The sequence below is a fragment of the Kogia breviceps genome, chromosome 2 (assembly GCF_026419965.1).
Source record: "Kogia breviceps isolate mKogBre1 chromosome 2, mKogBre1 haplotype 1, whole genome shotgun sequence".
In the NCBI taxonomy this organism is placed as follows: domain Eukaryota; kingdom Metazoa; phylum Chordata; class Mammalia; order Artiodactyla; family Physeteridae; genus Kogia; species Kogia breviceps.
The window spans coordinates 69289338-69361426 of record NC_081311.1 but is presented as its reverse complement, the minus strand read 5'-3'; positions in this window follow the sequence as shown (position 1 = coordinate 69361426).

Sequence of the window (72089 nt, the reverse complement as noted above, 5' to 3'; positions counted from 1 at the left end):
TTTAAAATTTAAAGAGGGATCACAGAAGCAGTGAAATAAAAGGGTCTAGTTATGTTCAAGGTATTCCCATAAGACTGTCAGAAGACTTCTCAGCGGAATTTGCAGACTAGGAAGGAATGATAGGGTATATTCAGTGGGCTAAAAAGAAAAAGTCTACAACAGGAATATTCTACCAGCAAGATTATGATTCAGAATGGAAGGAGAGGGCTTCCCTGATGGCACAGTGGTTGAAAATCTGCCTGCCAATGCAAGGGACATGGGTTCAATCCCTGATCCAGGAAGATCTCACATGCCACAGAGCAACTAAGCCTGTGAGCCACAACTACTGAGCCTGTGCTCTAGAGCCCATGAACCACAACTACTGAGCCCACGAGCCACAACTACTGAAGCCTGAGCACCTAGTCCATGTTCCACAACAAGAAGAGCCACCGCAATGAGAAGCCTGTGTACCACAACGAAGAGTAGCCTCCACTTGCCACAACTAGAGAAAAGACCACGCACTGCAATGAACACCTAATGCAGCCAAAAATAAATAAATGGATAAACTTATGGAAAAAAAAGGAATTGAAGGAGAGATCAAGTTTCCCAGACTAACAAATCTAAAAGAGTTCATCACTAATAAACCAGCCTTATACACAATATTGAAGGAATTTACTTAAGGTTAAAAGAAGTCTCACTAATTATTGATAGTAACAAGATAACAAACAAAAGTAAAAAATCTCACTGCAAAGTATACATAGAGTAAGGGTAGTAGATCAAACATTTATTAAGCTTCTGTAAAGAATATAAGACAATAGTAGTATGATTTTTTTTTAAAAAAGAGAGGGCCCAAATAAATTAGAAATGAAAGCAATGATGTTACAACAGACACCACAGAAATACAAAGTATCCTAAGATACACACAGGGTAACTCAGGGCTCAGACTGGACAGAGCCCTCTCTCCAGTCCCCTGTACATGAGTTACAGGAGCCTCAGGAACTGAGGAGGGGGTACCTGAGGGGAGGCACAAGACAGAAGATGTTAGGCATTAAAATGGCTGTATTTATGTTAAACGTGCCTGAACTACATTCACATGAGATGGTTTTGTCCTGTATGTACATCGGCACCTTTAGTCTGCACTGCAGATCATTGGCTTCACCACCTCCACTGACACCATTAGCTTCACCTGCTGTGGACCGTCTCCTATAGGATTTCCATAACCACAAAGCATCGAAGCCTCACAGGACCCAGAGTCTGTGAGACTCCACTCAGAGTCTCAATTGCACTCAGAACTGTAGTGTCACAACAGAGACTCCACTCTTGGAGGGCACACAACAGTACTGTGCACATCAGGACCCAAGGGAAGGAGCAGTGATGCCATAGGAGACTGAGCAGACCTACCTGCTAGTTTTAGAGGGTCTCCTGCTGAGGCAGGGGGTGGCTCTGGCTCACCATGGGGACAAGGACAATGGGAGCAGGGAGCAGAAGTTCTGGGAAGTCCTCCTTGGCGTGAGCCCTTCTAGAGTCCACCATTAACCCCACCAAAGAACAAGGTAGGCTCCAGTGCTGGGTCACCTCAGGCCAAACAACCAACAGAGAGGGAACTCAGCCCCATGCATCAGCAGACAAGTGGATTAAAGTTTTATTGAGCTCTGCCCACCAAAGCAACACCCAGCTCTACCCACCACCAGTCCCTCACATCAGGAATGTTGCACAAGCCTTGAAGACAGACTCATCCACCAGAGGGCAGAAAGCAGAAGCAAGAAGAACTACAATTGTGCAGCCTGTGGAAGGAAAACCACATTCACAGAAAGACAGACAAAATGAAAAGGCAGAGGACTTTGTACCAGATGAAGGAACAAGATAAAACCCCAGAGAAACAACTAAATGAGGTGGAGAATGTCAACCTTCCAGAAAAAGAATTCAGAATAATGATAGTGAAGATGATCCAAGACCTGGAAAAAGAATGGAGGCAAAGATCGAGAAGATGCAAGAAATGCTTAATAAAGACACAGAAGAATTAAAGAACCAACAGACATGAACAATACAATAACTGAAATGAAAAATACACTAGAAGGAATCAATAGCAGAATAACTGAGGCAGAAGAACAGGTAAGGGACCTGGAAGACAGAAAGGTAGAATTCACTGCTGTGGAACAGAATAAAGAAAAAAGAATGAAAAGAAATGAAGACAGCCTAAGAGACATCTGGGATAACATTAAATGCAACAACATTGGCATTATAGGGGTCCCAGAAGGAGAAGAGAGAGAGAAAGAACCCGAGAAAATATTTGAAGAGATTATAGTCGAAAACTTCCCTAGCATGGGAAAGGAAATAGCCACCCAAGTCCAGGAAGCACAGAGAGTCCCAGGCAGGATAAAACCAAGGAGAAAAATGCTGAGACACATAGTAATCAAATTGACAAAAATTAAAGACAAAGAAAAATTATTGAAGGCAACAAGGGAAAAATGACAACATACAAGGGAACTCCCATAAGGTTAACAGCTGGTTTCTCAGCAGAAAATCTACAAACCAGAAGGGAGTGGCATGATACATTTAAGGTGATGAAAGGGAAGAACCTACAACCAAGAGAACTCTAACCAGCAAGGATCTCATTCAGATTCGATGGAGAAATTAAAAGCTTTGCAGACAAGCAAAAGCTAAGAGAGATCAGCACCACCAAACCAGCTCTACAACAAATGCTAAAGGAACTTCTCTAAGTGGGAAACACAAGAGAAGAAAAGGAACTACAAAAACAAACCCATAACAATTAAGAAAATAGTAATAGGAACATATCTATCAATATTTACCTTAAATGTGAATGGATTAAATGCTCCAACCAAAAGACACAGGCTTGCTGAATGTATACAAAAACAAGATCCATATATATGCTGTCTATAAGAGACCCATTTCAGACCTAGGGAAACATACAGACTGAAAGTGAGGGGATAGAAAAGGATATTCCATGCAAATGAAAATAAAAAGAAAGCTGGAGTAGCAATACTCATATCAGATAAAATAGACTTTAAAATAAAGAATGTTACAAGAGACAAGGAAGGACATTACATAATGATCAAAGGATCAATCCAAGAAGATATAACAATTATAAATATATATGTACCCACCATAGGAGCACCTCAATATATAAGGCAACTGCTAACAGCTGTAAAAGAGGAAATTGACAGTAACACAATAATAGCAGGGGACTTTAACAATTTACGTACACCAATGGAGATCATCCAGACAGAAAATTAATAAGGAAACACAAGCATTAAATGACACAATAGACCAAATAGATTTTATTGATATTTATAGGACATTCCATCCAAAAACAGCAGATTATACGTTCTTCTCAACTGCACACAGAACATTCTCCAGAATAGATCACATCTTGGATCAAAAATAAAGCCTCAGTAAGTATAAGAAAACTGAAATCATATCAAGCATCTGTTCCAACCACAAGGCTATGAGATTGGAAATTAATTACAGGGGAAAAAAGTAAAAAACACAAACACATGGAAGCTAAACAATACATTACTATATAACCAAGAGATCACTGAAGAAACACAAGAGGAAATAAAAAACTACCTAGGGACAAATGACAACAAAAACATGATGATCCAAAACCTATGGGATGCAGAAAAAGCAGTTCTAAGAGGGAAGATTACAGCAATACAAACCTACCTCAAGAAACAAGAAAAATCTCAAATAAACAATCTAACCTTACACCTAAAGGAACTAGAGAAAGAAGAACAAAACCCAAAGTTAGTAGAAGGAAAGAAATCATAAAGATCAGAGCAGAAATAAATGAAATAGAAACAAAGAAAACAATAGCAAAGATCAATAAAACTAAAAGCTGGTGCTTTGAGAAGATAAACAGAAATGATAAACCTTTAGCCAGAATCAAGAAAAAGAGGGAGAGGACTCAAATCAATAAAATTAGAAATGAAAAAGGCGAAGTTGCAACAGACACCACAGAAATACAAAGCATCCTAAGAGACTACTACAAGCAACTCTATGCCAATAAAATGGACAACCTGGAAGAAATGGACAAATTCTTAGAAAGGTATAACCTTCCAAGACTGAACCAGGAAGAAATAGAAAATATGAACAGACCAATCACAAGTAATGAAATTGAAACTGTGATTAAAAATCTTCCAACAAACATAAGTCCAGAACCAGATGGCATCAGAGGTGAATTCTATCAAACATTTAGACAAGAGCTAACACCCAAGCTTCTCAAATTCTTCAGAAACTTGCAGGGGAAGGAACACTCCCAAATTCTTTCTATGAGGGCACCATCACCCTGATACCAAAACCAGACAAAAATACTACAAAAAAGAAAATTATAGGCCAATATCACTGATGAATATAGATGTAAAAATCCTCAACAAAATACTAGCAAACAGAATTGAACAACACATTCAAAGGATCATACAGCATGTTCAGGTGGGGTTTACCCCAAGGATGCAAGGATTCTTCAATATACACAAATCAATCAATGTGACGCACCATATTAACAAATTGTATAATAAAAATATGATCACCTCAATAAATGCAGGAAAAGCTTTTGACAAAATCCAACACCCATTTATGATAAAAAGTCTCCAGAAAGTGGGCAGAGAGGGAATCTACCTCAACATATTAAAGGCCATATTTGACCTTTAACTCACAGCAAACATCATTCTCAATGGTGAAAAACTAAAAGCATTTCCTCTAAGATCAGGAACAAGACAAGGATGTCCACTCTCACCACTATTGTTCAGCATAGTTTTGGAAGTCCTAGACACAGCAATCAGAGAAGAAAAAGAAATAAAAGGAATACAAATTGGAAAAGAAGAAGTAAAATGGTCACTGCTTGCAAATGACACGATACTATACATAGTGACTCCTAAAGATGCCACCAGAAAACTACTAGAGCTAATCAATGAATTTGGTAAAGTTGCAGGATACAAAATTAATGCACAGAAATCACTTGCATTCCTATACACTAACAATGAAAGATCAGAAAGAGAAATTAATGAAACAATCCCATTCACCACTGCAACAAAAAGAATAAAATACGTAGGAATGAACTTACCTATGGAGGTAAAAGACCTGTACTCAGAAAACTATAAGATACTGCTGAAAGAAATCAAAGATGATATAAACAGATGGAGGTATAAACCATGTTCTTGGTTTAGAAGAATCAATATTGTGAAAATGACTATACTACCCAAAGCAATCTACAGATTCAATGAAATCCCTATCAAATCACCAGTGGCATTTTCTACAGAACTAGAAAAAAAATCTTAAAATTTGTATGGAGATGCAAAAGACCCCGAATACCCAAAGCAGTCTTGAGGGAAATTAAAAGAGCTGGAGGAATCAGACTTCCTGACTTCAGACTCTACTACAAAGCTACAGTAATCAAGACTATATGGTACTGGCACAAAAACAGAAATATAGATCAATGGAACAGGACAGAAAGCCCAGAGATAAACCTATATACCTATGGCTAACTCATCTATGACAAAGGAGGCAAGGATATACAATGGAGAAAAGACAGTCTCTTCAGTAAGTGGTACTGGGAAAACTGGCCAGCTACACGTAAAAGAATGAAATTAGAAGACTCCCTAACACAATACACAAAAATAAACTCAAAATGGATTAGAGACCTAAATGCAAGACAAGACACTATGAAACTCTTAGAGGAAAACATAGGCAGAACACTCTATGACATAAATCACAGCAAGATCCTTTTTGACCCACCTCCTAGAGAAATGGAAATAAAAACAAAAATAAACAAATGGGACCTAATGAAACTTAAAAGCTTTTGCACAGCAAAGGAAAACATAAACAAGACGAAAAGACAACCCTCAGAATGGGAGAAAATATTTTCAAATGAAGCAAAAGACAAAGGATTAATCTCCAAAATGTATAAGCAGCTCATGTAGCTCAATATCACAAAAACAAAGAACCCAATCCAAAAATGGGCAGAAGACCTAAATAGACATTTCTCCAAAGAAGATATACAGATTGCCAACAAAGACATGAAAGAATGCTGAACATCACTAATCATTAGAGAAATGCAAATCAAAACTACAGTGAGGTATAACCTCACAGCAGTCAGAATGGCAATCATCAAAGAATCTACAAACAATAAACGCTGGAGAGGCATTTATTGGAGAAAGGGGAACACTCTTGCACTGTTGGTGGGAATGTAAATTGTTATAGCCACTATGGAGAACACTATGGAGGTTCCTTAAAAAACTAAAAATAGAAGTACCATATGACCCAGCAATCCAAGTACTGGGCATTTACCCTGAGAAAACCACAATTCAAAAAGAGTCATGTACAACAATGTTCATTGCAGCTCTATTTACAATAGCCAGGACATGGAAGCAAGCTAAGTGTCCACTGACAGATGAATGGATAAAGAAGATCTGGCACATATATACAATGGAATATTACTCAGCCATAAAAAGAAATGAAACTGAGTTATTTGTAGTGAGGTGGATGGATCTAGAGTCTGTCCTACACAGTGAAGTAAGTCAGAAAGAGGAAAACAAATACCATATGCTAACACAGATATATGGACTCTAAAGGAGAAAAAAGTTTATGAAGAACCTATGGGCAGAACAGGATTAAGGACACAGACGTAGAGAAAAGACCTGAGGACATGGGCAGGGGGAAGGGTAAGCTGGGACAAAGTGAGAGAGTGACATGGACATATATACATTACCAAATGTAACATCGACAGCTACTGGGAAGCAGCCACATAGCACAGGGAGATCAGCTCGGTGCTTTGTGACCACCTAAAGCGGGGGGATACAGAGGGTGGGAGGGAGATGCAAGAGGGAGGGGATATGGTGATATATGTATATGTATAGCTGATTCACTTTGTTATACAGCAGAAACTAACACACAATAGTAAAGCAATGATACTCCAATAAAGATGTAAATGCAAGAAAAAGAAAGCCCAGAGATAAACCTACACAGCTATGGTCCACTAGTCTATGACAAAGGAGGCAAGGATATACAATGGAGAAAAGACAATCTCTTTAATAAGTGGTGCTGGGAAAAATGGACAGCTACATGTAAAAGAATGAAATTAGAACACTCCCTAATAGCATACACAAAAATAAATTCAAAATGGATTAGAGACCTTAATGTAAGACCAGACAGTATAAAACTCTTAGAGGAAAACATAGGAAGAATACTCTGACATAAATCACAGCAATATCTTTTTTGTTCCACCTCCTAGAGTAATGCAATAAAAAAGAAAAATAAACAAATGGGACTTAATGAAATGTAAAAGCTTTTGCAAAGCAAAGGAAACTACAAACAAGATGAAAAGACAACCCTCTGAATGGGATAAAATATTTGCAAATGAATGAACGGACAAAGGATTAATCTCCAATATATATAACAGCTCATGCAGCTCAATATTAAAAAAACAAACAACCCAATACAAAAATGGGCAGAAGGTCTAAATAGACATTTCTTCCAAGAAGACACAGAGATGGCCAAGAAGCACATGAAAAGCTGTTCAACATCACTAATTATTAGAGAAATGCAAATCAAAACTACAATGAGGTATCACCGCACACCTGTTAGAATGGGCATCATCAGAAAATCTACAAACAACAAATGCTGGAGGGGTGTGGAGAAAAGGAACCCTCTTCCACTATTGGTGGGAATGTAAATTGATAGTCACTATGGAGAACAGTATGGAGGTTCCTTAAAAAACTAAAAATAGAATTACCATATGATCCAGCAATCCCACTACTAGTCACATACCCAGAGAAAACAATAAATCAAAAAGACACATTCACCAAAATGTTCACTGCAGCTCTATTTACAATAGCCAGGTAATGGAAGCAACCTAAAGGCCCACAGACAGACCAATGTTTAAAGATGTAGTACATATATACAATGGAATATTACTCAGCCATAAAAAGGAATGAAATTGGATCATCTGTGGAGACGTCAATGGACCTAGAGACTGTCATACAGCGTGAAGTAAGTCAGAAAGAGAAAAACAAATATTGTATACTAATGCATATATGTGGAACCTAGAAAAATGGTACAGATGAAATGGTTTGCAGGGCAGAAATAGAGACACAGATGTAGAGAACAAGTGTATAGACACCAAGGGGGGAAAGCCTTGGGGGTGGTGGTGGTGGGAGGAATTGGGAGATTGGGATTGACATGAATACACTTATATGTATAAAATAAATAACCATTAAGAACCTGCTGTATAAAAAAATAAAGTAAAATTCAAAAAATTAAATAAAATTAAAAAAAATAAAACAGAAAAAAAGTTCTTTCCTTTCCATAGATGTATTTATATGAATGAATTATTTCCATGCTTATATCTATAAACACAAAAAAGAGGAATAAAACCTATCTTGAACTAAAAAAGAAAAAAAGAAAAAAGAACAGAACCCACCAGTTATACAGAGGAATACCCTATCAGGGCATTTGCTCCAGTGGTAAACAATTCTGAAGTTGGTCAGAGGTGGGGAATCGTCTCCCATGCAGCCAGCAGCCCCCCCCGCAAGGAGCGTCCTCATTGCAAAGCTGGAGGACCGTGCCGAGGCGTCCCTGAGTAAACGTGAGCTGACCCCCAGGCCAGCTGCTGCTGAACTGTTCCCGCTCTTCCCAAGTAAAACACCTGAATGTGTGCAAGGACTTGAAAACCTAGAGGAAGGGACATGGAGCCACACCAGCCACAGCACGCAGGCCGACTTGGAGCCTGCAGGCCAGCCAGGATGGTCCTGGCCCCAGGCGCTCTTCTGGAAGCTTTCCATCTCCCTGCCTGACGTACCCATCCTCTCCCGGCCCCCACTGCTTTTTTCCTTTCTCACCTCTGCCCAGGGAGAAATTCCAGCAGCACGTATGGGTGACACATCCTCTTCTTTTGCAGGTGGCAGCCCGGCAACTCCTGCAGAAAGTCCAGCAGAGCCCCAGTCACACCGGGCCACGCACAGAGCCGTGGGCCCTACTCCCTCCCACCAGCCCAGCCCCAAGACTGCTGACGGGGCAGAGAATATGGCGTCAGGCACAGCTGCAGGGGCTCTTGCTGCCTGGAGCAGTGTTTATATTGACCTCAGCCCAGGCACACCTGGGGAGGGCTGGCCGGCCGGGTCAGGCTGCTCAGCTCAGCCAATCCTCGCCCCTCACAGTTGCAGAAAATGGGCCTTGCTGCACCGGTCAGTTCCAAGGAACAGGTGTGACATCCTGAGGGTCAGGATAGACAAGGGGCTGCAGCCCTGGCTTGTTTTCTAATCATTTTATCTGGCTCATGAGTGGGAGACAACTTCAAGAAGACCCTCTCCTAATGAGAGGAACCCAGGTGTCAGGGAGAGGAGGGGTGGTGGGTGGAGACAGAGGCCTGGTGCCCCGGCTGCAGTGGAAGTCTCTGGAAGACCAGGCGAAGGGAGGCCGCACAGAGTATCGCCCAGGGTCACAGACCTGTTGGAGCTGCTGTTTGTTAGTTCAAGTCCTGCTCTGAGGTGCTCTGTGTCAGCTCCGAGTGACAGGTGAGATGGGGGTGCTCTGCAATGAGGGCTATGTGCACGGTTCTTGTGTGCCCAGCCCTGCTGTGGTACCTGCACAGGGGTGTTCCCTATCCAAGGAGGGGCCTGACCACAAGAGCCCCGTGGGCTGCTGGGTAGCTGCACAGGTGAGCTCCATATTCTGGGAGGGGCCTGACCACGAGAGCCCCATGGGCTGCTGGGTACCTGCCCAGGTGAGCTCCATATCCTGGGAGGGGCCTGACCACGAGAGCCCCGTGGGCTGCTGGGTACCTGCCCAAGTGAGCTGTATATCCTGCAAGGGGCCTGACCACGGGAGCCCCATGGGCTGCTGGGGAATTGGTAAAGATGTCAGGACAGTCAGTGAAGCCACTGAGGATATACATCCAGTAGTTCCTAATTCCTACACCCTGCTGGTCATTCTACCATCCACCAGGACATGGTATTCTGTATTAGACTTACATGATGCTTTCTTCTGTATTCCATTAGTCCCAGACGTCACAGAAATTTTGGCTTGTGACTGGCAGGACTCAACATACAACGAAGACAATACCGCTGGGGCCGTCCTGCCCAAGGGTTCAAAAATTCCCACACCACCTTTGGGGAAACTTAACTAAAACCTCAAAGATCTACCTCTGGAGAAGGGAACCCTCCTTCAATATGCAGACAACATTCTGATCACCAGCCCTACTAAGGAGGCCTCTGAACTACCTAGCCAATAAAGGATAGAAGGTGTCCAAGAAAAAGGCTCAAATATCACAGACTAAGGTGACCTGCCTGGGCTTCATTCTCACAGAAGGTCGGAGAAGCCCATCCCAGGAAAGGGAAGAAGCCATTTGCAGCCTTACCCCTTCTAAAACTAGAAGACAGCTTAAGGGTTCATGGGGAGGTCGGGGTTTGCTGCATCTGGATCCCTAGCTACAGTCTAATAGCTGGGCCTCTATATGAAACATTGAAAGGAAAAGATGATGATACGTTCAAATAGAATGCAGAAGCGGTCTTTCAAGAATGGAAAGAGCAGTTAATTCAGACCCTTGCTCTGGACCGCCCTAATTTAGCTAAACCCTTTGACCTTTACATTCTGGGTAGAAGGTGAATCGCCCTTGGAGTATTAGTGCAAAAACGGGGACCACTTGAAAGGGAACAATGCAAGAATGCCCTCCAAGTAGGAGAAAGTACGGTCACCAAGGGCTTGGCCCGCCGCCCCATCCGGCCAGGATACTGGGGGTATCTAAAAACCTGGAAATCAGCAGCCCACAAGGCCAGCTCCCTCCTAAGGGAAAAGGACTGCACGTGGTGATCCTAACCACCCACCATGTCCTGAAGTTGCAGGGGTCGCTGCATGGGCACACTGACCTCGAGTGAGGAAAGTCTCCAACTCCAACCTCCAGAGGGACAACCGGGGGCAACGGGTCCCCATGATGACTCGTGTGACCATCACTTGACGTGGATCTTCTCTCAGAAAACAAGAGCGTGCCCCAAAAGAGCAGACTACTGCTTGCAGGACTTACTGCACCCAGAGCGTAGCTAATAAGCTTGGCGGGGGAACCGTAAATAACGCTGTCACCATAGAAAAGCCTACAGACACCACAGTGACGGTGGCCGATGAGACCGGCTGGACTCCTGACTACTTGAAAAGGCTGTTGACTCAGTGGCCATCATGGGTCTGGACCACCACCGGCCCTGGACTGTCTGGGAGTTGAGCAGGCAGGGTTCTCACACCTGGTGCCGTTTGTACGTTAATTCAGGGGCCTAACTGAAGAAAGCGCAGACTACTGGTCAGAGCGTCTAGGCTGGCAGAAACCATCAGCGTAAGGTGGCCGAACAAATGTGGGCGGGGTAAAACTGGCCCCCCCCAGCGTCTCTGCGCATCTCTTTCCTACACCCTTAAAGGTCATTAGAATCTATAACACTTCAAATTCTGGGGCTCAGGCGGATGAGCAGTGAGGGAGGAGCCCTGGGGACAATCAACCTCACCTGGAGGCTGCTGGGGAGAAGTTTTGCCCTCCCCCTGGGTATGAGGACTCACTACTCAGCACGAAGCAGTTACAGAAGCGGGGTCTGCACCCTCACCGCCCCAACAATGAAGAATGGGACAAAAGGCAGAGGAGGGGTTTGTCACCAGCAGAGCCCATTAAAAATTCCTGGGAGATAAAAATAGAATCTGGGCAATAAAATAAAGTCTAACCTTTATTCCTTTGTGCTTTGTCTAATTTCACTTGCTCCTAGGTTTCCACATGCAGAGGTCCCACAGCCGGCACTTCAGGACCTATTTCCTGGTACAAAATGGCTGGGCCGACACCTCAGCTCGCGGGGCCCCGTGCAGACTCCGCGACATGGAGCCTGAGCTCCAGCCAACCTGGCCCTCGAGAGCTCCGCCCCTTCCGTCCCGCTGACGCTGCCGGGATCCCTACACAGCAGCCCTGTCCACAGCCCATGGGGGAGCGCACGCTCTCACCTCTCCGTTCTCTGATGAGAATATAAAGTTTCCTTTGCTTCTGAACCAAACTCAGTCTTGTTCTCTTGGCTCCAATGACACAGGGCAGGGGACCCTTGTTGGGGCCCACTCTGCAGGATCAGTGACAGAAATTGAGAACATTGTAACTTCAATGAACAGATGTGTGAGCCAAACTGTAATTAACCTAGAGCAGTGTATAAGGCTCGGGTAAAATAAGATGTTTCCAACACTTCCATTTGATATTTCCATCACTTTAGTATAAGCAAGTTCAGTGAAGGGGTTTGTCTTATTTGTCAGGTCAACATTAGAGAAATGAAGTGATTTCTTTCCAAGGATGTACATCTAATAATCTTGGCTGAAGCTTCAATATTGTTTTGAATGCTTTTCCATTGAAAATGATACCTCTCTTTCGGGTCTCCCATTTCTGAGAAGCATAAAACCTTATAATTTATTATTACCAAAGGGGAAAGGTGCAGGGAGGGATAAATTAACAGTTTGGGATTAACACGTACACACTGCTATGTATAAAATAGATCATCAGCACAGAACTACTGTATAGCACAGGGAACTACACTCAATATCTTGTAATAACCTGTAAGCGAAATAATCTGAAAATGAATAGATATTTTTATTGACATCATCTATCAATGACAGATAAAATGTAACCTAAGGGAGGCTGATGGTTAGCGCTTCTGACCCTGAAGACTTCAATCATCTTAAGTTCGGACTCTGCCTACTGCCCAAGGCCCTTAATGAACATACGTGTAGCCGTAGCGTAAAATTCCTCAGTTTGGGGGTCGGGGAAACACTGATTTGGAAACATCCCTGGTGTTCTCTTACCATGCACGGGACCCTTCCTACAACTAAAACATGACTGTGACCCCCAGAAGGTGGTACACCGTTTGGTCGGGAAGAGTTTGGAAAAGGCATCTCATCTCCTCATCTCCTGGTAGTCGGGTTCACCCCTCCAGTGTCTTTCCTAACAATCTCCCCACCTGGGGATGTCAGCACCTTCAACATCCTGTTGCGCACAGTTTGGAATCTGTCCAGAGGATGAAGCGGAAGGATGAGAAGCAATGAGAGAAAAGTCCTAGGTGTTCAGACAGGCACATGTCACTCTAATTTCCAATCAGGATGACGAACTGACCAAAGGCTAAGATTGCCCATGGAAAAAGAATAAAGCTTGAGGAAATCCCACTGTTTTGTGGCCAGTTCCCAAAAACACAAGTTGAAAAATAGAACTCACGATCACTGAAATTCATGAAACTGCAGAGTTGAAAATATCTATCATTGAAAAATGTCTTGAGGTAAGTCACCGAAAAGGAATTGTAAGCAAGGGAGAATGGCAGGAAAGGGATTTGAAGAGGTAGAAAGGACTCGCCATGAAAGTACAAAAAAGGCACTGAACATCGCCAATGGTGCAGTTAGCCAAAAAGGGCGTATGCTTTTTTCCTGAATATATTCAAGAAAAGGGCATACACCATTTTTAGCCAACCAAACAGGTGGGCATTGCAAATCAATACTACAAAAGGCTCATCAGTCAGAAGAGCCATCCTCATAAAGCGTAAACACCAGAAATGCAGGACAGGGCGAGGAGAGAAGGGAGCCCTGTGAGGCTGATAGTGGAAATGTAAATTGCCAACGGGCACACTGAAGGAGTGTACTGTGTTTACTCAAACATCTAAACAAATGTGCTACAGAGCATAGGGCACTTGCACTCATGGGCGAATATCTTGGGAAAGACAAAAATCGACAGGACACAGGCACCCCAACATTTACCGCCTCTCTGTTTAAAAGAGCCTCGACTTGGATAAAACCTAAATATACCTGGAAGGAAAAAATGGATAAAAGAGATGTGATACGTATGTAGAATGGAATATAACTCAGCCAGGAAATCAATGAAATAAGGCCAGTTGCATCAACTCAGGAGGAGTTATGTAAGATCATTCTAGGTAACATAAGTCAGAAAGAAAAAGACACATATCATAAGATATAACTTAAAGATAGAATCAACAATGGCTACACATGAAATAGATTACAAAACAGAAACATAGTCAAATATGTAGAAAACACACATAAGGCTGCTAAAGGGGAAAGGTGGGGAGGGGTGAGGCATTATCCAGGAGGTTGAAATTAGCAAAGATACCGTTCCAAATACCAAATTGATAATAGACAAGGCCTACACGGTACCTCAAAGAACTGCACTCAGCACACTCAAGTCACCAGAAAAAGTTATATACGACTGGTAAGGACCTGAAAAAGAATTTATTGATATCTGTTTCTATGTGAATCAAGTGGATGTAGAACAACAAAAAACAGCATTGAAAATCAGCTGTAACCAATATAATAATAATAAAAAAGACAGTGACAGACATAAAGACCCTTATAACTTTTGCTCAGGGGCTGTGATGCAACATGGATTGAACACATCTAGACACACAGCAGGATGAGACATAAGGCTGGACACCCTTGGGACTGAGAGGATTGGTGAGGTTGAGTGAGCAAATGCAGATCCTTTAAAGCAATACTGCGTACTACCCATTCCATGGGTCCCAACTCTCCATGTTCAAGGGAATCTTCCTATAGCTAAAAGATGCATGGGAAGCCCAGAGGATGGTACACCGTGTGATCATGAAAGGTTTCTACAAAGCACCTCATTTTTCATCTCCTGGTGCTCGGGTTCACCATTCCAGCCGCTTTACTAACAATCTCCCCACTTGGAGAGTCAGCACCTTTAACCTCCTGTTTCTCACAGTTTGAAATATGTGCGGAGGATGAACGGGAAGAGGGGGAACCAATGAGAGACTAGCGGTAGGTGTTTGGACAGGCACATGTCACTCTAATTTCCCATCACGAAGAAGAATTAACCAAACGCTCAGCCTGACGCCCCGGAACCAGAATAGGGCCTGAAGCGATCTTGTGGTTTTCCGGCCAGGTCACAAAAAAGCCAGTTGAAACATGGAGCGCAGGGGCACTGCAACTCACAAACCTACACGTTATAAATGACAACTACCATTCAAAAATACATTGAGTTAAGGGAACGAAGAAAATTTGAAAGTAAGGCAGAATTGCAGGAAACAGATTTCAAGAGGTAGATCAGACTGGCCTTGACAGCACATGAAAAGTGGCAGAACGTGGACAATGATGCAGTTGGCCAAAAAGGGCGAATGCGTTCTTTCCTGAATATATTCAGGAAAAAACGAATATGCCCTTTTTGGCCAACCAAGCAAGTGGGCAATGCAAATCAGCACTACAAAAAGTGTAACTTCCCTCCGGTCAAAAGGGCCATCCGAAAAAAGTGTAAAAACCACAAATGCAGGACAGGCCATGGAGAACAAGGGAACCTTGTTATGCTGGCGGGTTGCCGACAGACACTCTGCAAAAGTGTATGGTGTTTCCGAAAACATCTAAAAAACAGAACTACAGAGCATAGGGCACTTCCACTCATGGGCGTATATCTTGGGAAGACTAAAAATCAACAAGACACAGGCACCCCAAAGCTTAGGCCTGCTCTGTTTACAAGATCCTCGACTTCGGTACACGTTCAATATCCCAGGAAAGAGAAAAATGGATACAGAAGTTGTGGAACTTATGTACAATGGAATATCACTCAGCCATGAAATCAATGTCAAAAGGCTAGTAGCAGCATAATGAGTGGATTTAGGTACGATAATTCAAAGTGAAATAGGGCACACAGAAAAAGAAACATCATGACATATCATTTATAGAGGGAATGTAAACATGGCTACACATGAATTGAACTAAAACAGAACAGAGTCACACAAATAGAAAAAACACTTACGCCTGCTTCAGGGGAAAGGTGAGTTGGGGTTATTCATAAAACAAGAGTTTGAAATTAGCACAGATACCGTTCCAAAAACAAATATGTAATAGAAAAGACCTACTCCTTGCTCAATGAACTGGACTCAACAGCTCCTATTCATCGCAGAAGAAAAATTCCAGCCCTTGTTTCTCAGGAGCTCTGAGGGCTACCTGTGATGTAAACTTAACTCACCTGGCACAAGGTGGCTATCCCTGGTTTCACATCAACATGATCTCAGGCACAAATCTCCTTGTTTTTCCATTTTGTCTTTAAGTTACTTGTTCAAACAACTGCACAAATATGACAAAGATATAAAATCAGGCATCTTCTGCCCCAGTGCCTACTAATAAATGATTTTCTGCCACTTTAATGATAAAGATAGAACATTTCAACATTCTGCTGCCCTTATTATTTGTCATTTTTTTGACATTTCTATTGAATACTCTTTCAATATTTTAACAATGGAACATTTATTTAGGCTGTTCCAGACCCAGCCTTTAGTGGTAAAGGTTTTGTTGTTATAGTTCTATTATGTTTCCTTTAAAAATCATTATCCTGTTTAACTGGATTAAGTCAATTCTATAGGCATTTATCTTATGATATTGATGAAATTAATACATAGAGGGCAGTAGTACAAGTTGATTGTACTCGAGAGCCTCTATTAGCACAGTTAAGTATAAATATTATCTATACTTAAACCAAAGTACATGCCAAGTGAGATTCTCCGACTCTTTCTCACTGTCTGCCCCTCAAGCCTGTGAGAAATGGAATATTTCTTGCCATCTCAGTAAACAAAAGATGTCACAGCCATCAGCACCTGCAGGCCTGCAATGTGAGCTAACAGGTCCTGAGGCACTCAGGAAATGCAAATACAGAATGCAGGCCCCAGAGAGCTGAGGTGCATGTCAAAGGAAGGAATTCGGTGAGCCCAACTCTGGCATCTGCCTATGAAAAGGAAAGCCCTGCATTCCTCACCTTGGGAGAGCTGGTTTTCCTTAGTTGACAATCACCTTTTCATGTCCCCCAACACCTGCACCAGCCCCCCCCCCCCCGCCCTGTCCCCTCCCCCCGTACTTTAGCTCAGGGAGGAAGGGGCGCAGAGGGGCTCGGCTGAATAACAGGCCTGCAAGCCTCGGGAGGAACTTTCGGCCGCTTTCCCCGCCGTCGGGATGAGCGGTGCTGACGCTGCGGCCGGACCCTGCGCCTCCCTTGCCCCGTGTCCCCTCAGACCGCTAAGGCCGCCCCCTCTCCTCGGCCCTAGGCCCCGCGAGCCAGGCCGAGGGCAGGGCCGAGAGGAGGGGCCGAAGTTCCCTGGGACCAGACCCCGGCGCCGCTCGTTCTGCACAGCAGCGGCGGGTGGCAGCGAACCCCTGCCCCTCAGAAGCTGCTCTTGCCCTGCCGCCCGGACACTGGACTCACTTACCCGGCCCTCCGTCCCCACGACTGTCACGGCTTCGGCTGCCAGGGTCCCTCCGCAGCCGGCAGCTTCAATGAGGCCGCCCTCCCCTCAGGCCCTGGGGCAGCTCCGTGACGGCGGAGGGAAGAGACCCCGGGCGGGGAGTTCCAGCTCTGCGGAAACGCGGGCTCCGTTCTGGGCGCAGTGGGTGGGGCCTCTCTGCCCCGAGGCCTTCCGGGAGGGAGGGGGCGCCGGGGGAGGAGCCGCCAGGAGCTCAGGGCCCCGTCGGGGGTCCTGGAGGGGCGGCCCGGCCTGGGGGCCCCGCCCACTGTGGCCGCAGCGCAGGCCTTTTTCCTGGAATCCTACACAAAATGTCAGAAAGATCCACGGTCTACAGTCAATGTTCACAAATGATTGTTGCTGCTGTGCTTACTATCGTATTAAACGTGTGAAATCCATAAAACACTTGAAGTTAAAAGTTAACTATGAATTTTTACCTTTCCTTATTATGTCTCTGCTATTCACAATTGTCGTTAATGAATCAGAGACTGGCACCACTAGTTAAAAATGAGCTTGTTAAAAAAATAGAACTCAGGCCCACTGGACCTACTGTATCAGAATCTGCAATTTTACAATCTCCCCAGTGTACTTGTGGACCCATGAATAGTTGAAAGGTACATTTCTACCTCGACATGTCTTTTCTGTCTGAGAAATACACACATTTTATCCAGTTTGATATAAATAAAACACGCAAAAATGCATATGCATTTTTGAAACCATCATTTTATCATTTCTTTTCCAGATAAGTATAGTCTCCATACTGGTTTTGTGGATCATATGACATACTCTTTTTTTGTAGTTAGAAATAGAGAAAGTTACTTTGTAAAAAAACTTATATATATATATTAGTGGATAATTGAAGACACTCTTCTAAATTAAAACCAGTTCTCTTAATTTGCTGTTTTCTTCTTGGGTCACATTATGAACTATTCCCGTGGCCACATGCCATGTTTATTTTTAATTTCAGGGACTGCTGACATTCCAGGATGTGCCCATAGATTTCTCTCAAGAGGACTGGGAATGCCTGGACCAAGATCAATGGGAATTGTACAGGGATGCGATATGAGAAAAGTATAGGAACCTGCTCTCTTTGGGTGAGGGTACCTTCCTTCCAGATTTCCCTATCCACCCACAGGGTTTAGAGTCCTTCATTTGTAGAATGTCTCCTGGAATGTTCTGCTTCCTCCAGTAGGGTTTCAGATTGCAACGTTTCAGGAAATATTGGGAGTTTGTGGGTAAAATTTATCTTATTCTTTGAAAATTGCAGCCTCCTTTTTTTTTTTTTTTTCTGTATGCGGGCCTCTCACTGTTGTGGCCTCTCCCGTTGCGGAGCACAGGCTCCGGACGCGCAGGCTCAGCGACCATGGCTCACGGGCCCAGCCGCTCCGCGGCATGTGGGATCTTCCCGGACCGGGGCACGAACCCGTGTCCCCTGCATCGGCAGGCGGACTCTCAACCACTGCGCCACCAGGGAAGCCCACAGCCTCCTTTTTAATATACTTTGTAACTGCTTGGGATGTGTCTATATGAACAGTGTACTACATGCTTCTGTTATACTCCTTATAATATTTTATTCTCTTATTTTCTGTAACAATCTTCCATGGATTCTTTGGGCTTAAGGTGTATTAAAATGGCGACTGCGATTCTGGGACTTCCCTGGTGATGCAGTCGTTAAGAATGCGCCTGCCAATTCAGGGGACACGGGTTCGATCCCTGGTTCGGGAAGATCCCACGTGCCACGGAGCAACTAAGCCAGTGGGCCACAACTACTGAGCCTGCGTGACACAACTACTGAAGCTGGTGCACCTTGAGCCCGTGTGCCATTTATTTTTCGAGAATAAAACCACCTCTGAGTGATTACAATTTAGACCAGCTAGTCAAAATTCTTTATCACCTGTTCTAAAACACTGATAAACGGAACAAGTTTTACTAGGGATAACGGTGTAATTGTATTCTAGAGTTCATATCGGCAATATGGTTTATGACCTTGATGCTGGATCACGACATTTCAATGGTATAACTGCTATTAATTGTCTATTTGTTCAACAATTAATATCTCACGTGATCTGAGTTCAGACTGGAGTTATCCTGGTTGGTTTCTATTGCAGATTTCTTCCAGTATGAAAGGACAAGAGCAATACGGCTTACTTTACAAAATGTCTTCAAACTAAATGATGATATAATCTACATTCAATTAATTTATAAATACCCTACTGTAGAAAAGGGTTTGTCACGGTGGCAGAGCCCGGTAATTACGTAAAACTGAAACTTTTATCTGCACTGGTTCAAGTCCTCTTCCTAAGAATATGTTTATAATCAACATTCTTTCACAAATTACCCAATTTAATTCACCATAGCATCCCTCATATTAACTAAATGGAAAATCCTAAGCTATGTACAAATCCAGAAAGGGCCAAAAATCATCAGCTCACATGGATTATTACAACCTATTGTTGAGGCATTCAAATTACTTATTAAAGAACCACTATGTCCATCAACATCAGCAATTTATATATTATTGCCCCAATGCTAGCCTTAACACTGGCTCTCACAACATGAATTCCTCTTCCCATATCTTATCCACTAATTAATATAAATGTACGCATACTATTTATATTAGCCATATCACACCTAGCCATTTATTCCATCCTCAGTTCTGGATGAGCTTCACATTCAAAATACTCACACACTGGAGCTCTAGGGACAGTAGCATAGACAATCTCATATGAAGTAATGTAGCAGTTATTCTATTCTCAGTCTTACTGATAAATGGATCATTTACACTTTCAACCGTAATTATTACGCAAGAACACCTATGACTAATTTTCTCCTGACCACTACCCAGAATTTGATTATCTCCGCAGTAGCAGAAATCCAATGAAGCCTCACTTGATTTAACAGAAGTAGAATCAAAACCTGTAATTGTCTTCAATGTAGAAAATCTAGCAGGCCCATTCACCCCATCCTTCCTAGAGAATATGTCAATTTCCTTATAATAAACATTTCCACAACAATCCATTTTTAGGAGCATTCAACAATCCCTACGTGCCAGAATTATATGCACCCTAAGTCATTATTAAGACACATCTAACAATCTCCTTTCTATGAATTTAAGCATCATACCCACAATTTTGATATGCTCAACGTCTACATCTCTTATAAATTTTTTTTACTACTAACATTAGTCCGACGTATATGAGAGTTTTCAATACCTGTCATCATACCAGGCAACCCACCACAAACTTAAGAAATATGTCTGACAAAAGAGTTACTTTGATAGAGTAAATCATAGAGATTTCAATGCTCTTATTCTTGGAATTGAATTCTTTCTAAGAATTTTATATTCTCCATGTTACCACATTACACCACATGCTATATACTAAGGTTCTCTAAGAAAGCTTCAGGCCCATACCCCCAAAATGTTGTCGTATATCCTTCCTCTATTAATAAACACTCATTGTTTTTACTCTCATTCTACTGACCATTATCTCAGGAAATATAATTGTATAAGAAGCTCACACTGGTTAATGGCATCCCCATTCTAATAAAAAACACGAACCCATAAGCTACAGAAGCATCCAACAAATATTTCCTAAAACAATCCACCACACCAATACTACTTATAATGGCTATTATCATTAATCTAATATACTCTGGTCAAGGAACACAATGAATAACAAAAATCTTTAATCCAGCAGCATCCACCCTCATGACAATCGCCTTTGTCACAAAAGTAGGACTTTCCCCATTTCACTTCTGAGTGCCTGAAGTCACACAAGGCGTCCCATGAACAGCAGGCCTGATGCTATTAATATGACGAAAGTGCAACCCTATCAGTTTTATACCACATGTCACCATCCATCAACCTAAATATACTATTAATCATAGTGATATTATAAATCATAGCTGGAGGCTGAGGGAGATTTAGCCAGACTCATCTGGAAAAAATTACACCCTCCTCATCAATTACCCATATAGGATGAATAACAGCTATTATAAAGTATATTCCAATTATAACAATCCTAAACATACTAATTTATATCATAACAACACTATCTTCTTATTATTTATGCCCAGATCATGTGCTACAAGAGTATCATTATCACACACATGAGATAAAACAACTTCCATCACAATCCTTTTCCTCACCATTATAGTATCATTAGGACATCACTCATCACTGTCAGGGTTTTTACCCAAATGAATACTTATCCAAGAGATAACAAAAATGATAACATCATTCTACCAACACTAATAGCCATCATAGCAGTCTTCAGCATATATTTCTACTTGCAGCTAACATACTCCACATCACTAACTATATTCCCTTCATTAAACAACACAAAAACAAAACACTTTGAACATTCAAAGAAATAACCTTCCTATCATTACCAATCATAACACCCAGACGACTACTACACCTAACACCCATTCTATCAGTGCTGGACTAGGAATTTGGTTAGTTCAGACCAAGAGCTTTCAAAATCCAAAACAAGTAAAATTTACTTAGTTTCTAAAAATAAGGATTGCAAGACTTCATCCTACATCAATTGAATGTAAAGCAAACATTGAAATTAAGCCAAATCTTTATGATATTGATGGGTTTTAACCCCAGGAAACTTTAGTTAACAGGCAAATCCTCTAGTCAACTGGCTTCAATCTGCTTCTCCTTCATTTGAGAAAGAAAAAAACAAAAAAGGCAGGAAAATCTCTGGCAGAATTGAAGTTTCTTCTCTGAAATTACAATTCAATTTGTTGATTCACCACAGGGTTTGCAAGAAAGAGGGCTCAATCTCTGTCTTCAGATTTACAGTCAAATGCTAATTCAGTCATTTTACCTCTGTTCATACACTGCTGATTATTTTCAACAAATCACAAAGATATTGGCATTTTATAATTACTATTTGGTGCTTGAGATGGAATAGCAGGCAGCACCTTAAGAATATTAATCCAGGCTGAGCTATGCTAACCTGGAGCGCTACTTGGAGATGCACAAATCTGTAACGTGGTCATAACAGTTCCTGCACTTGTAATAATTTTCTTTATTGTTGTACCCATTATATTGCAGGGTTTGACAACTCACTTGGGTCACTAATAACTCAGACACCTGAGGTAGCATTTCCCCCAATAAATCGTGTAAACTTCTGACTACTTCCCCTATCATTCTTACTCCTACTCATGTCACCAATAGTAGAAGCTGGTTCTGGTACCAGTGGACCGTGTATTCAGCTCTAGCCTGCAATCTGGCCCACGCAGGAGCCTCTGTTGACCTAACCATTTCCTCCTTGCATTTAGCAGGTGTCTCTTCATTTCTTGTTGCTATTACTTTTATTCCTATAGTCTTTCATACAAAACCAGCAGTCATCCTCCAATATCAAACACAATTATTTGTTTAATCTTCCCCAAATATAGCTGTCGCTGCCAGCACGACCGAGGGCTCGAATTCAGGCGGCAAGGGGATGAGGAAAAAGTTTAAGAGGAAAGAGTGAGGATGGGAGGGACACCAGGAGCCATTGCAAACAAGTGTCAATTTTATTGTTTATATGCACAGCTTTTATAAAATGCAGTTACAGAGAGTTCAGGGAGTTAAAGCACACTAGGTTCTGTTTAAGATTAGGTTAGATTCTTTCTCGTGGGAACAGTCTGTCCTTCATCCTGCTAACTTCTTGATAACAATATTTCTACCGTCTCTGTTTGTACCCAAAGTTTCTATTATGACTGGGCATATTGTTCTTGACCTTGTGATAAACATTAGCAAAAAGGGGGCTTTCATCTGTCCAGAATGGGCTTCATCTGCACCTGTCATGCACTGATCACCTCGAGGAAAACGTGGGTGGAGAAGTCCCAAGAGCGTTGGCTCAACCTTACTGAGGCATGCATGAATGCCTGCCTCTATTTTGGGAGACTGTGCTCAATTGGTCATTTTCCTCCAGGCCGAATACCCTTAACGGGCATGGCACGCTCCACATATAGCCATATTACTATAATTACCACTCTCAGTCCAAGAAGTCAGAATTGCCATACTGTTAAGAGATAGAAATCTCAACACTACTTTCTTTGACCCTGCAGGAGAAGACCGAATCCTATACCAACACCTATTTTGATTCTTTGGTCATCCTGAAGTCTGTATTCATTGCCTACCAGGGATTGTTATAAACTCACACATCATTACATACTATTTAGGACAAAAAATGCCTTTCAGCTATTTGGGAATAGTATGAGTCATGTCCACTGGCTTTTTTTGTGTGTGTGTGGTACACGGGCCTCTCACTGTTGTGGCCTCTCCCTTTGCGGAGTGCAGGCTCCGGATGCACAGGCTCAGTGGCCATGGCTCACGGGCCCAGCCGCTCCGCAGCATGTGGGATCTTCCCAGACCGGGGCACGAACCCGTGTCCCCTGCATCGGCAGGCGGATTCTCAACCACTGCGCCACCAGGGAAGCCCTGTCCACTGGCTTTTTAGGATTTCTCTTGTGGGCCCATCATACGTTTACCATAGGGATAGCTGTCCACTCAGGAACATACTTTGCAAAAGCTACCGTAATTACTTCTATCCCTACAGGAGCAAAAGTATCTAGTTGATTAGCAACTCTTTCTTTAATTTTTCTTTTTTCTTTTTTTATTTTGGCTGTGTTGGGTCTTGCTTGCTGCACATGGGCTTTCCCTGCTTGTGGTGAGCGGCAGCTACTCTTCGTTGCGTTGCACGGTCTTTTCACTGCAGTGGCTTCTCTTGTTGCAGAGCACGGACTCTGGCTCATGGGCTCAGTAGTTGTGGCTCACGGGCTCTAGAGGGCAGGCTCAGTAGTTGTGGCACAAAGGCTTTTTACTCCACGGCATGTGGAATCTTCCCAGACAGGGGATCGAACCTGATTCCCCTGCATTGGCAGGCCAATTCTTAACCACTGCATCGCCAGGAAAGTCCCTGGTTAGCAACTGTTCACAGAGGTAATATTAAATATTATATGACCTCCCACTATATTATGAGTTTTAGGCTTTATTTTCCTTTTTACAGTAGGAGGTTTGACAGGAATCATCTTAGCCAACTGATCCCCGGACATTGTCCTCCAGGATGCATACTATGTAGCAGCACACTTACATGACGTAGTGCCCATGGGAGCAGGCTTCACTATTATAGGAGGTTTCCTACAAGGATTCCCACTATTATCAGCTCATACACTAAACTCAGCAGTAGCAAAAACTCACTTCACAGGTATATTTGTAGTAGTAAATATGACTTCCTGCAGCACTTTCTGGCCTCTCAGGGACGTCACTACGTTAGTCTGAGTACCCTGAGGTACACACAACATGAAAAATTTTGTCTTAAGGCTCATTCATCTCAGTAGCAGCAGTAATGCTAATAATCTTCATACTGTGAAAAACATTTGTGTCCAAACGAGAAGTGTCAGCAGTAGAAACTGCTACTCTTAACCTAGAATGGTTGCATGAATGCCCTCTACCATATGCTGTGTTTCAAGATCCTACCTATGTAAATGTAAAATAAGGAAGGACTCAAGTCCTTTTCAACCACTTTCAAGCCAACACCATAACAATTATGCCTTTCTCCATAAATGAGATAAAAGTAATAAGTGATGTAAATTTTTCAAAGTTAAATTATAGGCTAAAATACTGTATATCACGAAGGCATATCAATTTCATCTAGGCCCTCAAGATACAACATCACCGATTATGAAAGAACATTTACATTTTCATCACACACATTAATAGTGATTTTTAAAAGAAGTTCTCTAGGGCTTCCCTGGTGGCGCAGTGGTTGAGAATCCGCCTGCCGATGCAGGGGACACAGGTTTGTGCCCCGGTCCAGGAAGATCCCACGTGCCGCGGAGCGGCTGGGCCGTGAGACATGGCCACTGAGCCTGCGCGTCCGGAGCCTGTGCTCCGCAACGGGAGAGGCCACAACAGTGAGAAGCCCGTATACCAGAAAAAAAAAAATGTGAAAAGAAGTTCTCTAGTCCTCTATATTATTTCACTAATATTGAAAACTAAACTAACTCATATACATACAATAGATGCACAGGTAGAGAAAATTTGAATAACTTACCATCCATTATTATAACCTTAATTGCCCTATCATCATTGTGAATCCTTTACATGATACATGAAATCAATAACTCTTCCCAAACCATAAAAACTATGGGTCAGTAATGATACTGAAGCTACAAATACACAGATTATGAACATTTAAATGTTGACTCCTCTGTAATCCCCACATCAGAGCTAAAACCAGGAGAATAATGACTAATAGAAGTCAACAACCGCAGAGTTAGAGATACTCATTGAATATTAGTTTCATCTGAAATTGTTGTACACTCCTGAGCTGTTCCTTCTCAGGACTAAAAAGGGCTGCTATCCCAGGACTCCTAAATTAAAGAATCTTAACACCAACAGGACCAGGCCTATGTTGTGGACAAGAGAGCTCATTTTCCTGAGTTCAAAGACAGGGCAGAGGGATATGGCTGAGATATGGGGTGAATCTGGAGCCCATGGGGATGCACTCTCCAAGCTCCAGGATAGTACTGGGGCCTCTGGGGTCCCAGGCCACCCACCACGCCCTCCCGAACAGGATCTTGGCAACATTCCTTGTCAGTGATGAGGCAAACTAGCACTTGTCACGCCCCGATGTTGTGTCCTATGTGGGCACCATGCTCTGGGGACCACACCCCACACTCTTCAGGTCCATGCTACAGGGTCCTTTCTGCCTCAGGAGTAGAGACCACACAGCAAGCAGTTCCTTCCCCAACCAGCAGGAGGAGGGGAGGAGAACAGGGGCACCAGGGGAATCTCACTCAGACAACAACACCCAGGGGTGCCAGCTGGGACAGTGATGATCCAGATGAGGCACAGACCAAGAGATGGGACCAGAGGGCGCAAAAGGCAGCTGGTCAGGTCCTGGCCCAACTGCACCCCAGACACCTTTGTCCCTCATACACCCCTTCCTCATACACCCCCTCCTTAAATGCAGATTCTTCAGATGCAAACAGGCAGAGCTTCAGACTGAAAGTCAGCTCTTCTAAAATGAGCCATCAGCAAACACTGCAGGATTCTATTCCAGTGGGGACCCTGGAGTTGACAACTCAGGGACTGAAGTGGATATCAGGGTGAGGGCCAGTGTGAGGGGATGGGGAGTGAGACTTTCATGGTTGTGGAATTTTGGTTTTGCAAGATGAAAGTTCTAGGCATGGTGGTGATGGCTCCAAGAGAAAGTGAATAGATCTGATGACACAGAAACGTGCACTTAAAATGGTGACGATGGTAAAGGGTATGTGACATGTGTTTTATTTCACTGAAAATAAATTCATAAAATAATGTCTTTTTCAATGAGATTCCATTTCGACTCCCGTTCATCACAAATGTCGGAGGCCCAAACACAGTCCCCTACCTTAGGGACCATCACGGTACCCTCACATGACACATGGGAGACCATTCTCAGGGTGGCCTAGTCTGTGCTCACCTGACCTCTGTCCAGGAGGACCCAGGCAGTGGTGACCCCCATAGATTAGACATATGATATGCTATGATATTAAAATGACACCACCAAACGTTGTCACTCACCAGAACAGCAACCCACTCAAGCATGCATGACCTCATATGAATGTGACAAGATTAAGGGAAGAAAAGGAACCACTGGTTAATCAGGGCAACACCCTTAATGCAGAGGTTGGAAATCTCAAAGGGGTAAAGACACACTGCAGGCAAAGAACACATATGCAGTCTCCTCATACATGTGATCCTGACCCATGCAGATGTGGTGAGACCCACAGAGTCCCCACACCCTATACCTAGGGTTACACATCCACACTCACCACGGTGACCCCACCTCCCCAGACCCTGCACCTAAAGTAACGCATTCTCTCTCAACACATGACCCCACCTCCCCAGACCCTGCACCTAAAGTCACACGTTCTCTCTCAACAGGTGACCCATCCTCCCCAGACCCCTCCACCTGGGTCACATGTCCACAGTCCCAGGGTGAACTGCCCTCCCCAGACTCCCCCAACTGGAGTCACACATACACATCCTCCAGGGTGACCTCACCTCCCCAGACCCTGCACCTGGGGTCACACATCCCCTTGGTCAGGGCACCATGGTTCTGCTCTTGGCTCCCTAATGTGGAAACAAGCTGGGTTCCTGGGACCTCCTGGGATGGGAAAAAGTGTAGGGTGGGTCTCCTCTCCCCACACTTGTCCCACAGAAATCCTCCTCTTTTCACTTTGGTTCTGTGTGATTTTACCTCTTTTTAAAGCTTTCATGCTAGAGTTGAACACATTACTTGGTTGTGGCAGGCGCAGTCCTTTCTTGTCTCCCTTACTTGTTGAGAAAACTCACAGGACAGCAGGGCTGAAAGCCGAAGGGCAGCTCTGGACGCTGCTGACTAGGGACGGCAGACAGGAAGGAGAGCTCAGCAGCAGCCTCAGCTGTTGCCCATCGGCCTTTTGCCCGATCTGCGTGTCCTGCAATCAATTCACCAGCTAAACCTGCCTCCCTATACACCATGCACCTGCTGGTAAATTGGAATAATCGACAGGTAGCCCTCCTGAGGATTCTCCACGGGCCCCAAGGAAGGTGAACCTTGCAGGAATAAATACTAAGGCCCCGACCATAGCACTGACCCTTGGGGTGGTCACGTCACCACACTCAGAAGAGAGGCTGCTACCTAGACAAGCCCACCTCAGCTCCAGAACACAGACATCTAAGCACTGATGTTCATATGCAGGCACAGAACTTCCCAGTACTGAGGCCAGGCTGGCTCTCTTCCCACCTCTCCATACTCCTAGCGTACACAGAACATGGTCAGGTCTAAATCTTCTTATTATAGGCAACACATGGTCAGCTCTAAACATAAACAGTAGACAGGACATGGAGAGGTCTAAATTTACCGTGTAGACAGAACTTGATCATGTTTAAACTAGCTTAGGGCTGATCTCATAGGAGGTACAGATCGCACATATGGGTCTCTCATCTTTGGACACCCACATCAGGGAACTGAACAATATCGTTGTCATTAAACATTTCAACAGGCAAAACAGAAATGTTACCAGTGTCTCTGGCCACCTGATGGTCAGGATCCACATGTGATCTAAGAACTTCTTAGAGTGCAGCCCAGTCTGCTGCCAGGCCAGACAAGAAGTGGCCTGATTCCAGCCTCCCAGGCTTCCAGAAGGAGGCGGCCACACTGGAAGCCCAGGCAGGACAGTACTTCAGGGTCTGGGCTGGGAGATCCGGTCTGTCCATTCCACTGGCCGATTCCGGGTGGGGCGCTCAGGGCAGCTGAGAGCCCTGCACTCAGGTCCTGCTTCCCTGCAGCATGTGTGTGTGCGTGTGTGTGTGTGTAGAGGAGACAGTGGCTGACTGCTCCCATGTCTCCCGTCCCAGGTACCGTGCTATCTTCGAGGGGAGGCACGGGGAGAGATAGGGGCACAGAAGCCATTGGAGAGGAGTACCCACCGTGGAGCTCCTTGCACACTGGCTCACCCCACCAGGGACTGGCCTACCCATCATGGGCTGCATGCCACCCCCCAGCCCCCCACCCCCAAAGGCAAGGTGCCTGCTCTTTCAACAGCACAGCGCCTCACATGAAGGAGACTCAGTGGGGACTGTCACCCACTCCCCCACTCCTGATGTTCAGTTTGGGGAGAATGAAGCCCCTTGACTGGGCGATGGGACCCTGTGAGGAAAGACGTGGTGGCCCCATCCAAGTTGGGGTGTGCCTGAGAGATGGGAACACAGGAGCCAAGTGCAGGGCCTGGAGGCCAGGCCAACAGGACCAGCACTTCCAGCCTTGGTCTGGCTCTCCAACTGTGACATTGTAGCGTTAAGGGACCTGGGGCAGGTGACTGAATGTAATGGGGTCTAAACTGGACCCCGAATGGGGCTTAAAGAACATGTGAAGGATGTTACTGAGACAGTGACAGTCATTGGAAGACAGACCCTGTGTCAGGACATCCTTCTCCATCCATTTAACTCCCTGAGATCTCTGCACTTTATGTGGCTACGCAGGATTGTTAGAGCAGGTGCGTGCGGACATATCTGGAGCACAATTCAGTCTGCAACCAACTTGCAAGTGGTTCCAGAAAACACACAGGTGTGCGCACAGGTAGACACAGCACACACACAAACATATGCACGTGCACAGCACAAATATATTCACACACTAGCATATAAACACACATGCACGCATATGCCTATGCATACACTAACGTGTGCAAGTGCACATACCTATGCACATGCACAGCATATGTATGCAAACAGGCACATGCACACATGTAGAACACACACATGGAATAAAGTGAGTTCTTAAAGCATTAATTCCTGAAAGCAAGTGAAGCTGACATGTATTTTTCCCTTTTTCTTAGCTATGATGTTTTTCACAATAAAAACTTTAAGAAAAAAGTTAATGGCAAATGACTTTGTGTGTGTGTGTGTGTGTGTGTGTGTGTGTGTGTGTGTGGTACGCGGACCTCTCACTATTGTGGCCTCTCCCATTGCAGAGCACAGGCTCCGAACACGCAGGCTCAGCGGCCATGGCTCACGGGCCCAGTCGCTCCACGGCATGTGGGATCTTCCCGGACCGGGGCACGGACCCGCGTCCCCTGCATCGGCAGGCAGATTCTCAACCACTGCGCCACCGGGGAAGCACTGGCAAATGACTTTTGATTCATACGACTTTCTGACGTTATTCCACAATTATTATGACAGGAGAAATGAATGTAGATATTACATGTGTCCACTAATGGATGAATGGAGAAGAAAAACACGGTCCATCAATAGAAGAGAATGTTATTCAGCCTAAAAAGGAAGGCAATTCTGACACAGCCTTCAGCAGGGATGAACCTTGAGGGCATTGTGCTCAGTGATGTAAGCTAGACACAAAACAACACACAGTGCTCGTTGCACTCATACAGGCCCCTAGAGCAGTCGGAAACATAGAGACAGAAAGTAGGATGTTGAGTGCCAGGGGCTGAGGGAGGGAGAATGGGGATCAATGTTGCAAGATGAGAAAGTTCTGGAGGACGATGATGGTCAGGTTTGCACAACAGTGCCAATTACTTCTTCACCCTGAAATGTGCACTTAAAAATGGTTAAGATACTAAATTTTACGTTATGTGTTTTGGACCACAATTTTTAAAACTTTTTAAAACCAACAGGAAATAGTCCATGAATATCACTAGGTGCACCACTTCACTAACCACCGAGGGATTAAAGCCATAAGAAAAATACTGTGCCTATACCTACCAGAATGGCAGACATGAAAGACACAGTATCAAATATCAGCAGGCTGTGGGGCAATGGAAAGCCTGGTACGCAGCAGGGGGATGCAACCACTTCTGAAACAGTCGGGCCTCAGAGAGCGAAGTCCATGCACACAGACCCGCAGGGCTCCTCCCAACTGAACACAAACCCACTGGCCCTGCACCAGGACACACGGACATGGGCTCTGCAACCACACGAGCCAAACCTGAAGGAACCTGAAGGCCATCACAAGCAGATGCAGAAATGAACCATGCACGCTCCTATGAAGGAATATTTCACAGCAATGGAGTACATTTTGTTTGAACTTCGTAAAACTATAAACATTATTTAAAAAAAAAAAAAAACTCTATTCACAAGATGAAAGGATCCCATGGACACAATGCTGAGCCATCAAGAGCAATAAAGCAGCATGCACGGTTCACGCACTAACCGACTTTGGAATTAGGCAAAGCTGGGCTGCGTTGTGCAGAGATGCGTCTCTGGGTGAAAACTCTGAGGACAAGTCACTGGCACAAAATCAGGAGAACAGCTACCTCACGGTGGGGAGGAGGCTGTGACGAGGGAAGGGCACTCCTGGGTGTCCACTCATCATGTTCAGTTTCTTGATCTTTATGATTATTCTTTACATGTATATAACCTAATCCTTAATATGTACTTTCAGCTTATAATTTTTGTTTAGTAAAAAGAGAGTCTCCCCAACAAAGTAGAAGGAGTCCTGTTTCTCCCAGGGAAGAAAAGGAATAGTTTCTACCAGTGAAATCCCGATACCATGGCTGCTTCAACCATCAAGCCTGACAGCAACTCCTGTGAGAGGGGCACCAGGGCCACGACACTCAGAAGGATGCTCGGGGACGTCAGTCCTGGGTCACTGCCTCTGAGGAGTCCACGGCACCTGGTCAAAGTTCTCAGTCATTCTGTGCACGACGCTTTTGCCTTGGTTGCTGTGGCACAGCTCGGCCGGCACCATCGCTGGGAGAGAAAGAAGAAACATGCAGAAGAGGGAACCCGGCTCCAAGATGACCCACCTCCTTCTACAGAGATGATGCCACAGTCCCTAAGAGAGGACAGCAAGGCCACGGAATCCAGCCTCTCTGCCTGAGGCCTGGCCGCACTAGCGCCCCACGCTTCTGATGTCACAGGGAGAATTTCCCAAGGTGCCCTCAGACCACCTGGTTGGACACACGGGGCTTTCAAACACGAAGGTCCTGTCTGACCCCGAACCTCTGCTGTCACATTCTGGAGGTGGGCCTGGAAGCCTCCAGGTTTTCACTATTTGATAAACAGCATTATTGAGATTGAATTTCTTAACCACACAGTTAGTTAACCCACTTTAAGTATTAAGCTCAGTGGTGTTTTGCATATTCACAGGGTTGTGCAGCCAGCAGCACAATGCGTTTGACAACATTTTCCATCATCTCCCCAGAAGCCCACTCTTTAGAGGTCACCCCTCATTTCCCACAGCCCTGCAATCCCCAGTCCATTTTCTGTCTCTGTGGGCTTGCCTGTTCTGGATGTCTCGTGTAAGTGGAATCCACTAATTGTCTTTCTCTGTCTGGCTTCTCTCACTGAGCATCATGGGTTCGAGGTTCATCCACATCATAGCCTGTGTCAGTGCTTCACTCCTTTTCCATGGCTGAGTCACCCTTACCCTCTCTGCTTTTAACTCTATAATTAATTGTGTCTCCCTGCCTGCACTGCACAGAGCTGATGAGGTTCTCACCTTCCATCATTCTTGGGCGGTAAATTGAACTTTTAACCAACACCAAGGGGTCCTGTGCAGAGGCTGAAAGCCCAGCTGCACAGGGTGCACAGTTGCCCTGTGTGACCAGAGCCCAGGAGGAAGGGTGAGATGGGCCTGCCTGTTAACAGGACCAGCGTCCTACGGTCTCATGGGAAACCAACTCGTTCGTCAGCGTCTCGTGAGAGCTGCTCCACACCGTGCCAAGCGGGCAAGACACACGGGTCAGGGACCACGGTGCTGCCTTCAGTTCAGGCCCATTCATACTAACTGTCTAGTTGGAAAGTGCTGAGGCTCCAGGAGAGGGTCCTTCCTGCTTCTTCCAGCTTCTTGGGGCTCCAGGCATCCCTGGGCTTATGGCTGCACCCCTCCCATGTCTGCCTTCATCTTCATGTGGTTTCCCCTCTGTGTCTGTGTCTCCACTCATCATATAAGCACGCAGTTACACAGGACTGGGACCACCGAAAGGCCCCTGTTTCACCTAGTTATACGACCAGGTCCTACCTCCAAATGAGATCATGTCCTGAGCCCCTGAGGTCAGGACATGGATGTCTCTTTCCCTGTGGGGTACACAATCCCCCTTCAGTCTGAGATAACTGTAAGTTTGCCCAGGAAACAAGCAAGCTCCTTACCTCAGCCAGCCTCTCGAAGAGGTCTGAGCCTGCCTGGTCTCTTGGAAACTGACTGGGCAGGAGAGTGTGGCTCAGGACCCGAGTGTGTAGGACACCAGGAAGCACCCGTTTGAGGCTCCCCTTCGCAGCGGCAGCACTGGACCAGCTGATGAGGCCCAGCAGGACAACCCCGAGCTCCTAAGAGGGCTCGACCCACGTGGACTGCGGGCGACAGGCAGCAGGGAATGGGTGTGTGAGGAAGTGTTATGTGACGGGCCTACAGTGAGCAGGTGAGCACAGCTGTGTGTATCACATCAGGCACACTTGATGGGTCAACAGTGAGCAGACATGGTTGAGATCAGGTGCGGTACACACTCACGTGATCAGGTTCACGTGGCATCTTAGCGGGCAGGGCACCCCAGGGCTGCAGTGCTGCCACGGGCTCGAGCCACCGACCCTGCCTGGTGTGGAGCTTCCCTCCCCCACCACGTGCCCAGCAGCTCCCAAGTCAGCAACTGCGCAGTGGCTGCACCTGCGCAGAGTACTTCCTCTGAGCAAGTACTTCTTGAAGAGGGTCACCTCCGTGGTGACGGCGACCTTTCTCTTCTGCTGCTTCAGCCAGGGTGCACCTGCCAGTGCCTGCTTTCACCAAGGCGTCCGGGCCGCAGAGGGCTGGTCCCTGCACCTGAGATCAAAGAGAAGGACTTGAGGGGCTGTGCTTTCTCCCACCAGGAGCCTCATATCCAGGGGGGCCAGCGGGGGCATGTCAGACACACAGGACTAGACATTCTGGTTCACCTTCCCCCTACACGGTGGGCGAAAGGACAGCCACGTGAGACCTCAGACCATGTAGGACAAGATGAGTGTCAAGGACCATCTCACCATGTCGATTGGCCCGTTCAGTTTGCTCTTCTGTGAAATGCTGTTCATGATTGGCTTTTCTCTATGTGAAAGCTGAAAAGAAGAGCTTGTGTTGAATAAGTGACCCATTTGTGTGAATTTGATGAAGGGGTATGTGCAACCAAGCGCACAGCTTGGTAGGAGGTTACTGCTATTCAGCAGGGACAGATACCTTCATGGTTTTAGTGCTTTTCTAAATGTGGGAAGAGGCAAGAATCCAGGTTCATAAAAATTTTCTCCTGAAAATATCAAACTCTCTGAGGGCCAGTTCTGGCCCAGAGTACAAAGTGCCTCTTCCTGATCTTCGCCCTGAATTCCTTTCAGAGTGTCCTGTAAGTCAGCGACTGTGGTGGTTGATAACTTAATTCTTGTAGAACTGAATCGTGGGCAACTTTCTTTAGGTTACAATCCCCTCTCTTTTGGTCTTAACTTTGACCAATGTTTAGGAGGCATTTCAGGACCAATTTATCCCACGCGCTAGGAATACTCATTCCCAGTTCAGGCGAGGATTTCGTTGATAGGCCACTCAATGTGCTGTTACTGGACTAGGTCCTGTTAACAGTAGCCCAAAGCCACTGGGTCGCCTGTCCTATTAGTCTGTTATGGTCCAGGAAATGGTTTTCTCTTGTAGCGTCTTCCCATATCTAGAGTTATACTATTATAATCACTGATCTTATAGAACTATGTATTTGACAGTTGTTTTAGGCACTGTCCTGTGCCTGCCTGCCCTTCCTGGGAAGGACCTGCTTGTGATTTTCTGAGCTGAGAATCTGACTCTTTTCTGCTTTACACACAAGTTATTTCTATATGGCTTTAAGATACACTGAATTTTGTAGGAATAGAAGAACCATGTGATTCTAGGAAAGCTTCTTCTCAGTTATTCAGAACTTTACCAAGAATTCTCTGACATTTTGGAAAATCAAATCCCCTGGGAAAGTGTCTCAGAGTTTCTGAATTGTCAATAAATGCACTAGGATTGCTGTCAGTAAAGTAATTAGAATTCTATACAACAATGCCTATTTGTCCTCATTTAAAAACATTAAGTATAAAGTTTGAATTGAGTTGAATGTTATCTGCCTTTTCTTAAATCTAAATTGAAGAAAAATTTAAGCAAACATCTGATTACTTAGTGTAGTTGAAGCCAAGCATTCACCTATTAAATTATGTATTATTTCAATAAAATGTATTTATCTTTAATTCTCTCTATTGTAACTAGAGATGTATACACACATATACATAATTATACTTAAATTATATGTGTAGAGAGATTATCTTATCTCTGCATCTGATTTCAGAAAGTGAGGGGAGCATTACAAAGTACTTGATATAAAAGGGGTGAGGGTCTGGTGGGCTGACAGAACACCCATGACATAGCATTTCATTCCCACTAAGGTGCTAGAATCCAAAAGACAGACGATAAAAAGGGAAGAAAATGGAACATTCAAACATCGCTAGTGGGAATGTGAAATGGTGCCACCATTTTGGAAGACAGTCTGGCAGTTCCTCTAAATGTCAATCATGGAGTCACTACAAGACCCAGCAATCCCACTCCTACATATAAACCCAAGAGAAAGGAAAACACACGTCCACACAAACACTTGTACATGAATGTTCATAGCAGCATGACTCACAACAGCCAAAATGTGGAAACCACCCAAATGACCATCAACTGGTAAATAGAGAACAGATACACACAATGTGGTCCAATATACATAATAGAATATTACTCAGTCATGAAAAAGAGTGAAGCGCTGACACTCGTTACAATATTGACAAACCTCGAGAACACAATGCTCAGTGAGAGAAGACAGATACAGAAGGACACTGTCTTAGTCTGCTTGGGCTTCCATAAGAAACTTCCAGGCTGGGGTATTCAACAACAGAAATGTATTTCCTACAGTTCTGGAGGACAGAAGTCAGAGATCAGGGTGCCAGTCTGGTCAGTTTCTGGTGAGGCTCTCTTCTTGGTTGTACGTGGCATCTTCTCCCTGTGTCCTCACATGGAGAAGATGTGAGGGAGCTCTCTGAGGTCTCTTTTATAAGGACACTAATCCCATAATAGGGGCTCCACCCTTATGACCTAATCACTTCCCAAAGGCATGACCTCCTAATACAGTCACCTTGGGGGTAAGGATTTCAACATGTGAGTTTTTGGAGGGACACAAACATTCAGCCAAGGGCAATCACAAACTGTATGATTCCATTTACATGAAATGTCCATTAGAGGCAAAGCCACAGAGACAGTAGGGGGTTAGTGGTGCCAAGGGCAAGGGGAGGGGGAGGGGTCTCCTTCTGGGGGGATGAGAATGTTTTACAACCAGATGGAGCTGGTGCTGGCTCAACATTGTGAATGTGATCAATACCACCATGTTGTTCAAGTTAATGGTCAATGGTGAATTTTATGTTACATATTTTCATCACAATTTAAAAAAATTCGTCACATCAACAACTTGACATCTCAGGGAATTTCCATTTCTGCTAAGAGACCCTGTCTGTTTGCCCAGGTGATTCCTGGGACCGCGGGTGATGTCGTGGGGGCCGTGGAGTGTAAATGAGGGCATGAACAACCCCACACGGGGACAGTCCAGAGGCAGACCCAGGGCTCATCCCCAATAGCACAGGACAGGATCCATTTGGATTTGTCATCACACTGTGAACAGCCCCATGGGGCCGGTGGCCGGGCACTGCCTGACTGCAGCCCTCGACACCAAGGCAGTGGCCCGATCTCCCTCGCCCCAAAGCTGGGACCTGCCAGGTGAAGCCAACGGCGCTGCAGTAGGTCCTCGGGAGATGCAGAAGCAGGGGCCCAGCCACAGAGTAAGGCCAGAGCACTTCCATCTACCTGAACACCCACATGTTAGAAACAGGATTTTCCCATAACACATGGGAGACCTAAAAGTGTGTTTTCTCACGTAAACTGATAACACCGCCCCCTCCATGTGTGGACGCCGCCCTTACAGCGGCAGAGTTGAACCCTCAGCCCTCCCCCACCAGAATTGACCTCCAAGGCCTCCTGGGGGTCCTCCCCAAACCCAGAGGATGTGTCGTGCCTGAGGCCCCTGACACAATATACTCCCACTCAGGACGGCCTGCAGAGGTCACGCAGAGTTCAGGCCCCATGCAGCAGGACGTGACCCTCGACACAGGTGTGTCCACCTGCACAGAGGGGTCCCTATGAACAAGTGTCAGGTCACCTCTTAGGGCCACGCCTCTGTCCCACTTGAGGTGCAAGGCCCATCCTACTGCCGGCCCACGTCCCTTTCTCTGGGGCGCCTGTGGGACTCAGGCCCGCACCTTCCCCAGCCCTGCCTCCCAGCCATGTAAGGCTGTCAGCATAACTGATGCCATCCTGGGCTCGTCCTTCCGTTGACCCGTCCCAGGACTGTACTGTGTGCTCAGTCACCTCTCTGTCCTCAAGGCTTTTCTAGTTAATAGAGGCTGTTTAGTAATTATCAGGACCACGTGGCCTCTATGCGTGTTAGTCTCCATACAATGATGACCTTCGCTGATGTGTTCCCGGCACCCATGAGGCCAGTTACCCATTCATGAACCTTTACTTAGGAATGTACGCCCTGTTTCCAAGCACGCCCTGCCCACAAGTGAAGCATAAAGTGTGCCGGTGACCCCTTGGCCATGCAGAGCGCAGCTGCACATGCTGCCGATCGTGGTCCACCACATCCCAATCCCACCCTGTGAGTAAACTACCAATAATAAACGGATCTATTAATTACCTGGAGCTGCCTGCCTTGGTTTTCAGTCTCACGATGTCCTGTCAGTTCGGTGGGCACTTCTCGTTCCCTCCATCTGCTAACATCTCACTTACTACTGTGGGTTCAGTAGTGTCCCACCGTCCCCAATTTATATCTGTTCTGACCCCAGAATCAGGCCTTTTTTCTGAAACAGGGTCTCTGCAGATGTGTTTAAGATGAGGTCATGCTGGATTAGGGAGAGCCCTAAATCCAGCAGCTGGTGTCCTTATAAGAAGAGGGAAATCTGGACACAGACACAGAGGAGAAGCCATGTGACGATGGAGGCAGAGGTGGGGGTGATGCAGCCCCAAATCCAGTGACGCCAAGGATTTCTGGAGACCAGAGAAGCCGGGAGAGGCCAGGGCAGATTCCCTGAAGTTCCAGAAGGAACCAACCACATCTTCATTGTGCATTTCCAGCGTCCAGAGCTGCGAGAGAGAAATCTCTGCTGTTGTGACCTCCCCTGGCTTGTGGTATGTTGTCACGGTCGCCCCAGGACCCCCACACCTGCCAGATACGAGACACGGGGCATCGGAGGAAAGAGCCCCTCGGTATCTGGACGAGCTTCTCTACACACACGTCTGGGTGCTGAAGGTGGAGGACACGCAGCCGCCTCCGCACCCGAGCTGGGCGTCGCGCTGCCTTGCTGTCACGCTCGCTCCTGTCGTATGTGCAGTGGGTGACCCGCCTCTGCTGATGTGGGCGCCCCACTGCTGTCCTGCGACCTCCCCATGTCCCTCCCACCCACAGGCCGCGCTCCGGCCCCGGCCGCTCAGCAGCCTCAGCCTGGCTGCAGTGACGGCTCAGGGGACCCGTCCAGAAGACGGACTCCCCGGGACCTCAGAATGGGATGTGGTGTGCAGATGGGCCACCGCAGCGCTGCCCGGGTGAGACGAGGTCACTGAGCTGTGTGCGGGCATCCTCACCGGGGCATTTGGATCCAGGCACATGGGGGAGAAGGCGGTGTCACGGCAGAGACGGAGACGGGGATGGCAGTGGCCCGCGCCCAACTGACCCGAGAACCCGCGGAGGAGCGGCCCCCAGCACCTTGAGGTCGGGCTCCAGGCCTGAGAGGATGCGTCCCCTGTCCCAACCCCACCCCCGTCTGGTGTTCTGTGCCGGGGCCGCAAGACTCCCACACCCGGGCTGCGGGGCGCAGCACTGTGCTTGCTGACACCCAGGACTGCCACCGGCCGCCGCCCTCTGAGCATGACCCTCCCTCCTCCTCGGGGATGGACCCAGGGCCCAGGACCCCCGTCCCACACGTCCCCATCACAGCGACCTCCGCCCTTCCCCAGCCACCCCGCGGGTATCTCAGGCCCCAGAAAGGAGCCGCAGAGCCGAGGTGACCTCGATGAGTGGCCACAGGCCACCAAACCCACCCCAAGACCTGAGTGTGACCATCTGAGAAGGGACGCACCAGCCCCCTGACCCAGGCGCCCCGTTTCACAGGGCAGGTCCTCTTGCTGAGTCTGTGGAAGGGGGTGTCGGGCAGGGGTGACTGAGGCCTGTGAACGTGTGGGTCAGAGAGGTCCTCCCCAGGAGCCCAGGCACAGTGAGCCCAGGACGTGTCCATCCCTCCCCTCCTGTACCCCACGGAGTGAGAATAAAGCCCCAGTACCCCAAGAAGAACATGACACCCAGAGGACTAGACCATCCACAGACCAGGGGCTGAGTGTTCACCTCATTTCCCTGGAGAGAACAATGTCTTCACCGGGGCTGCAGACTGCCTCATGTCCCCAAACACCCAGCTTCAGTGAGCCAACCAGACAGAAAACCCCCTTCCAGGGCCCCCTGTGTTAAGAGACCCAGCCTTCAGGGGAGGGGGCCAGCCCGATGGAGGATGGAAGTGCTGCAAAAACGGACACTCACCGGTCCTCGACACGCGCCTTGTCCTACATGGTGTGAGGCCCCACGCAGCTGTCCTTTCGCCCACCGTGTAGGGCGAAGGTGAACCAGAATGTCCGGTCCTGTGTGTCTGACATGCCCCCGCTGGCCCCCCTGGATATGAGGCTCCTGGTGGGAGAAAGCGCAGCCCCTCAAGTCCTTCTCTTTGATCTCAGGTGCAGGGACCAGCCCTCTGCGGCCCGGACGCCTTGGTGAAAGCAGGCACTGGCAGGGGCACCCTGGCTGAAGCAGCAGAAGAGAAAGGTCGCCGTCACCACGGAGGTGACCCTCTTCAAGAAGTACTTGCTCAGAGGAAGTACTCTGCGCAGGTGCAGCCACTGCGCAGTTGCTGACTTGGGAGCTGCTGGGCACGTGGTGGGGGAGGGAAGCTCCACACCAGGCAGGGTCGGTGGCTCGAGCCCATGGCAGCACTGCAGCCCTGGGGTGCCCTGCCCGCTAAGACGCCACGTGAACCTGATCACGTGAGTGTGTACCGCACCTGATCTCAACCATGTCTGCTCACTGTTGACCCATCAAGTGTGCCTGATGTGATACACACAGCTGTGCTCACCTGCTCACTGTAGGCCCGTCACATAACACTTCCTCACACACCCACTCCCTGCTGCCTGTCGCCCCCAGTCCACGTGGGTCGAGCCCTCTTAGGAGCTCGGGGTTGTCCTGCTGGGCCTCATCAGCTGGTCCAGTGCTGCCGCTGCGAAGGGGAGCCTCAAACGGGTGCTTCCTGGTGTCCTACACACTTGGGTCCTGAGCCACACTCTCCTGCCCAGTCAGTTTCCAAGAGACCAGGCAGGCTCAGACCTCTTCGAGAGGCTGGCTGAGGTAAGGAGCTTGCTTGTTTCCTGGGCAAACTTACAGTTATCTCAGACTGAAGGGGGATTGTGTACCCCACAGGGAAAGAGACATCCATGTCCTGACCTCAGGGGCTCAGGACATGATCTCATTTGGAGGTAGGACCTGGTCGTGTAACTAGGTGAAACAGGGGCCTTTGGGTGGTCCCAGTCCTGTGTAACTGCGTGCTTATATGATGAGTGGAGACACAGACACAGAGGGGAAACCACATGAAGATGAAGGCAGACATGGGAGGGGTGCAGCCATAAGCCCAGGGATGCCTGGAGCCCCAAGAAGCTGGAAGAAGCAGGAAGGACCCTCTCCTGGAGCCTCAGCACTTTCCAACTAGACAGTTAGTATGAGTGGGCCTGAACTGAAGGCAGCACCGTGGTCCCTGACCCGTGTGTCTTGCCCGCTTGGCACGGTGTGGAGCAGCTCTCACGAGACGCTGACGAACGAGTTGGTTTCCCATGAGACCGTAGGACGCTGGTCCTGTTAACAGGCAGGCCCATCTCACCCTTCCTCCTGGGCTCTGGTCACACAGGGCAACTGTGCACCCTGTGCAGCTGGGCTTTCAGCCTCTGCACAGGACCCCTTGGTGTTGGTTAAAAGTTCAATTTACCGCCCAAGAATGATGGAAGGTGAGAACCTCATCAGCTCTGTGCAGTGCAGGCAGGGAGACACAATTAATTATAGAGTTAAAAGCAGAGAGGGTAAGGGTGACTCAGCCATGGAAAAGGAGTGAAGCACTGACACAGGCTATGATGTGGATGAACCTCGAACCCATGATGCTCAGTGAGAGAAGCCAGACAGAGAAAGACAATTAGTGGATTCCACTTACACGAGACATCCAGAACAGGCAAGCCCACAGAGACAGAAAATGGACTGGGGATTGCAGGGCTGTGGGAAATGAGGGGTGACCTCTAAAGAGTGGGCTTCTGGGGAGATGATGGAAAATGTTGTCAAACGCATTGTGCTGCTGGCTGCACAACCCTGTGAATATGCAAAACACCACTGAGCTTAATACTTAAAGTGGGTTAACTAACTGTGTGGTTAAGAAATTCAATCTCAATAATGCTGTTTATCAAATAGTGAAAACCTGGAGGCTTCCAGGCCCACCTCCAGAATGTGACAGCAGAGGTTCGGGGTCAGACAGGACCTTCGTGTTTGAAAGCCCCGTGTGTCCAACCAGGTGGTCTGAGGGCACCTTGGGAAATTCTCCCTGTGACATCAGAAGCGTGGGGCGCTAGTGCGGCCAGGCCTCAGGCAGAGAGGCTGGATTCCGTGGCCTTGCTGTCCTCTCTTAGGGACTGTGGCATCATCTCTGTAGAAGGAGGTGGGTCATCTTGGAGCCGGGTTCCCTCTTCTGCATGTTTCTTCTTTCTCTCCCAGCGATGGTGCCGGCCGAGCTGTGCCACAGCAACCAAGGCAAAAGCGTCGTGCACAGAATGACTGAGAACTTTGACCAGGTGCCGTGGACTCCTCAGAGGCAGTGACCCAGGACTGACGTCCCCGAGCATCCTTCTGAGTGTCGTGGCCCTGGTGCCCCTCTCACAGGAGTTGCTGTCAGGCTTGATGGTTGAAGCAGCCATGGTATCGGGATTTCACTGGTAGAAACTATTCCTTTTCTTCCCTGGGAGAAACAGGACTCCTTCTACTTTGTTGGGGAGACTCTCTTTTTACTAAACAAAAATTATAAGCTGAAAGTACATATTAAGGATTAGGTTATATACATGTAAAGAATAATCATAAAGATCAAGAAACAGAACATGATGAGTGGACACCCAGGAGTGCCCTTCCCTCGTCACAGCCTCCTCCCCACCGTGAGGTAGCTGTTCTCCTGATTTTGTGCCAGTGACTTGTCCTCAGAGTTTTCACCCAGAGACGCATCTCTGCACAACGCAGCCCAGCTTTGCCTAGTTCCAAGTCGGTAAGTGCGTGAACCGTGCATGCTGCTTTATTGCTCTTGATGGCTCAGCATTGTGTCCATGGGATCCTTTCATCTTGTGAATAGAGTTTTTTTTTTTTTTAAATAATGTTTATAGTTTTACGAAGTTCAAACAAAATGTACTCCATTGCTGTGAAATATTCCTTCATAGGAGCGTGCATGGTTCATTTCTGCATCTGCTTGTGATGGCCTTCAGGTTCCTTCAGGTTTGGCTCGTGTGGTTGCAGAGCCCATGTCCGTGTGTCCTGGTGCAGGGCCGGTGGGTTTGTGTTCAGCTGGGAGGAGCCCTGCGGGTCTGTGTGCATGGACTTCGCTCTCTGAGGCCCGATTGTTTCAGAAGTGGTTGCATCCCCCTGCTGCGTACCAGGCTTTCCATTGCCCCACAGCCTGCTGATATTTGATACTATGTCTTTCATGTCTGCCATTCTCGTAGGTATAGGCACAGTATTTTTCTTATGGCTTTAATCCCTCGGTGGTTAGTGAAGTTGTGCATCTAGTGGTATTTATGGACTATTTCCTGTTGGTTTTAAAAAGTTTTAAACATTGTGGTCCAAAACACATAACATAAAATTTAGTATCTTAACCATTTTTAAGTGCACATTTCAGGGTGAAGAAGTAATTGGCACTGTTGTGCAAACCTGACCATCATCGTCCTCCAGAACTTTCTCATCTTGCAACATTGATCCCCATTCTCCCTCCCTCAGCCCCTGACACTCAACATCCTGCTTTCTGTCTCTATGTTTCCGACTGCTCTAGGGGCCTGTATGAGTGCAACGAGCACTGTGTGTTGTTTTGTGTCTAGCTTACATCACTGAGCACAATGCCCTCAAGGTTCATCCCTGCTGAAGGCTGTGTCAGAATTGCCTTCCTTTTTAGGCTGAATAACATTCTCTTCTATTGATGGACTGTGTTTTGCTTCTCCATTCATCCATTAGTGGACACATGTAATGTCTACATTCATTTCTCCTGTCATAATAATTGTGGAATAACATCAGAAAGTCCTTTGAATCTAAAGTCATTTGCCATTAACTTTTTTCTTAAAGTTTTTATTGTGAAAAACATCAAAGCTAAGAAAAAGGGAAAATACATGTCAGCTTCACTTGTGTTCAGGAATTAATTCTTTACGGACTCACTTTTTTCCCTCTGTTTGTGCTACGTGTGTGCATGTGCTTGTTTGCCTACATATGCTGTGCATGTCCATAGGTATGTACACTTGCACACGTTAGTGTCTGCATGGGTATATGCGTGCATGTGTGTTCATATGCTAGTGTGTGAATGTATTTGTGTTGTGCACATGCATATGTTTGTGTGGGTGCTGTGCCTGCCTCTGGGCAGAACTGTGTGTTTTCTGAAACCATTTGCAAGTTGGTTGCAGACTGAATTGTGCTCCAGATATGTCTACACGCATCTGCTCTAACATTCCTGCTTTTCCACATAAAGATCAGAGATCTCAGGGATTTAAATGGATGGAGCAGGATGTCCTGACACAGGATCTGTCTTCCAATGACTGTCACTGTCTCAGTAACATCCTTCACACCTTCTTTAAACCCCATTCAGGGTCCATCTTAGGCCCCCATTACATTCAGTCACCTGCCCCGGGTCCCCTATAAGCTACAAAGTCACAGTTGGAGAGCCCGGCCAGGGCTGGGGGTGCCCCTCCTGTTGGCCTGGCCTCTAGGCCCTGCACGTGACTCCTGTGTTCCCATCTGTCAGCCAGGCCCCGACTTGGATGGGGCACCACATCTTTCATCACAGGGTTCCATCGCCCAGTCAAGGGGGTTCGTTCTCCTCAAACTCAGTATCAGGAGTGGGAGGGGTGACAGTCCCCACTGAGGCTACTTCAAGTGAGACACTGTGCTATTGAAAGAGCAGGCACCCTGCCCTCGGGGGTGGAGGCTGAGGGGTGACATTCTGCCCACGAAGGCTCTCGGGTCCCCGGGTGGGGTGTGCCAGTGTGCAATCGTTTCCGTGGTGGGTTCTCCTCTCTAACGGCTTCTGTGCCCCTACCTCTCCCCGTGTCTCCCTTCGAAGACAGCGCAGTGCCCGGGACGGGAACCATGGGAGCCATCAGCCACCACCCCCTCTACACACACACACACACGCACACGCTTCAGGGAGGCAGGATCTGAGTGCAGGGCTCTCAGCGGCCTTGAGCACCCCGCCTGGAATCGGCCAGTGGAATGGACAGACAGGCTCTCCCGGTCTGCACCATGCAGAACTGTCCTGCCTGGACCTCCTGTGTGGCCGCCTCCTTCTGGAAGCCTGGGAGGCTGGAATCAGGCCGCTTCTTGTCTGGCCTGGCAGCAGACTGGGCTGCACTCTAAGAAGTTCTTAGATCACATGTGGATCCTGACCATCAGGTGGCCAGAGACACTGGTAACATTTCTGTTTTGCCTGTTGAAATGTTTAATGACAACGATATTGTTCAGTGCCCTGATGTGGGTGTCCAAAGATGAGAGACCCATATGTGCGATCTGTACCTCCTATGAGATCAGCCCTAAGCTAGTTTAAACATGATCAAGTTCTGTCTACACGGTAAATTTAGACCTCTCCATGTCCTGTCTACTGTTTATGTTTAGAGCTGACCATGTGTTGCCTATAATAAGAAGATTTAGACCTGACCATGTTCTGTGTACGCTAGGAGTATGGGGACCTGGGTAGAAACCCAGCCTGGCCTCAGTACTGGGAAGCTCCATGCCTGCATATGAACGTCAGTGCTTAGATGTCTGTGTTCTGGAGCTGAGGTGGGCTTGTCTAGGTAGCAGCCTCTCTTCTGAGTGTGGTGACCTGACCACCCCAAGGGTCAGTGCTATGGTCGGGGCCTTAGTATTTATTCCTGCAAGGTTCACCTTCCTTGGGGCCCGTGGAGAATCCTCAGGAGGGCTACCTGTCGATTATTCCAATTTACCAGCACGTGCATGGTGCGTAGGGAGGCAGGTTTAGCTGGTGAATTGATTGCAGGGCACGCAGATCGGGCAAAAGGCCGATGGGCAACAGCTGAGGCTGCTGCTGAGCTCTCCTTCCTGTCTGCCGTCCCTAGTCAGCAGCGTCCAGAGCTGCCCTTCGGCTTTCAGCCCTGCTGTCCTGTGAGTTTTCTCAACAAGTAAGTGAGACAAGAAAGGACTGCGCCTGCCAGAACCAAGTAGTGTGTTCAACTCTAGCATGAAAGCTTTAAAAAGAGGTAAAATCACACAGAACCAAAGTGAAAAGAGGAGGATTTCTGTGAGACAAGTGTGGGGAGAGGAGACCCACCCTACACTTTTTCCCATCCCAGGAGGTCCCAGGAACCCAGCTTGTTTCCACATTAGGGAAGCAAGCAGCAGAACCATGGTGTCCTGACCAAGGGGATGTGTGACCCCAGGTGCAGGGTCTGGGGAGATGAGGTCACCCTGGAGAATGTGCACGTGTGACCCCAGTTGGGGGAGTCTGGGGAGGGCGGTTCATGCTGGGACTGTGTACATGTGACCCAGGTGGAGGGGTCTGGGGAGGAGGGGTCACCTGTTGAGAGAGAACGTGTGACTTAGGTGCAGGGTCTGGGGAGGTGGGGTCACAGTGGTGAGTGTGGATGTGTGACCCAGGTATAGGGCGCGGGGACTGTGTGGGTCTCACCACCTCTGCATGCGTCAGGATCACATGTATGGGGAGACCCCTATGTGCTCTTTGTCTGCAGTGTGTCTATTCCCTTTTGAGATTTCCAACCTCTGCATTAAGGGTGTTGCCCTGATTAACCGGTGGATCCTTTTCTTCCCTTAATCTTGTCACATTTATATGAAGTCATGTATGTTTGAGTGGGTTGCTGCTCTGTGTTCTGGTGAGTGACAACGTTTGGTGGTGTCATATTAATATCATAGCATATCATATGTCTAATCTATGGGGGTCACCACTGCCTGGGTCCCCCTGTACAGAGGTCAGGTGAGCACAGACTAGGCCACCCTGAGAATGGTCTCCCATGTGTCATGTGAGGGTACCGTGATGGTCCCTAAGGTAGGGGACTGTGTTTGGGCCTCCGACATTTGTGATGAACGGGAGTCGAAATGGAATCTCATTGAAAAAGACATTATTTTATGAATTTATTTTCAGTGAAATAAAACACATGTCACATACCCTTTACCATCGTCACCATTTTAAGTGCACGTTGCTGTGGCATCCGATCTATTCACTTTCTTGTGGAGCCATCACCACCATGTCTAGAGCTTTCATCTTGCAAAACCAAAATTCCACAACCATGAAAGTCTCACTCCCCATCCCCTCACACTGGCCCTGGCCCCAATGTCCACTTCAGTCCCTGAGTTGTCAACTCCAGGGTCCCCACTGGAGTAGAATCCTGCAGTGTTTGCTGATGGCTCATTTTAGAAGAGCTGACTTTCAATCTGAAGCTCTGCCTGTTTGCATCTGAAGAATCTGCATTTAAGGAGGGGGTGTATGAGGAAGGGGTGTATGAGGGACAAAGGTGTCTGGGGTGCAGTTGGGCCAGGACCTGACCAGCTGCCTTTTGTGTCCTTTGGCCCCATCTCTTGGTCTGTGCCTCATCTGGATCATCACTGTCCCAGCTGGCACCCCTGGGTGTTGTTGTCTGAGTGAGATTCCCCTGGTGTCCCTGTTCTCCTCCCCTCCTCCTGCTGGTTGGGGAAGGAACTGCTTGCTGTGTGGTCTCTACTCCTGAGGCACGAAGGATCCTGTAGCATGGACCTGCAGAGTGTGGGTGTGGTCCCCAGAGCATGGTGCCCACATAGGACACAACATCGTGGCATGACAAGTGTTAGGTTGCCTCATCTCTGACAAAGAATGTTGCCAAGATCCTGTTCGGGAGGGCGTGGTGGGTGGCCTGGGACCCCAGAGGCCTCATTCCTATCCTGGAGCTTGGAGAGTGCATCCCCATGGGCTCTAGATTCACCCCATATCTCAGCCATATCCTTCTGTCCTGTCTTTGAACTCAGGAAAGTGACCTCTACTGATCATTGTCCACAGCATAGGCATGGTTCTGTTGGTATTAAGATTCTTTAATTTAGGAGTCCTGGGATAGCAGCCCTTTTTAGTCCTGAGAAGGAACAGCTCAGGAGTGTACAACAATTTCAGATGAAACTAATATTCAATGAGTATCTCTAACTCCGCGGTTGTTGACTTCTATTAGTCATTATTCTCCTGGTTTTAGCTCTGATGTGGGGATTACAGAGGAGTCAACATTTAAATGTTCATAATCTGTGTATTTGTAGCTTCAGTATCATTACTGACCCATAGTTTTTATGGTTTGGGAAGAGTTATTGATTTCATGTATCATGTAAAGGATTCACAATGATGATAGGGCAATTAAGGTTACAATAATGGCTGGTAAATTGTTCACATTTTCTCTACCTGTGCATCTATTGTGTGTATATGAGTTAGTTTAGTTTTCAATATTAGTGAAATAATATAGAGGACTAGAGAACGTCTTTTAAAAATCACTATTAATGTGTGATGATGAAAATGTAAATGTTCTTCCATAATCGGTGATGTTGTATCTTGAGGCCCTAGATGAAATTGATATGCCTTCGTGATATACCAGATTTTAGCCTCTGATTTAACTTTGACAAAGCTACATCAATTATTACTTTTATCTCATTTATTGAGAAAGACATAATTGTTATGGTGTTGGCTTGGAAGTGGTTGAAAAGGACTTGAGGTCTTCCTTATTTTACATTTACTTAGGTAGGATCTTGAAACATAGGATATGGTGGAGGACATTTGTGTAACCATTCTAGGTTAGGTAGGAGTAGCAGTTTCCAGGGCTAAGACTTCTTGTTTAGACGCAAATGCTTTTCAAAGTGTGAAGATTATTATTAGCATTACTGCTGCTACTGAGATGAATGAGCCTAAAGACAAAATTTTTCATGTGGTGTGTGCCTCAGGGTACTCAGACTAACGTAGTGACGTCCCTGAGAGGCCAAGGAAGTGCTGTGGGAAGTCATATTTACTACTACAGATATACTTGTGAAGTGAATTTTTGCTCATATTGAGTTAACTGTGTAACCTGAGAAGAGTGGGGATCAGTGTAGGAAGCCTCTTATAATAGTGAAGCCTGCTCCCATGGGCACTACGTCATGTAAGTGTGCTGCTACATAGTATGTATCCTGGAGGACAGTGTCCGGGAATGTGTTGGCTAAGATGATTACTGTCAAACCTCTTACTGTAAAAAGAAATACTAAAGCCTAAAACTCATAATATAGTGGGAGGTCATATAATATTACCTCTGTGAACAGTTGCTAACCAGGGACTTCCCTGGTGGTGCAGTGGTTAAGAATTCGCCTGCCAATGCAGTGGACACAGGTTCGAGCCCTCGTCTGGGAAGATTCCACATGCCGTGGAGCAAAAGGCCCAAACTCCACAACTACTGAGCCTGCTCTCTAGAGCCTGCAAGGCACAAATACTGAAGCCCATGTGCCTAGAGGCCGTGCTCTGCAACAAGAGAAGCCATTGCAATGAAAAAGGCCCTGCACCACAATGAAGAGTAGCTGCCACTCACTGCAACCAGAGAAAGCCCACTCCTGTAGGGATAGCTTTTGCAAAATATGCTCCTGAGTGGACAGCTATCCCTATGGTAAATATGTGATGGGCCCACAAGAGAAATCCTAAAAAGTCAGTGGGCATGACTCATACTATTCCCAAATAGTTGAAAGGTACTTTTTGTCCTAAATAGTATGTCATGATATATGAGTTTATAACAAACCCTGGTAGGCCATGAATAGAGATTTCAGGGTGACCAAGAAATCAAAATAGGTGTTGGTATAGGATTCAGTCTCCTCCTTCAATGTCACGAAAGCAGTGTTGAGATTTCTGTCTCTTAACAGTATGGCAGTTCTGGCTGCTCGGACTGAGAGTGGTAATTATAGTAATATGACTATAGTTGGGGAAGATTAAACACATAATGGTGTTTGGTATTGGGATATGACTGCTCGTTTTGTATGAAAGACAATAGTTATAAAAATAATAGCACCAAGTAGTGAAGAGACGCCTACTAAATGTAACAAGGAAATGGTTATGTCGACAGAGGCTCCTGCGTGGGCCAGATTGCAGGCTAGAGCTGAATACACGGTCCACTGGTACCAGAACCAGCTTCTACTATTGGTGACATGAGTAGGGGTAAGAATGATGGGGGAAGTAGTCAAAAGTTTACATGATTTATTCGGGGAAATGGTACCTCAGGTGTCTGAGTTATTAGCGGCCCAAGTGAGTTTTCAAACCCTGCAATACAATGGGTACAATTATAAAGAAAATTATTACAAGTGCAGAGACTGTTATGACTACCTTATAGATGTGGGCATCTCCAAGTAGCGCGCCAGGTTAGCATAGCTCGTCCTGGATTAATATACACAAGGTGCTGCCTGCTACTCCAGCTCAAGCACCAAATATAAAATCGATATCTTTGTGATTTGTTGAAAATAATCAGCAGTGTATGAACAGAGGTAAAGTGACTGAGCTAGCATTCGACTGAAACTCTAAAGACAGAGATTGAGCCCTCTTTCTCGCAAACCCTGTGGTGAATCAACAAATCGAATTGTAACTTCAGAGAAGCAGCTTCAATTCTGCCAGTGATTTTCCTGCCATTTTTTTTCTTTATTTCTTTCTCAAATGAAGGAGAAGTAGACTGAAGTCAGTTGACTAGAGGATTTGCCTGTTAGGTAAAGTTTCCTGGGGTTAAAACTCATCAATCTCGTAAAGATTTGGCTTAATTACAATGCTTGCTTTACATTCCATTGATGTAGGATGAAGTCTTGCAATCCTTATTTTTAGGAATAAAGTAAATTTTATTTGTTTAGGGTTTTGAAAGCTCTTGGTCTGACCTAACCTAAATTCCTAGTCCAGCACTGGTAGAATGGGTGTTATGTGTAGTAATTGTCTGGGTTTTATGATTGGTAATGATAGGAAGGTTATTTCTTTGTATGTGCAAATTGCTTTGTGTTTGTGTTGTTTAAGTAAGGGAATACAGTTAGTGATGTGGAGTAAGTTAGCTGCAAGTAGAAATATATGCTGAAGACTGCTATGATGGCTATTAGTGTTGGTAGAATGATGTTATCATTTTTGTTATCTCTTGGATAAGTATTCATTTGGGTAAAAACCCTGACAGTGATGGGCGATGTCCTAATGATATTATATGGGTGAGGAGAAGGATTGTGATGAGAGGTGTTTTAACTGATCTGTGTGATAATGATACTCTTGTAGTACATGATCTTTGCATAAATAAGAAGAAGATAGTGTTGTTATGACATAAATTAGTATGTTTAGGATTGTTATAATCTGAGTATACATTATAATAGCTGTTATTCATCCTATATGGGCAATTGGTGAGGAGAATGTAATTTTTTCAGGTGGGTATGGTTAAGTCTGCCTCAGCCTCCAGCTACGACTTATAATATCACTATGATTAATAGTATTTTTAGGTTGATGGATGGTGACATGTGATATAAAACTGATAAGGGTGCAATTTTATCATGTTGTTAGCATCAGGTCTGCTGTTCATGGGACGCCTTGTGTGACTTCAGGCACTCAGAAGTGAAATGGGGAAGTCCTACTTTTGTGACAAAGGCGATTGTCATGAGGGTGGATGCTGCTGGATTAAAGATTTTTGTTATTCATTGTGTTCCTTGACCAGAGTATATTAGATTAATGATAATAGCCATTATAAGTAGTATTGATGTGGTGGATTGTTTTAGGAAATATTTGTTGGATGCTTCTGTAGCTTATGGGTTCGTGTTTTTTATTAGAATGGGGATACCATTAACCAGTGTGAGCTTCTTATACAATTATATTTCCTGAGATAATGGTCAGTAGAATGAGAGTAAAAACAATGAGTGTTTATTAGTACAGGAAGGATATATGACAACATTTTGGGGGTATGGGCCTGAAGCTTACTTAGAGAACCTTAGTATATAGCATGTGGTGTAATGTGGTAGCATGGAGAATGTAAAATTCTTAGGAAGAATTCAATTCCAGGAATAAGAGCATTGAAACCTCTATGATTTACTCTATCAAAGTAACTCTTTTTTTAAACATCTTTATTTGAGTATAACTGTTTTACAATAGTGTGTTAGTTTCTCCTTTACAACAAAGTGAATCAGTTATACATATACGTATGTTCCCATAACTCTTCCCCTCTTGTGTCACCCTCCCTCCTACCCTCCCTATCCCGCCCCGCTAGGTGGTCACAAAGCACAGAGGTGAACTCCCTGTGCTATGCTGCAGCTTCCCACTAGCTATCTAATTTACATTTGGTAGTGTGTATATGTCCCTGCCACTCTCTCACATCGTCACAGCTTACCCTTCCCCCTCCCCATATCCTCAAGTCCATGCTCTAGTAGGTCTGTGTTTTATTCCCATCCTACCACTAATCTCTTCATGACATTTTTCTTTTAGATTCCATATATATGTGTTAGCATATGGTATTTGTTTTTATCCTTCTGACTTACTTCACTCTGTATGACAGACCCCAGGTCTATCCACCTCATTACAAATAACACAGTTTCATTTTCTTTTATGGCTGAGTAATATTCCATTGTATATATGTGCCACATCTTCCTTATCCATTCATCTGTTGATGGACACTTAGGTTGCTTCCATGTCCTGGCTATCGTAAATAGAGCTGCAATGAACATTTTGGTACATGACTCTTTTTGAATTATGGTTTTCTCAGGGTATATGCCCAGTAGTGGGATTGCTGGGTCGTATGGTAGTTCTATTTGTAGTTTTTTAAGGAACCTCCATACTGTTCTCCATAGTGGCTGTATCATATTACATTCACACCAACAGTGCAAGAGTGTTCCCTTTTCTCCACACCCTCTCCAGCATTTATTGTTTCTAGAGTTTTTGATGATGGCCAATCTGACCGGTGTGAGATGATATCTCATTGTAGTTTTGATTTGCATTTCTCTAATGATTAATGATGTTGAGCATTCTTTCATGTGTTTGTTGGCTATCTGTATATCTTCTTTGGAGAAATGTCTATTTAGTTCTTCTGCCCATTTTTGGATTGGGTTGTTTGTTTTTTTGTTATTGAGCTGCCTGAGTTGCTTATAAATTTTGGATATTAATCCTTTGTCAGTTGCTTCATTTGCAAATATTTTCTCCCATTCTGAGGGTTGTCTTTTGGTCTTGTTTATGGTATCCTTTGCTGTGCAAAAGCTTTTAAGTTTCATTAGGTCCCATTTGTTTATTTTTGTTTTTATTTCCATTTCTCTAGGAGATGGGTCAAAAAGGATCTTTCTGAGATTGATGTCATAGAGTGTTCTGCCTATGTTTTCCTCTAAGAGTTTGATAGTGTCTGGCCTTACATTTAGGTCTTTAATCCATTTTGAGTTTATTTTTGTGTATGGTGTTAGGGAGTGTTCTAATTTCATACTTCTACAGGTAGCTGTCCAGTTTTCCCAGCACCACTTATTGAAGAGGCTGTCTTTTCTCCACTATGTTTCCTTCCCTCCTTTATCAAAGATAAGGTGACCATATGTGTGTGGGTTTATCTCTGGGCTTTCTATCCTGTTCCATTGATCTATATTTCTGTTTTTGTGCCAGTACCATACTGTCTTGATTACTGTGGCCTTGTAGTATCAAAGTAACTCTTTTGACAGATATATTTCTTAAGTTTGTGGTGGGTTGCTTGGTACGATGACAGGTAGTGAAACTTCCATATACATCGGGCTAATGTTAGTAGTAAAAAAATTTATAAGAGATGTATACATTGATCATGTCAAAATTGTGGGTAGGATGTTCAAATTCATAGAAAGGAGATTGTTAGATGTGTTTTAATGATGACTTGGGCTGTATATAATTCTGGCACCTAGAGATTGTTGAATGCTCCTAAAAATGGATTGTTGTGGAAATGTTTATTATAAGGAAATTGACATATTCTCTAGGAAGGACAGGGTGAATGGGCCTGCTAGATTTTCTACATTGAAGACAATTACAGGTTTTGATTCTACTTCTGTTAAATCAAGTGAGGCTTCATTGGATTTTTGCTACTGCGGAGATAATCAAATTCTGGGTAGTGGTCAGGAGAAAATTAGTCATAGGTGTTCTTGTGTAATGATTATGGTTGAAGTGTAAATGATCCATTTATCAGTAAGACTGAGAATAGAATAACTGCTACATTACTTCCTATGAGATTGTCTATACTACTGTCCCTAGAGCTCCAGTGTGTGAGTATTTTGAATGTGAAGCTCATCCAGAACTGAGGATGGAATAAATGGCTAGGTGTGATATGGCTAATATAAATAGTATGTGTACATTTATATTAATTAGTGGATAAGATATGGGAAGAGGAATTCATGTTGTGAGAGCCAGTGTTAAGGCTAGCATTGGGGCAATAATATATAAATTACTGATGTTGATGGACATAGTGGTTCTTTAATAAGTAATTTGAATGCCTCAACAATGGGTTGTAATAATCCATGGGGGCTGATGATTGTTGGCCCTTTCTGGATTTGTATATAGCTTAGGATTTTCCATTTAGTTAATATGAGGGATGCTATGGTGAATTTAATTGGGTAATTTGTGAAAAACTGTTGATTATAAACATATTCTTAGGAAGAGGACTTGAACCAGTACAGATAAAGGTTTCAGTTTTACATAATTACCGGGCTCTGCCACTGTAACTAACCCTTTTCTACAGTAGGGTATGTATAAATTAATTGTAGATTATATCATCATTTAGTTTGAAGACATTTTGTACAGTAAGCTGTATTGCTCTTGTCCCTTCATACTGGAAGAAATCTGCAATAGACAGAAACCAACCAGGATAACTCCAGTCTGAACTCAGATCACGTGAGATATTAATTGTTGAACAAATAGACAATTAATAGCATTTATACCATTGAAATGTTATGATCCAGCATCAAGGTCATAAACCATATTGCCTATATGAACTCCAGAATACAATTATACTGTTATCCCTAGTAAAACTTGTTCCGTTTATCAGTGTTTGAGAAGAACAGGTGATAAAGAATTTTGCCTAGCTGGTCTAAATTGTAATCACTCAGAGGTGGTTTTATTCTCCAAAAATAAATGGCGCACGGGCTCAAGGCACACCAGCTTCAGTATTTGTGCTGCACAGGCTCACTAGTTGTGGCTCACTGGCTAAATTGCTCCATGGCACGTGGGATCTTCCCGAACCAGGGATCGAACCCGTGTTCCCTGAATTGGCAGGCGAATTCTTAACCACTGCATCACCAGGGAAGTCCCAGAATCGGTCGCCATTTTAATACACCTTAAGCCCAAAGAATCCATGGAAAATTGTTACAGAAAATAAGAGAATAAAATATTGTAAGGAGTATAACAGAAGCATGTAGTACACAGTTCATATAGACACATTCCAAGCAGTTACAAAGTATATTAAAAAGGAGGCTGCAATTTTCAAAGAATAAGATAAATTATACCCACAAACTTCCAATCTTCCCTGAAACGCTGCAATCTGAAACCCTATTGTAGGAAGCAGAACTTCCAGGAGACATTCTGCAAATGAAGGACTCTAAACCCTGTGGGTGAATAAGGAATTCTGGAAGGAAGGTATCCTCACCCAAGGAGAGCAGGTTCCTATGCTTTTCTCATATCGCATCCCTGTACAATTCCCATTGATCTTGGTCCAGGCATTCCCAGTCCTCTTGAGAAAAATCTATGGGCACATCCTGGAATGTCAGCAGTCCCTGAAATTAAAAATAAACATGGCATGTGGCCACGGGAATAGTTCATAATGTGACCCAAGAAGAAAACAGCAAATTAAGAGAACTGGTTTTAATTTAGAAGAGTGTCTTCAATTATCCACTAATATCTATCTATCTATCTATCTATCTATCTATGTATATTTTTTTACAAAGTAACTTTCTCTAATTCTAAGTACAAAAAAGAGTATGACATGTGATCCACAAAAGCAGTATAGAGACAATACTTATCTGGAAAAGAAATAATAAAATGATGGTTTCAACACTGGCATATGCATTTTTGGGTGTTTTATTTATATCAAACTGGATAAAATGTGTGTATTTCTGACAGAAAAGACATGTCGAGGTAGAAATGAACCTTTCAACTATTCATGGGTCCACAAGTACACTGGAGAGATTGTAAAATTGCAGATTCTGATTCAGTAGTTCCGGTGGGCCTGAGTTCTATTTTTTTAACAAGCTCATTTTTAACTAGTGGTGCCAGTCTCTGATTCATTAACGACAATTGTGAATAGCAGAGACATAATAAGGAAAGGTAAAAATTCATAGTTAACTTTTAACTTCAAGTGTTTTATGGATTTCACACGTTTAATACGATAGTAAGCACAGCAGCAACAATCATTTGTGAACATTGACTGTAGACCGTGGATCTTTCTGACATTTTGTGTAGGATTCCAGGAAAAAGGCCTGCGCTGCGGCCACAGTGGGCGGGGCCCCCAGGCCGGGCCGCCCCTCCAGGACCCCCGACGGGGCCCTGAGCTCCTGGCGGCTCCTCCCCCGGCGCCCCCTCCCTCCCGGAAGGCCTCGGGGCAGAGAGGCCCCACCCACTGCGCCCAGAACGGAGCCCGCGTTTCCGCAGAGCTGGAACTCCCCGCCCGGGGTCTCTTCCCTCCGCCGTCACGGAGCTGCCCCAGGGCCTGAGGGGAGGGCGGCCTCATTGAAGCTGCCGGCTGCGGAGGGACCCCGGCGGCCGAAGCCGTGACAGTCGTGGGGACGGAGGGCCGGGTAAGTGAGTCCAGTGTCCGGGCGGCAGGGCAAGAGCAGCTTCTGAGGGGCAGGGGTTCGCTGCCACCCGCCGCTGCTGTGCAGAACGAGCGGCGCCGGGGTCTGGTCCCAGGGAACTTCGGCCCCTCCTCTCGGCCCTGCCCTCGGCCTGGCTCGCGGGGCCTAGGGCCGAGGAGAGGGGGCGGCCTTAGCGGTCTGAGGGGACACGGGGCAAGGGAGGCGCAGGGTCCGGCCGCAGCGTCAGCACCGCTCATCCCGACGGCGGGGAAAGCGGCCGAAAGTTCCTCCCGAGGCTTGCAGGCCTGTTATTCAGCCGAGCCCCTCTGCGCCCCTTCCTCCCTGAGCTAAAGTACGGGGGGAGGGGACAGGGCGGGGGGGGGGGGCTGGTGCAGGTGTTGGGGGACATGAAAAGGTGATTGTCAACTAAGGAAAACCAGCTCTCCCAAGGTGAGGAATGCAGGGCTTTCCTTTTCATAGGCAGATGCCAGAGTTGGGCTCACCGAATTCCTTCCTTTGACATGCACCTCAGCTCTCTGGGGCCTGCATTCTGTATTTGCATTTCCTGAGTGCCTCAGGACCTGTTAGCTCACATTGCAGGCCTGCAGGTGCTGATGGCTGTGACATCTTTTGTTTACTGAGATGGCAAGAAATATTCCATTTCTCACAGGCTTGAGGGGCAGACAGTGAGAAAGAGTCGGAGAATCTCACTTGGCATGTACTTTGGTTTAAGTATAGATAATATTTATACTTAACTGTGCTAATAGAGGCTCTCGAGTACAATCAACTTGTACTACTGCCCTCTATGTATTAATTTCATCAATATCATAAGATAAATGCCTATAGAATTGACTTAATCCAGTTAAACAGGATAATGATTTTTAAAGGAAACATAATAGAACTATAACAACAAAACCTTTACCACTAAAGGCTGGGTCTGGAACAGCCTAAATAAATGTTCCATTGTTAAAATATTGAAAGAGTATTCAATAGAAATGTCAAAAAAATGACAAATAATAAGGGCAGCAGAATGTTGAAATGTTCTATCTTTATCATTAAAGTGGCAGAAAATCATTTATTAGTAGGCACTGGGGCAGAAGATGCCTGATTTTATATCTTTGTCATATTTGTGCAGTTGTTTGAACAAGTAACTTAAAGACAAAATGGAAAAACAAGGAGATTTGTGCCTGAGATCATGTTGATGTGAAACTAAGGATAGCCACCTTGTGTCAGATGAGTTAAGATTACCTCGCAGGTAGCTAGCTCCCAGAGCTCCTGAGAAACAAGGGCTGGAATTTTTCTGCTGGGTGCCCCTTAGGTTCTGTGACTTGATTGATTGTGAGTCATGTTTCCGGAAAGAGCTGATCACAGGAAGAGGGTGGGAATAGAGTGATTTGGGGAGCAGCTGAAAACATTTATCACAGCTCATGGCCTGAATGAATTTTTTTTAACATCTTTATTTGATTATAACTGTTTTACAATAGTGTGTTAGTTTCTCCTTTACAACAAAGTGAATCAGTTATACATATACATATGTTCCCATAACTCTTCCCTCTTGTGTCACCCTCCTTCCCACCCTCCCTATTCCACCCATCTAGGTGGTCACAAAGCACAGAGGTGAACTCCCTGTGCTATGCTGCAGCTTCCCACTAGCTATCTAATTTACATTTGGTAGTGTGTATATGTCCCTGCCACTCTCTCACATCGTCACAGCTTACCCTTCCCCCTCCCCATATCCTCAAGTCCATGCTCTAGTAGGTCTGTGTTTTATTCCCATCCTACCACTAATCTCTTCATGACATTTTTCTTTTAGATTCCATATATATGTGTTAGCATATGGTATTTGTTTTTATCCTTCTGACTTACTTCACTCTGTATGACAGACCCCAGGTCTATCCACCTCATTACAAATAACGCAGTTTCATTTTCTTTTATGGCTGAGTAATATTCCATTGTATATATGTGCCACATCTTCCTTATCCATTCATCTGTTGATGGACACTTAGGTTGCTTCCATGTCCTGGCTATCGTAAATAGAGCTGCAATGAACATTTTGGTACATGACTCTTTTTGAATTATGGTTTTCTCAGGGTATATGCCCAGTAGTGGGATTGCTGGGTCGTATGGTAGTTCTATTTGTAGTTTTTTAAGGAACCTCCATACTGTTCTCCATAGTGGCTGTATCAATTTACATTCCCACCAGCAGTGCAAGAGGGTTCCCTTTTCTCCACACCCTCTCCAGCATTTATTGTTTCTAGAGTTTTTGATGATGGCCAATCTGACCGGTGTGAGATGATATCTCATTGTAGTTTTGATTTGCATTTCTCTAATGATTAATGATGTTGAGCATTCTTTCATGTGTTTGTTAGCAATCTGTATATCTTCTTTGGAGAAATGTCTATTTAGTTCTTCTGCCCATTTTTGGATTGGGTTGTTTGTTTTTTTGTTATTGAGCTGCCTGAGTTGCTTATAAATTTTGGAGATTAATCCTTTATCAGTTGCTTCATTTGCAAATATTTTCTCCCATTCTGAGGGTTGTCTTTTGGTCTTGTTTATGGTATCCTTTGCTGTGCAAAAGCTTTTAAGTTTCATTAGATCCCATTTGTTTATTTTTGTTTTTATTTCCATTTCTCTAGGAGATGGGTCAAAAAGGATCTTGCTGAGATTGATGTCATAGAGTGTTCTGCCTATGTTTTCCTCTAAGAGTTTGATAGTGTCTGGCCTTACATTTAGGTCTTTAATCCATTTTGAGTTTATTTTTGTGTATGGTGTTAGGGAGTGTTCTAATTTCATACTTCTACAGGTAGCTGTCCAGTTTTCCCAGCACCACTTATTGAAGAGGCTGTCTTTTCTCCACTGTGTTTCCTTCCCTCCTTTATCAAAGATAAGGTGACCATATGTGTGTGGGTTTATCTCTGGGCTTTCTATCCTGTTCCATTGATCTATATTTCTGTTTTTGTGCCAGTACCATACTGTCTTGATTACTGTGGCCTTGTAGTATAGTCTGAAGTCAGGGAGCCTGATTCCTCCAGCTCCATTTTTCGTTCTCAAGATTGCTTTGGCTATTCGGGGTCTTTTGTGTTTCCATACAAATTGTGAAATTCTTTGTTCTAGTTCTGTAAAAAATGCCAGTGGTAATTTGATAGGGATTGCATTGAATCTGTAGATTGCTTTGGGTAATAGAGTCATTTTCACTATGTTGATTCTTCCAATCCAAGAACATGGTATATTTCTCCACCTATTTGTATCATCTTTAATTTCTTTCATCAGTGTCTTATAGTTTTCTGCATACAAGTCTTTTGTCTCCTTAGGTAGGTTTATTCCTAGATATTTTATTCTTTTTGTTGCAATGCTAAATGGGAGTGTTTTCTTAATTTCCCTCTCAGATTTTTCATCATTACTGTATAAGAATGCCAGAGATTTCTGTGCATTAATTTTGTATCCTGCTACTTTACCAAATTCATTGATTAGTTCTAGTAGTTTTCTGGTAGCATCCTTAGTATTCTCTATGTATAGTATCATGTCATCTGCAAACAGTGACAGCTTTACTTCTTCTTTTCCTATTTGGATTCCTTTTATTTCTTTATTTTCTCTGATTGCTGTGGCTAGAACTTCCAAAAATATGTTGAATAAAAGTGGTGAGAGTGGGCAACCTTGTCTTGTTCCTGATCTTAGTGGAAATGGTTTCAGTTTTTCACCATTGAGAACAATGATGGCTGTGGGTTTGTCATATATTGCCTTTATTATGTTGAGGAAAGTTCCCTCTATGCCTACTTTCTGCAGGGTTTTTATCATAAATGGGTGTTGAATTTTGTCAAAAGCTTTCTTTGCATCTATTGAGATGATCATATGGTTTTTCTCCTTCAGTTTGTTGATATGGTGTATCACGTTGATTGATTTGCATATATTGAAGAATCCTTGCATTCCTGGAATAAACCCCACTTGATCATTGTGTATGATCCTTTTAATGTGCTGTTGGATTCTGTTTGCTAGTATTTTGTTGAGGATTTTTGCATCTATATTCATCAGTGATATTAGCCTGTAGTTTTCTTTCTTTGTGACATCTTTGTCTGGTTTTGGTATCAGGGTGATGGTGGCCTCATAGAATGAGTTTGGGAGTGTTCCTCCCTCTGCTATATTTTGGAAGAGTTTGAGAAGGATAGGTGTTAGCTCTTCTCTAAATGTTTGATAGAATTCGCCTGTGAAGCCATCTGGTCCTGGGCTTTTGTTTGTTGGAAGATTTTTAATCACAGTTTCAATTTCAGTGCTTGTGATTGGTCTGTTCATATTTTCTATTTCTTCCTGGTTCAGTGTTGGTAGGTTGTGCATTTCTAAGAATTTGTCCATTTCTTCCAGGTTGTCCATTTTATTAGCATAGTGTTGCTTGTAGTAATCTCTAATAATCTTTTGTATTTCTGCAGTCAGTTGTTACATCTCCTTTCTCATTTCTAATTCTATTGATTTGAGTCTTCTCCCTTTTTTTCTTGATGAGTCTGGCTAATGGTTTATCAATTTTATTTATCTTCTCAAAGAACCAGCTTTTACTTTTATTGATCTTTGCTATTGTTTCCTTCATTTCTTTTTCATTAATTTCTGATCTGATCTTTATGATTTCTTTCCTTCTGCTAAATTTGGGGTTTTTTTTGTTCTTCCTTCTCTAATTGCTTTAGGTGCAAAGTTAAGTTGTTTACTCGAGATGCTTCCTGTTTCTTAAGGTATGATTGTATTGCTATACACTTCCCTCTTAGAACTGCTTTTGCTGTATCCCATAGGTTTTGGGTCGTCGTGTCTCCATTGTCATTTGTTTCTAAGTACTTTTTGATTTCCTCTTTGATTTCTTCAGTGATCACTTCGTTATTAAGTAGTGTATTGTTTAGCCTCCATGTGTTTGTATTTTTTACAGATCTTTTCTTGTAATTGATATCTAGTCTCATAGCGTTGTGGTCAGAAAAGATACTTGATACGATTTCAATTTTCTTAAATTTGCCAAGGCTAGATTTGTGACCCAAGATATGATCTATCCTGGAGAATGTTCCATGGGCACTTGAGAAAAATGTGTATTCTGTTGTTTTTGGATGGAATGTCCTATAAATATCAAGTAAATCCATCATGTATAATGTATCATTTAAAGCTTGTGTTTCCTTATTTATTTTCATTTTGGATGATCTGTCCATTGGTGACAGTGGGGTGTTAAAGTCCCCTACTATGATTGTGTTACTGTCGATTTCCCCTTTTATGGCTGTTAGTATTTGCCTTATGTATTGAGGTGCGCCTATGTTGGGTGCATAAATATTTACAATTGTTATATCTTCTTCAAGGATCGATCCCTTGATCATTATGTAGTGTCCTTCTTTGTCTCTTGCAATAGTTTTTATTTTAAAGTCTATTTTGTCTGATATGAGAATTGCTACTCCAGCTTTCTTCTGATTTCCATTTGCATGGAATATCTTTTTCCATCCCCTCACTTTCAGCCTGTAAGTGTCCCTAGGTCTGAGGTGGGTCTCTTGTAGACAGCATATATATGGGTCCTGTTTTTGTATCCATTCAGCCAGTCTGTGTCTTTTGGTGGGAGCATTTAATCCATTTACATTTAAGGTAATTATTGATATGTGCATTCCTATTACCATTTACTTAATTGTTTCGGGTTGTTCTTGTAGGTCTTTTCCTTCTCTTATGTTTCTTGCTTAGAGAAGTTCCTTTAGCATTTGTTGTAAAGCTGGTTTGGTGGTGCTGAACTCTCTCAGCTTTTGCTTGTCTGTAAAGGTTTTAATTTCTCCATCAAATCTGAATGAGATCCTTGCTGGGTAGAGTAATCTTGGTTGTAGGTTTTTTTCCTTCATCACTTTATTTTTTTTTTAAATTTATTTATTTATTTTTGCGGTATGCGGGCCTCTCACTGTTGTGGCCTCTCCCGTTGCGGAGCACAGGCTCCGGACGCGCAGGCTCAGCGGCCATGGCTCACGGGCTTAGTTGCTCCGCGGCATGTGGGATCTTCCCGGACCAGGGCACGAACCCGTGTCTCCTGCATCGGCAGGCGGATTCTCAACCACTGCGCCACCAGGGAAGCCCCTTCATCACTTTAAATATGTCCTGCCACTCCCTTCTGGCTTGTAGAGTTTCTGCTGAAAGATCAGATGTTAGCCTTATGGGGATTCCCTTGTGTGTTATTTGTTGTTTTTCCCTTGCTGCTTTTAATATGTTTTCTTTGTATTTAATTTTTGACAGTTTGATTATTATGTGTCTCGGCGTGTTTATCCTGTATGGGACTCTCTGTGCTTCCTGGACTTGATTGACTATTTCCTTTCCTATATTAGGGAAGTTTTCAACTATAATCTCTTCAAATATTTTCTCAGTCCCTTTCTTTTTCTCTTCTTCTTCTGGGACCCCTATGATTCGAATGTTGGTGCGTTTAATGTTGTCCCAGAGATCTCTGAGACTGTCCTCAGTTCTTTTCATTCTTTTTTCTTTCTTCTGCTCTGCAGTAGTTATTTCCACTATTTTATCTTCCAGGTCACTTATCCATCCTTCTGCCTCAATTATTCTGCTACTGATCCCATCTAGAGTATTTTTCATTTCATTTATTGTGTTGCTCATCGTTACTTGCTTCCTCTTTAATTCTTCTAGGTCCTTGTTAACTGTTTCTTGCAATTTGTCTATTCTATTTCCAAGATTTTGCATCATCTTCACCATCATTATTCTGAATTCTCTTTCAGGTAGACTGGCTATTACCTCTTCATTTGTTAGGTCTGGTGTGTTTTTATCTTGTTCCTTCATCTGCTGTGTGTTTTTCTGTCTTCTCATTTTGCTTATCTTACTGTGTTTGGGGTCTCCCTTTTGCAGGCTGCAGGTTCGTAGTTCTATCTATTTTTGGTGGCTGTCCCCAGTGGCTGAGGTTGGTTCAGTGGGTTGAGCAGGTTTCCTGGTTGGGGGGACCAGTGCCCCTGTTCTGGTGGATGAGGCTGGATCCCGTCTCCCTGGCGGGCAGGTCCACGTCTAGTGGCGCGTATGGGGATGTCGGTAGCCTTACTATGATTCTAGGCAGCCTCTCTGCTAATGGATGGGGCTGTAGACCTGTCTCGCTCTTTGTTGGGTATAGGGTGTCCAGCACTGTTCGTTGCTGGTCCTTGAGTGAAGCTGGGTCTTGGTGTTGAGATGGAGATCTCTGGGAGATTTTCGCCATTTGATATTACGTGGAGCTGAGAGGTCTCTTGTGGACCAGTGTCCTGAGGTTAGTTCTCCCACCTCAGCGACACAGCCTTGACCCCTGGCTGGAGTGCCAAGAGCCTTTAATCCGCACGGCTCAAAACAAAAGGGAGAAAAAAATAGAAGGCAAGAAAGGAAGGAAGAAAGGAGGAGGGGAGGAAAGGAAGGAAGAAAGGAAGGGAGGGAGGAAGAAAGGAAGGGAGGAAGGAAGGAGGGAATAAAGAAAGGAAGGGAGGGAGGAATAAAGGAAGGGAGGAAGGAAGGAGGGAATAAAGAAAGGAAGGGAGTGAGGAAGAAAGGAAGGGAGGAAGGAAGGAGGGACTAAAGAAAGGAAGGGAGTGAGGAAGAAAGGAAGGGAGGAAGGAAGGAGGGAATAAAGAAAGGAAGGGAGGGGGGAAGAAAGGAAGGGAGGAAGGAAGGAGGGAATAAAGAAAGGAAGGGAGTGAGGAAGAAAGGAAGGGAGGAAGGAAGGAGGGAATAAAGAAAGGAAGGGAGGGAGGAAGGAGGGAATAAAGAAAGGAAGGGAGGGAGGAAGGAAGGAGGGAAATAGGAAAGAAAGGAGGGAAGAAAGGAAGAAAGAAAGGGGAGAAGACAAAATAAAGTAGGGTAAAATACAGTTATTAAAATAAAAAAATAATTTTTAAGAAGAAAAATTTCTATTAAAGAAAAAAAAAATGGACGGTCTAACCCCAGGACAAATGGTGAAAACAAAGCTACACATACAAAATCTCACACAGCAGCACCCACATATACACTCCCAAAAAGAAAAAAGGGGGAAATAATAGTATATCTTGCTCCCAAAGTCTACTTCCTCAACCTGGGATATTTCGCTGTGTATTCAGGTTTTCCACAGATGCAGGGCACTTCAAGCTGACTGTGGAGCTTTAACCCGCTGTTTCTGAGGCTGCTGGGAGGGACCTCCCCCTCTCTTTGTTCGCACAGCTCCTGGGGCTCAGCCCTGGACCTGGCCCCGCCTCTGCGCACAGGTAGTCCGAGGGCGTCTGCCCTTCGCTCAGAGAGGGCGGGGTCAAAGGAGCAGCGTTAACGGAGCAGCTGATTCATGGTCTCTGGCTCACTCAGGTGGGGTGGGGGGCGCGGATGTGGGGCGAGTCCGGGGCGGCAGAGGCCGGCGTGACGCTGCACCGGCCCGAGGCACACCGCGCGTTTTCCCGGGGAAGCTGTCCCAGGATCCCGGGACACTGGCGGTGGCAGGCTGCACAGGCTCCCGGGAGGGCCGGTGTGCAGAGTGACCTGTGCTCGCACACAGTCCTCTTGGTGGCAGCAGTAGCAACCCTAGCGTCCCACACCCGTCTCTGTTGTCCGTGCCGACAGCCGCGGCTCGAGCCCGTTTCTGGAGCTCCTTTATGTGGTGCCCTTAATTCCCTTTCCTCGCGCCCCAGGAAGCAAAGAGGCAAGAAAAAGTCTCTTGTCTCTTCGGCAGCTCCGCGCCCGTTTCTGGAGCTCCTTTACGCGGCGCGCTTAAACCCCTCTCCTCGTGCAGCAGGAGGTAAAGAGGGAAGAAAAGGTCTCTTGCCTCTTCAGCAGCTCCAGACTTCTCCCGAACTCCCTCCCGGCCAGCCGTGGTGCACTAACCCCTTCAGGCTGTTTTCACTCTGCCAACTCCAGACCTTTCCCTGGGATCCGCCCAAGGCTCAGTTCCCAGCCCCGCCCGCCGCGGCGGGTGAGCAGACAAGCCTCTCGGGCTGGTGAGTGCTGATCGGCACCGATCCTCTGTGCGGGAATCTCTCCGCTTTGCCCTCCGCACCCTGTTGCTGTGCTCTCCTCCGCGGCTCCGAAGCTTCCCCCTCCGCCACCCACAGTCTCCGCCCGTGAAGGGGCTTCTAGTGTGTGGGAACCTTTCCTCTTTCACAGCTCCCTCCCACTGGTGCAGGTCCCGTCCCTATTCTTTTGTCTCTGTTTATTCTTTTTTCTTTTGCCCTACCCAGGTACGTGGGGAGTTTCTTGCCTTTTGGGAGGTCTGAGGTCTTCTGCCAGCGTTCGGTGGGTGTTCTATAGGAGAAGTTCCACGTGTAGATGTATTTCTGATGTATCTGTGAGGAGGAAGGTGATCCCCGCGTCTTACTCTTCCGCCATCTTCTCGCTCTCCCCGGCCTGAATGAATTTTAAAGAAAGGAAAACAAATGATTCTTATGGAATCAGAGAATGTGAGGGCTGGACAATCCCAGGAAATGAGGAACACCCATCCCATTTTCCAGATGAGAAAACAGAGGCCTAGCAAGGTGAAATCCCTAAGCCAAGTTGCACCCGTCTCTCCTCCCCACTACATGGTTCATGTAAGCAGGACTCTTCCTGTCTTGATCACTGCTGAACCCCAAAAAGGGCCACACATCTAGCAGCTGCTCCAAAAATTTTGATTGCCTGTATGAACAATGCTATTTCTTTCTTTCTCATTCTTATTCAGGATTGTGCCAAGTACTCCCCAGGTTGCAATGTAATTCGAGATATGTAAATATTAATTGAGTTTTGTTGTGATGAGGACTTAGGCTTTGAAAGTAACAGACTTGGTTCAGATCCTGGTTCTGCCACTCAATAGCTGTTTGGCTTTGGGAAAATTACTAAACCTCTCTGAGATTATTTCCTCCTTTGTAAAAGTAGAGATAAAACTGTCTGAGCCAGCAGAGTACCTGTATGAGACATGTGCACTAAATATTGGTCTTTCTCATTCTCTCACACCATCTCTCTGTTCTTCCCAGAGAAGTTGTACAGAAGGATATAGTACTTTTAAAAAAATATTTATTTATTTATTTATTTTTGACTGCTTTGGGTCTTCGTTGTTATGCGTGGGCTTTCTCTAGTTGCAACAAGCGGGGGCTACTCTTTGTTGCAGTGCGCGGGCTTCTCATTGCAGTGGCTTCTCTTGCTGCGCTTGTTGTGGAGCATTGGCTCTAGGCATGTGGACTTAAGTAGTTGTAGCCTCCAGGCTCAGTAGTTGTGGTGCATGGGCTTAGCTGCTCCGCGGCATGTGGGATCTTCCCTGACCAGGGCTCGAACCCATGTCCCCTGCCTTGGCAGGCAGATTCTTAACCACTGTGCCACCAGGGGAGTCCGATACAGTACTTTATAAAGAGGGGATTTTATTTAATTCAGATAATGTACATTTTTCTTGTAGAAAAGATTATTCCACTGTAGAAACATTAACACGCAATACCACTACAAATGCAGTATTCTATGGGTTAGATATTATCAGTAAATTTTATAAGGAATTGGGCAAATGCCAAAGCACTAGCCACTGTTGAGTAAGAGAATTCAGATCTGGGGTGCCCCCCACCCCAATTTCAAGAGCAGCGTGTGTTTTTCAAATCCATGTTTCATCTGGTCTTTGTTTCTCATCCATCCCCTGGGTTTGCCTTTTTCAAGAAGGCTCAGATCCTCCGCTTTCACAGCCTCGCGGCTCGCTGTGCCCAGCTCCCGTCCTGGAACCTCTGCATGCCTGGGTGTGCCTGCTCTCCCTGTGCATCACCAGCTTTGCCAGGGAGCTGCTGCGTCCTGCACTGCTTGCTGTACCTCAGGGTACCTAGACACTTCTGGTACATGAAGTACACCCTCATACCATGTGTGTACGCCCATCCCCTTACCTTATATCCTGCCTCTAAGCCAGGCTTGGGGAATAGTACAGTGTGCATTCAGCTATGTTAGGTGCTGGGATCAAAGTGAAGTTCCCACCTTTTGAAGTTGCAGGCTTGAGGGGCACACAGTGATTTAAAGTCGGGTCACCTGACTTAAAGGGGGGGGCTGATTGATTTAAAGCCAGGGCAGCTGACTTAAAGCCTGCGTCCCTCAACTGCAGGATGAGACCAACTTTGGCGGTGCACGGGTTCGCTCCAAGCCAGCACTGCTGTTCAGGAAGAGCTTCCAGTAGCGCCTTAGTGCAGGGGGACTTGGTCCATTGTCTTGCCCCTGCCCTCAGAGGGAGGCCACCTGCTCTTCTGGAGGAGAATCAGGGAGGGGGAAGTGCAGAGTCCTGGCTGGAGTTGCGGTATCCCTTGTCTGATGGCAGGGAAAGCGGGGAGGGGCTTTGTGGTGTCCTGGGGCTGGACTCACCAGGTCGACTCAGCCTCTCAACCTCCTAACCTCACCCTACACACCGCACAAGAGTTTCCAATAATATGTAATTGCGCTTTAGGTTCTCGGTCTTCAAACTCATACCCAGGCTCCCAGGTCCCTTGATCAGCCAATTCCTCTGTGCTCTTCCTTCTATTAGATACAGTCCCAGAGGGAGGGGCCGGGGGATGGGACTGGAGGGACCCCGGCAGCACTGGCCTCAGCTGAGTGCATAGATCCGGGACCTGTGCTCTCACACATGTGCGAGGACCCTTAAGGCGGAGTCGAGGGGGCCAGTTAGAGGCAGTCCTTTTTGCCTCAAGTGAGTATGGATCACCGTCGGGTGGGGAGCACGCTGAGCCCTGAGAAGTACTGTTAGGAGGATGTGTTCCTCCCCTGGCTTCAAGGACGTGGGTGGGCTTCACGGCTCCAGTTCCCCTCCAGGCTTCCAGGTCCCACTGCACCCCAGCGGCCTTGCAGAGCTGCCTTCCTGTCCCAGAACATGCCAGGCTCCAGGAAGAATCCAGACTGCAGAGATGGTGCCTGAGCGCTCCAGCTTAAGAAGTGCTGTCCCTGGGGACCCAACAGTGGAGGCAGGAAGGGTGAAGGGAGTAGGGGGGTGGGGTAGGGAGGGGTGGCTGCCCTGGGAGACGTTGAGAGAGAAATATCATCCCACACACCCCCTGCCCCCTGCAACTGACCCACTGATGCCATAGGATCTCAGGGCCCTTTAGTCAGAGATGCCTCTGCTTCTTTACTCCTGTGTTCAAAACTATGCAAAACCAACTCTTCATCCTCTTGCTGTCTTGCCAGGACTTTTAAAGCACTGTTCTTTTGAAGCACTCGTTCCCTAAACTGCAGTTTGGAGCTGCCCCAGCTATTTAAAAGTGTTTTCCTTAAACTGAGACTAAATCCTACTGTTTTGGAAAAACGACCTTAACTTCAGAGGAGATCGTCTTTTCTGCCCATTCCTTCCTTCTACTGCCCTCTTAAAAACCCCTGTGCTTAAAGAGCTTGGTGATTTATTTTTTGCTTGATGTCAAAAAGAAACCTTCCCCATGCACCCCAAGAAGCTTTCCTGGAACATAGGTGTTTCAAAACCATGACAGTGTTTTGCAGTTAGTATACACTCGGTAGACTGCCTAGCAATCCCTCCAAGAGGCAGAGGTGAGCAACACCTTTACTTATTTGATTGGATGCCCTTCAAATTGAGGAAGGTCCCATTCTTATGACCCAGCAGATAAGACAGAGCCCTGGATGGCTGTGGCTGTGATTAGATAACTTCTGGTGATTTTATTTCCCTTACTGAGCTGCTGCTTCTAGGTTAAATTCATTTTGTTACCTGTCCATTTTTAAAGAAAGACTGACAAAATCACTGTAATAGGTCAGGAGTTTGAGCTCAGGGTTGGTCAAAGGTACTCACAGGGAGGAAGGTGGATAAAAATAGGTGGGTAAAATAGGAGGGTTGGCAAGTACAGCTAGGACACCCGTGTTCACCTTGCATACTAATAAAGGCCAGAATCTCCTGATGTATCTCTGGTGGGAAGTTCTGATGGTTCACAGGATCAAACTCAAATCATATTTAAACTAGGGGATATTCCTGAGCATAAAAGGAAGTATCCATCCCTAGCAGGAGTTGCTGCAGAGGAATAAAGACATAGGGAACAGACTTGAGGACACAGGGAGGGGGAAGGGTAAGCTGGGATGAAGTGAGAGAGTGGCATGGACATATATACACTGGCAAACGTGAAGTAGATAGCTAGTGGGAAGCAGCTGCATATAGCACAGGAAGATCAGCTCAGTGCTTTGTGACCACCTAGAGGGGTGGGATAGGGAGGGTGGGAGGGAGATGCAAGAGAGCACGGATATGGCAATATATGTATATGAATAGCTGACTCACTTTGTTATACAGAAGAAGTTAACACAACATGGTAAAGCAATTGTACTCCAATAAGGATGTTAACAACAGCAACAAAAAAACCCCAAAAACTAAGTCAATCAAGCCAACGGAGACATTGTACATTCTTACAGTTCAAGAAATCCACAAGAGAATCCTTTATTCTGTATTTAATGAATGGTCCATTCAAAAAGAAAAAACACTTTCTAAATGTTGTTTTTCCATTTATTGTTCAGAATGTCATTTTTCACCACTGCATTTCTTACTATTCAAAGCCAAGTCACCTGAGTTACAGGGAAGCAGCTGATTGATTTAAAGTTGGGTCATGTGATTTAAAAACCACTGACAGTTGATTGATTTAAATCCCAGTCATATGACATGAGGAGAGGGTGCTAAAAACTGCTTTTTCATCTCTGGCTCAGAATATCATATTTACCTTGGTTTTTCTTATGATTTAGAAAACATGAGCTCTCTCCCCTTGGAATCGTCAGGAGAAAAATATAGTATTTCAGGTTCATTCTTGAAACCAACTTCTCACTGTTAAGGTGTATTGACTAAAAGATCTTCCTTCTTCAAGAGATTCCATACCTCTGTAAGACACTTCATTGTAATTGGTGAAAAAAGAAGAATGAAATCAGGCCAGCAGCTGCAGGAGGCCAAGGCAGACCCCAGGACTAGGGAAGAAGGAGGGGGAAAGGCTGAGAGTTGCCATTAGAGCAGACAACCTTCAGAGTGTGCTGAAGCACCGGCAGAGCCCACCTGCCACTTCCAGTTCGGCACTCCAGGGTCAGATTTGGGCTTGGAGATGGGGGTTGCTGTTATCTCAAGGAGGTGATCAGAGAGGAGGAGTTGATTACCAGTCTCCTCTGACTCTCTGGCCAAAATTGCCTGGCTTCACAGGGGGGACAGAGTTTTGCTTTCAGCAACTGATGGGGCACTTCCAGGCTGGTCGGGTTGTCAGTGGCCCGACAGCCTAACAGGCTGACTGCGGTGTGACCGCCCTTTGTTTCTCCAGAATGTGTACATCAGGAGGTGCATGGTTGTGGGAGCCCATTCACCCCCCACTGCAAGGGGGATGGCACCATCCCTGGCTGCACCGTATGATCACCAGGTACTTGAAGTGAATGCAAGTTTTTTGACTTCAAGGAAAAGCTCACATAACTGCTCTGCTTCTGTCTCATCATGTGTGGGATTTACTATAATGGAAGGACATTATAAAGAACAGGTAGAAAAAACTCACCTGTTGTTCTCCATGTAGGAGTTTATTTTGCATGAATCCCTCCTACATGAGTAGATAGCAGAGGTTTATTTTTGTTCCCCTGTGTGTAGTTGTGGCAGAGGATGTAGGTATGGTGATTTGAAGACCTCAAAGAAATATTCTCAGAACTCTCAAGACTTCTCTTGATTGGAACCGAAAGAGACCTGGAAAAGGAGGAAAAGAAAAGGAGGAGGGAGAAGGAATGGCTGTTTCTCAGTAAATTCACCTTCCTGGTTGATTGTTCTGTCTTCTCCTTTCTTTTAACTTCTATGTATGTCTAATGGAATAATGCAGAAAGGCTGATTTTATGCTTTAAAAGATTTTACATCACAAAGAAACTAGAAGTGGCTAACAGAAATTATTCAAATCAATTTGACATGGAGACTTTGATATTAAATTTGTATACTAAAATGGGTTAATCCAAATATTCTCTTTCTTTTAGAGTGAATATTTGTAACATATTTTTGTAGATAATAATTTACCCTAGATATACAAAATTGTGAGAATGGGTACCATTTTTCACCACTTAAATGATTTCTTTTAAATAAATAGATTGTACACTTCAAATGCCAATGTTGTGTCTTACATGTTGTTTTTTAATTCCTTGATTTTCAAAACTTGTGTTTATTTAATTGATTTCTATCTAATAATCTGTCTCCCTTTTATTGTTTCTTACTTTATATTTTATTGATCTATAGTTAATATACATTATTCTATTAGTTTCAGAGGTACAACATAGTGATTCATAAACGTTTAGGTTCTTCTCCATTTATACTTATTATTAAAGAGTGGCTATATTCCCCATGGTATACAGTACATCACTGTAGATTATTGATTTTATACCTAGTGATTATACCTCAAAATCTCCTACCACCATTTTGCTCTTCCACCCTGTCTCTCCCTGCTGGTAACCACTAGTCTGTTCTTTAATCTGTGAGTCTGTTTTTTCTTGTTGTTGTTGTTGTATTCAATTTTTTAGATGCCACGTGTAAGTGATAACCTACCATGCTTGTTTTCTCTGCGGCTTATTTTACTAAGCATAATACCCTCCAAGTCCATCCATGTTCTTGCAAATGGCAAAATTTCATTTTATGCTGAAGTCATCATAAAAAAATCTTTTTTATCCCCTAACCTATTGATGAACACTTAGTTTGACTCTATATCTTGGCTATGGCAAATAACACTGTTATGAATATTGGTGTGCAGTTATTTTTTTTGAAATAGTGGTTTTGTTTTCTTCTGATATACCCAAGAGTGAAATTTTTGGATATTATGGTAGTTCTTTTTTTAGTTTTTGTGGAACCTCTGTTCTGCTTTCCACAGTAGCTGCACTACTTCACCTTCACATCAAGAGTGTACATGTGTTTCCCTTTCTCCACATCCTCACTAACCTTTGTTATTTGTGATCTTTTTGATGACAGCCATTCTGACAAGACTGAGGTGATATATCTTATAGTTTTGATTTGCATTTTACTGCTGATTAGCTATGTTTAGCATCTTTGTGAGTTCTGTCTATCTGTATTTTTTCCTTGGAAAAATGTCTATTTAGGTCTTCTCATTTTTTTAAAAAAAGATTTTGGGTATTTTTTTTGATATTGAGTTGTATGTGCTGTTTCTGTAGTTTAGATATGAACTCTTGCTTGGTCATCTTTTTGAGGTTAATGTCTTATCATGTGCAAATATTGTCACTACTTCAGCAGGTTGTCTTTTCATTTTGTCTTTGGTTTCCTTTGCTATGCAAAATCTTTTAAGTTTAGTGAAGTCCCATTTGTTTATTTTTGCTTTTGTTTCATTTTTCTTA